Raw genomic sequence first — 70160 nt, 5'->3', positions numbered from 1 at the left:
AAAGATTTCCTGAGCTCTCAGGGGACTCTGGGAAGCTGGGGAGACCTTGGGCACCAAACCCTGATCTTCACAGCCTGTTTGACCTGTAGAGCAGTGTCAGGCAGAGCCACCTGGGCAAGGAGACAGGCAGCAGCAAACTCTCATGTTGTGTTCGGCCAAACCTCTTCTCCAACACCACCCTGAGCACAGCCCCAGCTCCAGCAGCACCTGTGCACTGGGATTGTCCTGGCTGTCGTGTCCAAACCCACCAGCTCCTGTCACCTTCCCCTCTTCCCCCTCCTGGCTGCCACAGATCCCCTGCCCAGAGGCCCCGCGGAGGATTCACCACGTTCCTCGTCGGAGCAGCTCCGGAGTGAATGACAAGGATGACTCTGCAAATGAGCAGCTTCTGAAGGAGCTCCAGGCAGCTGCTGCTGCAGCAAGGAAACAAGGCTTCACTTTGCTACAGGCAGCTCCTAAAATGGTTTGTGTTCTTCCACGGGGGTCAGTCCAGCTGCCAGAAGCAGGAGAGGGGTCGGTCACACCTCATCCCAAGGGAAGTTCTGGGGTGGAGGGGGGGGACACTCTCTGTTGTCCAAACAGAGACTAACCCAGCTCAGTTCAGACATTTCTATTTCCAAAATGCAGCATAAAGAAGGGGGAAATGACATCTTTCCCCCTTGAGCAATGAGTCATGTCAGTACCAGGGAAGAGTGGGAGATTCCTCCTCACGGGACACACAGCTCAGAGGTGACCACTCCCTTCTCATCACAATAATGGGAAGCCAACAACATCATCTCTTCCAGGCCTGTGCAGTTTGGGGCTGGCAAAGAAGATGTGCCAGTTCAAGCAGCTTATCTACACTTAGAAGAGCCAGGTTTGGGCCCAGCCTGACTTTCTGTTTGAACTCAGACCCACTCGGGAGCTTTTAGGCCCCAGTTTGTGCCTGGTGAGAGGGGATTTATGAAACATGTTTCTCTCTGTTAAGGCCCTTGAAGCTGGAGTGTCTCCTTGCCCTGTGCCTTGCTGCTGTGGCACTCAGGGAGGCTCTGGGGCTCCCTCAGCATTAACCTCCTCTTTAGCCTTTCCTGGGGTGCCCAAATACCCTTCCCTGGGGTGCCCAAATACCCTTCCCTGGGTGCAACCAGGAGCAGAGGATTTAGAAGCAGATTGTCAGCTTTCCTCGAGGATCCTGGGGCTGACAGAGAGCCCGTGGTCAGACTGAAAGAGGGCAAATTTAGACTGGATATTAGGAAGAAATCCTTTCCTGGGAGGGTGGGGAGGCCCTGGCACAGGTTGCCCAGAGAAGCTGTGGCTGCCCCTGGATCCCTGGAAGTGTCCAAGGCCAGGTTGGACGGGACTTGGAGCAACCTGGGCTAGTGGGAGGTGTCCCTGCCCATGGCAGGGGGTAGGACTGGATGGGCTTTTAGGTCCCTCCCAACCCAAACCATTCCATAACTCCATGATTCCATGGTTCTAATGGAGAGCTGGCTGTTTGCTGGAATTGGACAGCAGAGGGAGTGTCCTGCTGCCATCAGGAGGGAAGTGTTTGCTGTGGGAGCTGTCCTTTGGTTCTGCTGTCTGGCACAGCACCAGTCCACAAAGCTGGGAGGAAAGCTCTGAATTATCTCTCTTTAGGGATGTATAAAGTCCTGGGGAATGTCCTGCCTGGGATATCTGCTCCTTTCCTTCACGTGATGTTTGTCCCACGGGATGCCAGGACATGGCTGGACTGACTTTATTCCCCAGCTCCAGCTCTGCGAGGACATTTCACCTGATATATATTCCCAAATCCTGCTGGGATCCACCCAAGAGCCAGGAAATATGATTTATTTTCTGCTTGGTGTTCAGACTCTCTGATTTCCATACCCTGTCTTTCCCAGGGAATGCCAAAGCCCTCTCAGCTTTTGCAGAGCCCCAGCAGGAGCCCAGGGCACTCTCTGCCAGGAGGGGCTGCAGATCCAACAGTCTTGCATTTGCATTCCTGGCTGGGGCAGTTGTTAAACGAAGAAATGTTATTTCTGAGAAGCTGAGCAATAAAAAACATGGAAAGGAAAGAGCGAGGTAATTCCTGAGGGAACCACAGCACAGGGAGAAAATCCTGGAACAATACTTTTCACACATTCAAAATCCAGCCCTGTCTCTCCTCTCTCCTTCTGTCCTTTTTTTTTTCTTTTGTTTTTCTGGGCAAGAAAAACAGTTCATCAAGTGCAATCTAAGCCTAAAAACCTCTCTAAAAATCCTTTATGCTGGGGAAGGTGGGAAAAGGGGAGAATGATATGACAGTGGGAACAACTCTGCTGGAATTATGTTCAACACTTCTAACAAAGGTAAAGGAGATCCTAGTGGAAAACAGCACCATTAGGAGAGCTGGGAAGGACAGGAATCCTCGTGGGGAGGGGGAAGGCAGAGGAGGACTGGCAATGTCCTGGTTTGCAAGGAGGAAAGATGGACAAAGGGAAGGTTTTTCCAGCCCCTCCCATGTGTGAAATCCCTCCTGCCGAGGCAGCCTAGTGCTTCCCATGGGGAAGGAGTGGGTGGGGAGGAGCTTCCCATCCCACCCAGGAACTGTGGGGCTGGGAAAGAGGTCCATGAGGAACCAAGCCACCAATCCACACCAAGTCTTGCTCCTGAGGCTTTGCTCTGGGATAAGGAAAAATCTCCATGGAGCTGCCTCTCAAGTGTCCCAGATGCTTCCCACCCAAGAAAACACCCCCTGCTAAGAGCAAGGAGCACAGGGAAATGGGTTGGGCCTGGCAGAGGTCCTTAAACTGCTTGAGGAGACCACAGGAGCTCGTCTGGTCACCCCTGGGCATCTCTGGGTGCTCCTCAAATCCACAAGGAGCAGTTTGGGCTCGCAGCCAAAGCCAATCTCATGTTTAAATGAAGGGCTTGTTGTTCTGGAGAAGGCAGGGAAATTCTCAGCATCACAGACGCCTTAATTAAAACCTAACCCCTGAATTATTCAGCTCCAAACAGTGTTTTCCCCTCCCTGACTCACAGAACCCCCGTGGCAGACTCCAGGATCCCGCTCTTCTCCGGCAGGATGCACGTGGCTGTGCCCCCAGCACAGCTCTCTGAGGGAGCACACGGAGAAAAACACAAAGGAAAGGTGGGGTGGGTGTGTTTTCATGGGCTGTGTTGCTTCATCTCCCCGTTTTTCATCATGAAAAATGACTTGTTGAGGAGCAGTAACAGCTTTTGGAAACAGCTGACTTGGAAAGTCAGGCTTTGTGAGAGCTTCCAGTTTTTAATCAGAATGAATGGCCGTGTGGGTTTGAACATCAGCAGGTGAATTCCCACCCCCCACAGCAGTTCCAGGTGTTCCTTGGCCACAGGAGGTTCCTCTCAAAGGGTTGAATAACCAGCAGTTCAACAAAACCCAACATCTCTGCAAACAACCACCCAAAAGAACCAAAGGATCGTTGTTTAGGTTGGAAAAGCCCTCCAAGATCATCGAGTCCAACCATCCCCCAGCCCTGCCAAGGCCACCACTGAGCCATGTCCCCAAGTGCCACATCCACAGGGCTGTTAAATCCCTCCAGGGATGGGGACTCCACCACTGCCCAGGGCTGGACAACACCTGTGGGGAAAGAAATTTTCCCTGATGTCCAACCTGAGCTTCCCCTGGCACAGCCTGAGGCTGTTCCCTCTCCTCCTGTCCTTTGTTCCCTGGCAGCAGAGCCCGACCCCCCCCATCTCTCCCCTCCTGTCAGGGACTTGCAGAGCCAGAAGGTCCCCCCTGAGCCTCCTTTTCTCCAGGCTGAGCCCCCCCAGCTCCCTCAGCCCCTCCTGCTGCTCCAGCCCCTTCCCAGCTCCGTTCCCTTTTCTGCACACGCTCCAGCCCCTCCATGTCTTTCTTTTCATTCAGGGCCCAAAACTGACCCCAGGATTTGAGGTGCAGCCTCCAAATAATTCCAGCCTTGTCAGTTACATAAGTCTCTGTATTCATTTAACTTTCTGAAATAGTTGGTATTAAATGTTCCCTTTTGTTGTTGAAAGGGGATCACAGATAGTTTTTGGAGCTTGATAGTCATTACTTTCCATCCCTCTGTTCCTCCTAGGGCCAAATGCTTGGTTTGAAGTTGTGGGAATATCTTCAGCAGTGCCAATGAAATATTTAGGATTGTCTGAATAGATTCAGCATAAATTTTCTCTCAAATATGGCCCCAAACAAAACAGCAGATGGGTTCTGGTGCCGTGTGGGGCAGCCCCTCATCTCCACTGGCCCACATTTCCTTGGGACATGCACAAAACAGCAGCAGCTCCTCCTCACGGGGGTTTTTATTCTGCTTCCAAACCCAAAGCCCCTTGAGCTCTGTTTCCAAGTGAGTTCCTCTCCAGCAGCCTGAGGACATGTTGTTTTCCCAAAGCATCCATGAGAAACCTTGGCTGTTTCCATGAATACAGTGCCCAGAGGAGTCTGCAGCCAGATTTAGCAGTGCTTATACCCAGGCAGGGCTGAGCTGGGTTATTCCCAGGAGACACTCTGGGAGAGCACCTTCATCTCTGCCTGACCACTGATGTTTCACAGCTCTGCTAGGAAGGGAATTGTTTTTGTTATGCAGCCCTTGGTCACTCCCATGGGAATTCCCTGCCCGTGGCAGGGGCTGGAACTGGAGGATCCCTCCCAAGATCCCTCCCAAGCCAATCCAATCACAATTCTGTGATTCCAGTGGGATGTGACCAGAAGACACACAAATTCCTCCCTGAAGGAAGAACCCCAAGGGTGGCACATGGACACAGAGTTGCAAACCGGTGGTGAGACACATTTCTGCAGGAATTTGATCCAAAAACCCCCTGACTGAGATAAGTCTGTGGATTCCACGCCCTGCTGTGATCCCCCCAAATCCCTGCCACAGGGTGTGTTTGCCATCCCCACAAACATCCCATCCATTTCTTGCAGCCTGACAAGTTTTCAGCCTCAGCAAAATCCCCTGGCACTGATTTCCAGCAGCTGATTGTGTGAAAAAGGAGTATTTCCTTCCATCCATTTCCCCTGTGCTCCCCTCGCGCTCAGATGACGAGAACAGAAGTTCCCAATCTGCTTGCTGCTTGCTTTATTTCCTGGGATATTTTGCATACCAGCCCTGCCACGTGTGGCATCACCATCCTGGGGAGGCAGCAGGAAAATCTGCAGCAGGCTGAGAGCTGGGAATGATCGGAGAGTATCAAAGAAATGGAAAAGCAAAGCCGGTAAGGTTGGGCCAGCGATGCTGGGTGGCTTCTCCCCCTGCAGAATTCACTGGATTGCTCAGGAAGCTGCCACAGGCTTTCAAAAAAACCCATGCTGCTTCCCAGGGAATATGCTGGAAAACTGAAGGCCGTGTCCCTGGGAAGTCAGACAGGCCTCGTGTCTGGAATTCAGGTGACCTCTGCGAGGGGACTTCTCGTCAGGCTGCTCCTCTCCCCTCCCAGCTCTCTGGATGGATCTGTCAAGTGGGTTTTACACATGCACCCGTGCAAGCTCGGCCTCCATTTGTATTCCATCTGCCTCCAACAAATTCTGAAAGCCTTGCCTGGGCTGCCTCATTTGTATGCACTTAATCTGGCTTTATCCTGTTTTATGGAGCGTCTTCCTTAAATTGATTCAGGCAAAAGCATAGCAGGGGCTTTGCATAGATTTCGCATGCATGACATTTCTGCACAGTTGGTCCCATTATACACCAGCCTGAGCACATTCTGCCCATAAAAACACCATATTAAACAAGGAAAAAAATGCAGCAAAATAAAGAGAGCCACGGGAGGAGAGGGGTGAACGGAGCTGACCACTGCCCACTTCTCCAGGGTCAGCCAGCCCAACCCTCAGCCCTGCACAGGAACATCCCCAAGAGTCACCCCCTGTGCCCCAGAGGATCAGCCAAACCCTCCTGGAGCTCTGGTAGCCTTGGGGCTGTGCCCACTGCCCTGGGGAGCCTGGGCAGTGCCCAACCACCCTCTGGGGGAAGAACCTTTGCCTGAGATCCAACCTGAGCCTGCCCTGGCACAGCTCCAGCCATTCCCTGGGTGCTGTCCCTGGTCCTCCCAGAGCAGAGCTCAGTCCCTGCCCCTCCTCTGTCCCTGCCCAGGCAGTTGGAACTGCAGTGAGGTCTCCCCTCAGCCTCCTCTTCTCCAGCTGAACACACCAAGTGCCCTCAGTGTCCTCCCACAGCTCCAAACCAAGGCCCTTCCCCATCCTCGTTGCCTCCTTTGGACACTCTCCAATGGCTCCAGATCTTTCTCACATTGTGGTGACACTTCCTTATGTTCATTCCCAGAGGATCCAGTTCCTGTGGCAGCAGCTCTGTGGCCTCCTCTGCCCAGACATGTGGTTGGCTCTGCTGAGCTCCTGGAGCTGGGTCAGACCCCGACTCCCAGCTCCCCTCAGCCCTCCTGGGACTCTGGCAAGGAGAAAGTCGTAGCTGGGCACAAGCTCAGGGGGCTCAGAGTGGGGCAGGGCAGTGTGGGCACCTCTTGGGAGCTCAGCTCGTGGCAGCAGGAGCAGCTGGTTGGCCACAAACCCTCCCCTCTGGGGATGAACCACAGCAGCAGAGGGAAAGCAGCACTGTGAGAGGAGGAGCCTGCAGGGACAGGACAAAGGGACAGGACTTCCCATTGCCAGAGGGCAGGGTTAGGTGGGATACTGGGAAGGAATCATTCCCTGGAGGGTGGGGAGGCCCTGGCACAGGTTGCCCAGAGAAGCTGTGGCTGCCCCTGGATCCCTGGAATTGTCCAAGGCCAGGTTGGAGCAAGCTGGGAGAGTGGAAGGTGTCCCTGCCCATGGCAGGGGGTGGCACTGGATGGGCTTTGAGGTCCCTTCCCACCCAAACCATTCCATGATTCTATGAGTTCAACCATCCTGCCCTCTGCCATTGCAAACCAAACCAACCCAGTCCACCAGACTTTGGAATTATCATGGAAACATTTACATCTCTTCCCAGCTCCTGTTTGCTCCCTGCAGCCCTGACCCCCGAGCAGCAGCAGGTGTGACCAGGTGAGTGCCGGGGAGGGAACAGCACAGAGTGTTACTCAGTATTTTATTAGAGAGAATTAATACTTCTTTAAAGGCCTGCTAATGATTTAACAATATTATTGTTGTGTTAAGGCTGGGAGAACTGGAGAAAGAGCACTTGTGTTAATATGTCAACACGTTAAAAAGCAGCCCCATTTAGGCAGACACTGGGGTTAATGTGTTACATATTAAAAACTCCAATTTCCTTTGCTGGCTACAAATAACAACGCAGATTATTGACACTGAATGATTTGCAATGTACTCTGTTACATTTTGCCTCTTGTGTTCGTGTGCTCTGCCTGATTTATGATGATTGGGGTTCTGGCTCTATAAATTCTCTGTGTTAAGAAAATCTGAAGCTGGTTTTATAGGGCGCAGTAAGAAAGGGGAAAAAAGCCCACGCTGCCATGCACAGAGAGGGGATGAGGTATTTTATAAAACCCTATAAAACCATTCTCAGGGTTATAGCAGTGTCTTGTTGCTTTAGTAGGAGCCCAGTGGACCCACCCAAGGGAGCTGCTGCACCTCAGACTGTCCCTGCCTGGGGTTCCTACCCTAAGGAAGGTCCTACAGAGCCTGCTGGGGCACATCCCACCCCGATGGGTGAGCACAACACAGGGCCATGTGATGGCTCTGGAGCCCTCTCTGCCCAGCCCTGTGGGAGCTGGTGCTCCCAGCACCCCCAGAAACCCCATAAATGCCCCTCTCTCTGCCCACAGGGAGCAGGAACTCCTGGCATCAGGAACTCCTGGCATCAGGAACTCCTGGCATCAGTGACCTTCCCCCTGCCCGAGCACGGGAGGCAAATCCAACACATCAACCAAATGGGACAATGAGGAAAGCAGGGGCTCCTGGGGCTAAGCCAGGCCTAGGTGGCAGTTTAGCAAACAGCTGATGACAGACTGAGTTTTGCACTGATAAAAACCAGGCAAAAATACTCCTCTTCCCCTCCCAAATCCCCAAGCAGAGGAAAAGCAGCTCCAGTTTCTCTGGGAGTGCTGCCATGGGTGAGGCAGGTCTGCTGGCCAGCCTTGGTGTCCTGATGGCCCCTGTGGCTTTCTCACTTGTTCCAGGCTAAAGCAAGGGGTCACAGGAGGCTTCTCGGGGTCACAGGAGGCTCCTCGGGGTCACCCTGAAAACCTGAGCCTGGGAATAGGCAGAAAAACTCCACAAGATATTTGTGTGGAAGGAGTTCCTGCAGACATGGGTCTGCTGGGACAGGCCAGGGCAGGGCCAAGGGACAGCTTGTCCTGCTGCTGTCATGGCCTTCCTGTGATAAGATCAACTCAGTTCCTTATTTTCAGTCTGAAAAATCCATATATTCAGCCTGAAATCTGCTGCCAGCAGGTAGAGGTATAATTTTATTGTTTCAGCTCAGGGAACCCACCTGTTCCTGAGAGCAAAGCTGGGGAGCACTTCAGGTTATGCCCTCATTAAATAGGTGCTGGATAATTATTGTATTGCCCTGATTATCCCAAATATTGAAGCCTGGAGGGGTGCTGTGGACATTTCTGACTTCCTTCCCTGGGACACTCCTGCATCTCAGCCCACATCCTGGTGCAGGTTGTCCAGGAGATCTGGAGGACTCAAGAGCAACTCTCAAATTGGGGTTTCATTTCAAATGTCCTGGTGAGAAGAAGGTCTTTCCCTGCCTGGCTGAGCTGGGCCTCAAAGCCCCAATATCTCCTCCCACATCACTGAGCCCAACTCAGTGCCCAGCTCAGGATTGACTTTTACACACAAGTCATCAATAAACCCTCCAAGGGCCTTGTATCAGAATCAAACCCAGCGATGGAAATCATTAGATCTCCACTCAGTAATTGATACCACGCATTTCAGATGTGGAAATGAATTAGCTTTTGGCTTAGGGGGGATTTCAGGCTGTATCCAATTTCATTAGGCAAGAAATTCAAATGATGAACCAATAGCCTTCACTGTTCTGCTTTTAGAAGGGAACCCTTTGTTATCTCTTTGCCTCTTTTTTTGTTGTCTGCAAAGTTTAAAGAGCTCCAAAGAAACCTTCTGGGTTAGTGAGACGCCAACATATGATCTCCCACATCTGCAGAGCTCAAGATTGCAGATGAGTTTTGCTCCTGGGTGCCTTGTATCCCACCATTCCCGGCTCAGTTCCCCCTGCCAGGGCCACAGCATTCCAAAAAACCCTTGGCCCAAGCAATTGGAAGAGCCCTGGGAAGTGAGGTGGGAGCTGAAACCCACCCTGCCTTCCACATCCACACCTCCTCTCACCAGAACATCTCTCACAGGTCCCCTTCCCACCCAAAAACCTTCACTCATTTCAAAACACACCCCCCCCCAAAAAAAAGCAGGTTTTCAAATTTCTGTTGGGCTGGCAAGTCCAGCAGGGAGCAGCTCTTCCACCCTGAGCTGAGCTGAAGGATCCAGGCTGGTCCTTCTCCCCCTCATCCCACCCCAGACTGGGCCAGCAGGAATCTGGCCATGCCTGAGCACATTCCAGGGAGCAGGGAATGGGAAGCAGTTGGTGCTGCTGCTCGGGCCAGTTGGAATATTTCAGCTTGGGTTTCCACATCAATAAATAAAAAGCAAGACACCCCCTCCCTGCATTGCTTGGTTTATTTGAGCTGCAGATTTGAGGGCAGCAAACCAAGCTGCCCATCTCAGTGTGTCACAAGGCAAAGTTTGCACAGTTTGGGCTCGTTTGGTCCTTTCAGAAGGGAAAGGTCAGGAAAACAACAGAATATAGAATTCTTCTGTAAAAAAACCCCACCAACCCAAAATAATTTTGGATTAATATTTAGGGAGAACATTTATGGTTTTTGGTGTTCCCAAAGTCTTCAGTTCCACCCACGGGAGAGACAACAGGAGCGGGCAGAGGTTCGGAAAATGCACCGATCAAGGAAAAATTGGGAGAATTTGGGCTGGTTAATTCCCAGAAGAGAACACTGAAGGGAAAACACTCTGAGCTATGGGAATATGAATATGTGTTCAGTGTCAGCAGAGAAGAGAAAGGTTTGTTCAGTGGGTCCATGGAGGAGGACAGAAATATCTCCTTGTTGATGGGTGTAACAACATCTTAAACAAAAGGGTTCTGCAGGACCAGACTCGAGACCAGATCTTGCAAACCCTCATTTTTAAGTGCCCTGAAATGCTTTTTGGAGGTGAGGAAATGATTCCTCTTATCCTTGGATATCAGACTGACTTAGTGGGACACACACCAGTCTCACACCAGTTATTTTTAGGGTGCTCACGGAGCTTTTAGGGCCACTGGGGGGAGAGACAGGCCCTTGATCGTGGCATAGGTGGCTTCAAAAAGGGCCAACAACAGCACTGAGAGGACTCTTAGTTTGTCCCAGGCTGGTGGCAGCTGGAGGAAGAGGTGGGTGCCTGGCAATGCCTGGCAGCTCCGAGGATTCCATTTCCTTCTTCATCCGTCTTTAATCAGATAAAAAAACACGTCAAGGCTCCCCAACCATAAATCTGAAATTTGGGAAATTTATGGGAGGAGGAAAAAAAAAAAAAAGAAAAAAGAAAAAAGAAAAAAGGAAAAGAAAAAGCCCACAGCTCCTCTTTTGTTTGCTCTGGGCAACATCCCAAACTCCCACCAAACTGCAGGAGTGATCCGAGCCGGCCTGGAAACACGGAGACTGTCAGAGCAATTGAATCCAGACCCCTCCAGAATCTCATTTCCAATTACAGACAAACCCATATGGCTAAAGAGCAGTAAAGTCACAGAGTCAGGCACTCAGGAGTGAGGAATCCTGGGATTTAAGGGGCTGGCAAAGGCTCTTGGAAGAGGAACGGCAGAGCCAGGGCTCCGATGGGAGACACAGCCTGGCTGCACTTCCAGGGCCAGCTGTGCCTGTTTCTCCCTGCAAATGAGGGTCTAAAAGTTTCCTTTAACCTGTCTGAGGCACGACAGGGTGTTTTCCCCTTCCCTGGCTCCGAGGTGGGGAGGGGAATGCTTCCCACTGGCTCAGGGCATCCCATGCCAGGCCCCCGCGGTGCCGCGGCTCCGCAGAGCAAAGTCCCCCTGGCTGATCTTCAGGAGGGTGGGAGGCTTTTAAAAATTCTACTTGAAGAAGGTCCAGAAACATCAAAAGTCCTCTTTGGTTGCTGTGAACCCCTGGGGTCACCCCCCCCGTGCCAAAATCAATCGGAGCCTTGCCACATTGATCTGGAAATTTGGGATTGGAGGCGTTTTCTCCTGCCAGCTGCCATCCAGAAAACTGGAGGAGGGAGGAAAAGTTCTCACCAGAAGAAAGAAAAGCAAAACAAGGAGGAAAGGGATTGAGTTATGTTCCTTTGTAGGAAATAATCAGCTTTAACCAAGATGAGTTTTAGGTCTCAACACACTGAGCACAAACAGGGCTGTTTCATTATCACCCAGCCAACGATTCTGCAATGAAGGATTAACAACATCTTAAACAGATGCTTCCAATGAACTTCCAAAAATATATGGGGTGTTGGGTTTTTTTTTTTTCTTCTCTACTAGGGATTAGGAGGCTGTAGAGTAATTAGTTCTGAAATATTTTGGCTGGATTACTGCAGACTGTGTATGAAGGAGATGTAACCACCTCTCACTAGTCTGCCTAATACGTCCCTTTTCGTATTTCAAATCCATTCACATTGTGGATTTGCTGAAGGTATAAATAGGACAAAATCCCAATTTTCATTCGCTGGGAATTTGTCAGTGCATTTTCTTTTTTCTTCTTTGAGAACCATCTCAAAAAAACCAACTTTTTAATGTATTTTTTGCTGGCAGACTGACACTGCAGAGCTAAAGCTGGGCCCCAGATTTTCTGAAGCGACCCCTGGTCTTGCTTTTGTGGTTTTGAGGTGTTTAATCTTGGTCAAGTTGGGAGAGCAACAGTGATTTGGTCGATGAAACCCTCGGGAAATGAGACAACTTGAGAGTTATTTGCCCCCAGTTCAGTCTTTGAGGATTGTCCTTGGAGCCAGTGGTTGAGCATCCAAACGGGATGATCAGGAAGCCCAGCAGGAGGTGGGAACACTCAACAGCTCTCAGGGACACCAACTGCTCCCTCAGCTTGGGTACCTTTGCCCCAAGCCGGGTTGGGGACATTTCTGCTGCAAAGACCTGTCAGTCAGTAATTCCTGGTGGGAGCTTTTGGCATGGGCAGGTTCAGTGTAGGACTGACATGGGGAGAGGCCATTGTGGGTTAGCACATGGAAATCTCACCCCAGCTGCCTGGGAATTCAGCCTCTTGGCCGAGATGTCCCTGCAGGAATTGGTCAGCAGGCACTTCAGAGGGGCAGGGCTCCAAAAACCACCGTGCTGCTCCCAGGCCATTGGAAATCCAGGAGAAAACCGACCCTAATTCACCAAATAAGGGATTCCTAATGAATTGGGAGCTCTTTCCTATTGGATCCCGGGTGTCAGCCGGGCCTGGAAGAGGCCAGGGAAGACTATAAATCATTAACAGCCAGCAGACACATGGCCTTGAGGGAGAGGAGGGGAATCCTCCTGCTGATCCCTCTGCTGAGGCTCCCACCCTGCCTGGGCTGAGGTGACTGAGGTGAGGTTGTTTCCCATCTCCCACTGCCCATTGCAATCCTAACTTCTCCTCCAGTCTGGGCCAGCAAAGCTCCTCTGGACTGGCTGAAACAGCCAGGAAACCCCAGCAGAGCCAGGAAACCCCAACAGAGCCAGGAACCCCCAACAGCCTCTTTAGGAAGAAGAGGACCACAAATTTACCCCCCGGGAGCAGGATAGGAGGACTAATATGTTGTCATTTCCATCTGATTTACAATTCCTCTTCAAATTGCACTCAGAAGGAGTGTGTTTTGTCCTCACAGTGTTTGTTTCCGAGGACAAAATCTTCATTTACTGGATGCCAATAAAAAAGGTTCATCTCACACTGATACCACCAGCCCCTGGATTTCCCTGCTCTCCAGCATTTGCAGTTGTTGCTCTTGGTTCCAGAAAGAGTGTGAAGTATTTACAACAATACCCCCTTTTATCTTCCAGGCCAACCTATCACTGGGATTTGGCAACCTCCGAGGCAGATGAAAGCAAAGTCTCTTTATCACGTAGCCCAGAAGAATTTACAGTCCAAATAAACCAATTTGGAGGAGCAAGAGACGGGGGCTTTCGAGGGCTGAGCTGTTCCTTTGCTGCATTCTGCTGTCTGGGAACAAAATGGAATATTTATAGAAAGGCAAACTGTGTCCATTTAGTCTGACATTTGGAGCCAACCTTCTTGTTTCTAAATATTCATGAAGCAAGTAGACTCTGAGCATCTCACCAGCGAGGAAAACACTCCTTCAGTGCATTTTCCACATAATTCTCTTTTGCATTTATTACATTCTCCCTATTTTTGTTGCTTTAAACATCTTCTCTTCATTACATGGGTTTTGAGAGATGGAGCTGTGTAAAATTGGCAATCTGCTGGAGCGAAACACTGCCTGTGCCCGGGGCTCTGCATCCCAGTGCTCCCCTGGCACCCTGCCCAGCTCCAGCACCTCCACACCTTCACATCTGGCAGCAGGCATCGCCCTCTGGGTCACGGTGTGGGCACAACCTGGTCGGGTGTTGTCTGAACACAGGGAGAAAATTCCTTTGGAGCCTCCCTGGAAGGAGGGGGGACGGTGGTTGTTGGCCTGGGTGACAAATCAGAGGGTTTGCAGCTCATAAATACCCTGGGGAAATGTCACAGAACATCTGAGCTGGGAGGGACCCACCAGGATCATCCAGTCCAACCCTCAGCCCTGCACAGGATCATCCCCCAGAGTCACCCCCTGTGCCCCAGAGGATCAGCCAAACCCTCCTGGAGCTCTGGCAGCCTTGGGGCTGTGCCCACTGCCCTGGGGAGCCTGGGCAGTGCCCAACCAGCCTCTGGGGGAAGAACCTTTGCCTGAGATCCAACCTGAGCCTGCCCTGACACAGCTCCAGCCATTCCCTGGGTGCTGTCCCTGGTCCCCCCAGAGCAGAGCTCAGTCCCTGCCCCTCCTCTGCCCCTGCCCAGGCAGTTGGAACTGCAGTGAGGTCTCCCCTCAGTCTCCTCTGCTCCAGCTGAACACACCAAGTGCCCTCAGTGTCCTCACAGGGCTCCAAAATCAAGGCCCTTCCCTATCTCTGTGTCCCTCCTTTGGATGTTCTCTGATGGCTTCAGATTTGTGATTAAAGGAGGTGGGAGGTGAGGGCAGGAGCACCTGCCCATCCCTCAGGAGGTGAGGGATTCCTCCCGATCCTGTGCTCCCACCAAACCCCCTGGGCTGGGGCAGATGCTGCTTCCCCTCTGTGCTTCCCTTGGGAATTTTCCCTGGCTCAGTGACATCCTCTGAAGTGGCACCATCCTGAGGTGACAAAGCTCCTGACACAGGAGCCCTGTACCCTGCACTGCACCCTCTCCCCTCCCCTGAGTCCCTTTGCTGACAGCACCCACTCCCAGGGCTCATTCCCACTCCCAGGGCTCATTCCCAAGGAACAGCTCACTCCGCTCCTTCCACGGGGAGTGCCCAGGCTGGTTATTCCTCCCCCCTCCACGTGCTGTCCTTTGCTTTTTCCAACACTGACTGCCAGGTGTCATTTCCCTGCTGCAGCTCAGCCCTGGGAGCTCCTTCTCCAGCTCTTCCCTGCTGGATGTCCTGAAGCCAAGGAATTCAGTACCACGAACCAGGACGTGGAGCCAGCTGGGCCACGTGGCAGAGCAGCTTTCCCTTCCTCCCAGGGCACCCCAAAGGGTTAAAGCTGGGTTTTGCTGGTACATCTGAGCAAGGTGGCTCTGCCTGGAGAGCAGGGAGCAGTAAAAAAGATTAGTACAAGGACTTAGGACTCTTTTTTCCTGCAGCATCCTTGGAGAAAAGGTCTTTCCAGAGCTGCATGTGCTGCACAAACCCACTGCAGGGCCCTCAGGGAGGCTCTGGCCTTGCCCAGTTCTGTGCCCTGGTGCAAGGACAGGGGGTGATGGGTTTAAATTAAAAGGGATTAAATGAAATTTAGCTTAGATACGAGGAAGAAGCTTTTTACAATGAGGGTGGGGAGGCCCTGGCACAGGTTGCCCAGAGAAGCTGTGGCTGCCCCAGCCCTACAAGTGTCCAAGGCCAGTTTGAAGCAAGCTGGGCTAGTGGGAGGTGTCCCTGCCCATGGCAGGGGGTGGCACTGGATGAGCCTCTCCCAACTCAACCCATTCCATGACTCTGTGATGCCCAGCAAACACTTCACCTTGCAATGCTCCCCTTTTCCCATCGCTCTGCCTTCTCCAGAGCCCCTCAAGTCCCAGCAGAGATCTTTGGGGGTCCCAGCAGAGATCTTTGGGGGTCCCAGCAGAGATCTTTGGGAGTCCCAGCTGGCTGTTGTGCCCTGCTGGGAAAGCACTGCTCCATTCCTCCCATTCCTGCCCTGCCAGCCCAGCCTTCCCCTGGGACACCTCCGGGGTTTTTGGGGCAGGATCCAGCCCCAAGCCTTGGGAAGCTGCAGAGCCCATGAGCAGAGAGTCCTTCTCACCACATTCCACAGGTCTGGGAGCTGTGAGGGCCAGTTAGAAAGGGTGGGGACCCATCCCTCAAAAATCCCATTGATCCACAGGTGTCCTCAATCCTGTTTCCCACTGATGATCCCAAAGGCCAGCCCTCCCTGTCTGTGTCTCCCTGAGCTTGTTTGGAAGCTTTTCCCTGCCCATCTCCCGGGCTGAATTAAGCATTTGGCAGGAGCTCAGGGCCAGGGCTCCTGGAGAAGCTTTGCTTGGGAACAAAGAAGGAAATAATCTGTTTATCTTTTCCCTTTTCCTGGTCTCTGTGGGATTCCCGTTCCTGCTGTGCCTGGAAAGGGCTGTGGGTTCACTTTTCCTGCCTTCCCCTGTCCCATCTGTCCTGGGATGCTCATCTTCATCTTCCATGTTGCACAACAGCCTCTGCTTTTCCCTTTTCCCTTCTCCTTTAACTTTCCCCCCCCCTGGTGCTTTGCAGGGTCACTTCCAGAGGAAACCAAACCCCTCAGAGACCTCAAACCCCTCCCCAAAGACAGAATTTCTGCTCACCCATTGCCAGGCCTGTATTAGGAATTTTTTTTTCCAGCTCTGAGCCTGGTTTATATGTACATATATTTGACCTCAGCTGGGTTATTGCAGCCAAAAGAGTAAATAAATGTAATACCTTCAGCTGGAACCTGCCCTGGCACAGCCCTATCAGACTCACCCTCCCTAATGGCAGTGGCTGTGATTTATGACCTCCTGATAAAGGAATCCTGATGGAGCAAAGCTGCACTTACAGGCAGGCAGGAGAGGTGTCACATAGTTTATGGGCTTCGAACTTTTATTTTGGGGCTAGAAACACACATATAAAAGGCTATTTGTCAAAGCTGGGTGGAAAATGAAGATATTTGCTGATATTTTTAACGTATTGTCGCAAAATATTGCTGGAAAAGTTGGGTTTTCCAGCAAGAAATTTCTGGCCAGGTTGTTAAATATGTTTTCTCCCCAAATATTTATATCTGTCCCTGTTTATTCTGACTCTGGCAGGAAGGATTGCTGGAAAATGCCATTTTTTGGCTCTTAATGTACAGGACTATGTATGGATGCTCGGGGAAGATGAAGATGTTGGAGCCTTTAGGCCTAGAAATGATAAATCGTGACTGTCTGGGGTGAGATAATTACAAAAGAGTTGCAATTATCGTTGTTGCTCATTAAAAATCCAGGCTCATTTGCATGCAAGGCTGCCTGGTTTGGTTTCAAGAAGGTGAACGAGTTGGATTGACAAATTTGTTAAATCTGCTTGAGAAGCACAGTCGAAAATAATAACAATAATTAGTAGTAATATAATTGATCTATTTTGCTCTGTGCATGACAGGAATTCACTTTAAATTGAAGCAGCAAATTAAAGCAGCTTTTAGCACACTAAACAATATTGCTGGTGAAAATGGCTATTTATATCTGCCAGTAATTGTTATCTAACTCTGAGGGATGCAGCCACTCTGCAGTAACCTTGTGGTGCAGAGAGAGGAGATTGGAATCTCTGAAGAACAGCTGAAAATTCCCAATAAAATGGGCCATATCTGAACCATCAGGACATTGCAGAGCAATAACCCCCCCACACCTCATGACATCAACAAGCTGAAGATTTGCCTTCAAAAGGTGACATGAAATCCAGTTTGGGGGTTCTCGCTGATGTTTTCAGCTTGGGAAGGGAATAAATGAACCCTGCAGCTCTGGGGAGAGCGTGGACTGAGTGAAAAAAATCAACCAAAACAGTCAGTTTGGGGAAAAACGCCCTGAAAATGAAAGCACTGGAAGTTGTAACGGGATCCTGGGAAAGCAGAATGAGGATCACAGGATGTGCTGAGCTGGAAGGGATCCACGAGGATCGTGGAGGATCCACGAGGGTCCAACCCTCAGCCCTGCACAGGCCCATCCCCAGGGGTCACACCCTGTGCCTGAGAGTGAACAAGAGGGACAAATCCTGTTCTGTTCCCCCTGGAGAGGGTTTTCCATCCCGCTGGCTCAAGGTGGATCTCTGACTTTGCTCCATCATTCAGAGGGATGGGGTTTGTCCCCCCTCCTGGTGAGGAAGGACTTAATCAGCTGGGGCAGCTCCTGTGTTTTGATGGGCTGAAGGAGCAGGACAGGTCAGATCAGGGCACAAAGTCTGTCCAGGTCAGAAACCCCCTCCTGGTGTTGGCTCCATCACCACCCCCCGTGGGCATCCCTTGCTGGAAGAGCCTCCAGGAGAGCTCCTCTCCCCTGGCACTCTGTGGAGTCGAGTCCATAAAGTTAATGGAGCTCAGAGAGGGAACCATCCAACCAGAGGAGACTTTTCATTCTTTTCCCCGTTCCAGGAGAAGATGGATCCTGTCACACACTGCTGGCAGTGGGGGCTGCCTGAGCCCAGCTTTCCCTGCAGATCCCACATCCAGCCCAGGGTATCCCAGTCCTGTGGGAGCCCCAGCCCAGCCAAGAAAGCTGTTTGAACCTCCTAGACCTGCTCCCTGCCCTGCCATGCCAAACCTAAACCCACCATTTTGATTTAGGTGGGATACTGGGAAGGAATCCTTCCCTGGGAGGGTGGGGAGACCCTGGCACAGGTTGCCCAGAGAAGCTGTGGCTGCCCCTGGATCCCTGGAAGTGTCCAAGGCCAGGTTGGAGCAACCTGGGCTGGTGGAAGGTGTCCCTGCCCATGGCAGGGGGTGGCACTGGATGGGCTTTAAGGTCCCTTCCAACACAAGGCAATGCATGATTCAAAGATTTCAAGCAACCAACACCTCCTCATTCAAAGCCTGGTGATGTCCCCAGGGGTCCTTCTACAGACCCACCCCAACCTTGAAGGCTCCAGCTAATTCCTCCTTCCCAGCACTGCCTGTCCTGGAGCAGCTCTGTCCTACCCCCTGAAGGGGAACACCTGCCTGAGACAGAGAGCACAGTGGCCAAGGCTGAGCTTGAGAGGCCCTGCCAGACCTCCCTGGCATGTGTCACACCTCACCTGGCTCCTGCTGCATTGTAATGAGGGCCTTGCTTTCCCAGGGACTGGCATTAGCTGAACAAACTATTTAATTCCACTGATTAATTAACACAGGAAAGAGCTGTGACCTTGCTGTGGAGGTAACAATGTCCCTGTCACACCCCCACGAGGGGATGGTTTAAGTGGGTGACCCCCCAGAGCAGCTCCAGCATTGCTGGGTGGGGAAATATTGGGATGAAATCCTGTTTCCTGAGGGGGTGGTGGGTGACCCTGGCAGGGCAGAGCACACACAGAGAGGAATTATCTGCTTTGTGCAATCAGGAGATCAAGAGATAATAACAGTGTGGGAATGTCATGAAGTCCATGCCTGGCTCCATGTGCACTATCCAGCCACGTGCCAAGAATTCAGGATCAGAGGCATCTGGGCTGTCAGAGAGTGGGGCTGAAAGAAAAGCAGAGCCAGCTCTGCCCTTTGTTCTGGGCTGAGCAGAGGGAGGCAGGAGGGGATGGAGGGGGGAGAGATGCTCCTCAACGTGAGGCTGCAGCAGGGCATGGAATCTGCCCCGGGAGCACTTCCCAAGCCCTTGGATGGATTGCCAGCCCACTGACCTGCCCTGGGTGTGCTGCTGGGGATGGACTGAGGGACAGGAGCTGCTCCTCAGCTTTTAGGAGACAACCAGGGGCTTCAGAACCTTCCCCTGCATCTGGTGATGGCAGTTTGGCTTTGGTGGAGCCTGTCCCAGTGGCAGGGCTGGCGGTGGCCCTGTGGCTCAGCACTGACCTGGCACCACGAGGCCAATCCTGGGGATACTGGTCCCAGTATCCCTCCCTCAAATGGTGCTCTGCAACCAGGGCTGAGGTTCCAAACCCTGAGCCCCCGGGCTGGGCAGCACGTGCATCCTCAGGGAATGCACAGAGATATTCCAGCTCCTGCTTCAGCCCTTCCTGCTCTTCCTAAGGAGGGTTTGGTGGCAACTCCCTCCAACTCCTTCTTCTCCATTTTCTCTGCATTTAAGGTCATTTTCCTCTGCAAATTCCCGCTCATCCCATTATCCCAGAGTCCAGTGGCTTCTTCAGGACACTTTCTGTCTGAAGGTCAAAGAGGATGAGACAGCACCATCATCCTCTTTTCCTAAGGGTCACTCTCCCAGTCTGTGGGAACACACAGAAAGCACTTTGGATGCCTTTTCCTCCTTTCCCATCATAACACAGCAATAATGGAAACATTTCCAGTTCCTAACCTGAGGTTGCTGCTTCACCACCCTCTAAACCTTCTCCGAAGTTCTTGTGATAAATTCCTCACTGGAGCTGGTGGGAAACATCTCAGACGAGTGTTGTGGGCTTTTTTTTCCCCCACAGGAAAACGCAGTCGGACTGAAATCAAAACATTTGGAAGGAAACGTGTTGATTTCGACTGGGAAGGATCAAAACAGATTGTTTCAACCCTCTCGGTTTGTTTTGACAGGACCAAAATGTTTCATTTCCATGAGGTAAAAACAGTCGGGGCTGATTTTGCTCCTAGTTCAGTTTTGACTTTCACTTTACAGGAAATCATCTTATTTTTGTCATGAGGAGCTTGAATAGGAGCTCGTGGAAGTGTCAGAGTGGGAAGCCTTCAATATTCCCGGTGTCCCCAGGCTGGAGTGGGAGCTCTCCCCCATCGCAGCCACCAAACCAGAGCAGAAACAAACCCATCCCGACCTCTGGGGCCAGAGCTGAGCAAAAGGAACAGCAGCAGCTTCGGGAGCCTTTCCTCAATTTATTCCCTCCCCTCCTGATCTTTGCTGCCAACCCTTTGGGTGCTGCTGGAATTCCCCACCCTGTGCTAGAAAACCTTTCTAAAAGCAAACCCACATCTTCCTTTCTCACCCTGCTGGGCTTCAACCACTTTTTTGTCACTGGAAGGCAGGAAAAGTGTTCAATGCCTGTCAGTGAGGACTTGCTGCAGACTAAGGGAAGCAATTAAAGCCAGGTAACACACAGGAATTAACCTTTAGAGGATAGAAGCAGCTAAAATGCCTCCTCTTCCTCAGCCTCTCTGCATCACCAGGTGATTCATTCCTCCATGCTGCTCATTGCCATGCTATAAAGCTTGGAGAAAATCAGGAGGCAGCTTGAAATAATGCCCCCAGCTTTAAAAAGTTTATTTCCTGGCTCCGTTTTTCATTCTGCTTTCCCTGTTTGCTCGCTGATTTCCCACACAGCTTCGCCCAGGCATTTGGGGATGTATTTGCCCCTTGTGCCTCGTCATGACTTGGGGAAAAAAATGGGTTTCCTACAGAAGTGGCTTGTTTTCTATATCTCAGCCACGTCTGAATGCCCTGGATTGCTTTAGGTAGAGGAGATGGGGGTTAAATGGCCTGAGTTCCCCCTCCCTATGGGGGTATTGCTCAGGTGCCACTTTCTCCTTTCTCCCGTTGATTTTTTTAGGAGGTTTAGTATTTTGGAGACCCTTTTCTTCCAGCAGCTGAGGTTAAAGCTGGCTGAGTTGTTAATATGTTCGTTCAGACTGATCCCTTAAGCTTTATGTCTGTGAAAGCTGAAGAGTTACAGGGGTTTGAGCAGATGGTGCTGGGATGGGGTGGGAAAAAAACCCAAAGCAGAAAACAACAGGTCAGAGGGGCCTGGGGAGGGCAGAAGGAGGGGACAGGGACCTCAAGCACCGCCCAGAGTCCTTTATCAAAGCACCAGAAGAGCTCCTGCTCGGAGGCAAAGCAAATCTCCACATGTTTGGAGTCTTGCCCGTGGTTAATTCAGTGGGTCCAGCTCAGCCCTCATCCCACAGGTCAGTGGTCACAGGGAGTGTCAGTGTTTTAGGGATACATTAGGAGTGGGACACGGGCTGGAGTCTGTTCAACAGGCAGAGCAGCTTCTCACCCTGCAGTTCAAAGGAATTCCCTGCAGTTCTGGTGGGGAGTTCGGGCTGATCCCGTGGCCTCTCCCCTGTCCCTCCCCACAAGGACACAGCAACTCCAGCAGCAAACAGCCCTGGAAAAACGACAGCACGAAACCACATCACTGGGTTAAAAATGGGAAAGAAGGAAAACAGACAGAGGGAGAAACGGGGCTGCAGCAGGAGGACAAACCCCCACCCCACTGAGACAATATTCTGGGGCTGCTGAGAGCCCAGGATCACTCGTAGGAGCCCTCAGAAGTTCATAAACACCTTTATTTGTAGTTTCCACTTTGACTTTGCTCAAACTGGAGGGTACAAATGCCTTCCCGTCGCCGGAGCTGCTGATTCTGCTACTTCTCCAGAAAGAAATGGCTTTGCCTTTTTTTTTTTTTTCCGGCTCGTGCCTCATAAAACAGGGATTAAGAGGGTTTTTTTTCCAACACAGTTTTTGTAATAGCGCAGCCCCAAAGCCCTTCAATCAGCAAACTTGAGCACGACCTGACAGCCTAAAGTGCCATTCCTTAACCCACAGGACAAGCAGTGCCATTTGCTCACGGGTGAGTGCAGAGCAGGGGACATTCATGTCGGCTCCTGATTGCCTTTGGCTCGGAGCCACGGCACAAACACTCGGCACCAACTGCATTCCTGTGCCCCATTCCAGCTGGGAAATGGCTTTTGCCTGGATTTCAGCGGCTCAGGAGCGCCTGGAACTCGGATTCTTGCAGGAAGGTGGGCAAGGAAAGGACAGCTGGGAAAGGACGGGCGGGAAAAGTTCTCCAGCGATGCCTGTGAGCACGTGAGGAGTGAGAGAGGACCCCCAGGAGGTGGGACAGGACCCTCAGGAGGTGGGATAGGATGTCCAGGAGGTGGGACAGGACCTCCAGGACATGGGACAGGACCCTCAGGACATGGGACAGGACCTCCAGGAGGTGGGACAGGACCCTCAGGACATGAGACAGGACCCTCAGGACATGAGACAGGACCCTCAGGAGGTGGGACAGGACCTCTGGGAGGTGGGACAGGACCCTCAGGAGGTGGGACAGGATGCCCAGGAGGTGGGACAGGGTGCCCAGGAGGTGGGACAGGACCCCCAGGAGGTGGCACAGGACCCCCAGGAGGTGGGACAGGACCTCCAGGAGGTGGGACAGGACCTCCAGGAGGTGGGACAGGACACCCAGGAGGTGGGACAGAACCTCCAGGAGGTGGGACAGGATCTCCAGGAGGTGGGACAGGACCTCCAGGAGATGGGACAGGACACCCAGGAGGTGGGACAGCACCTCCTGGGCACAAAGCTCAGGAAACCTACTGGAAATGTCTCTGGGTGTTCAGTTCTCCGTGTCAAAGAGCACATGAACCCTCACATGGAAGAGATTCCTGAAATGACTTTCAGCAGCCCAAGGTGGATATTCCTTGGGCACCTCTGTGGGCAGCTGAGATCCTCCATCCAAGACCCTTCTCTGCCTGCAGATCAACCCAAAGCTGGGCCAGCTCCCAGTTCTGCCTCATTCCCCACCCCTGATCCCTCAGAGCTGGGTTGGGATGGCAGGGATAACTCCACCAGCCCTGGTCCGCTGTGCAGAGCACTGCAGGGAAATGGCCAGTTCTGGGCTCCAGGCCAGAATCCACAGCAAATAAGGTAGCCAAGGATTGGGAATGTTCAGGTTCAGCAGAAACCTGTCTGGAATTGGGGAGAGGCAGTGGGAGCACTCAGGGAAGACAAGGATGGTGTTGGCAGGGGGTGAAGGACGTGGTTCTCAGAGGCCAAGGTAGGGGTGCAAGGGGGGGCTGAGCTGCTGCACTGCTGGACCCCACAGTCCCCACAGGACAATCCTAATATCTGATGCCCTTTTAAAATGCTACAAATAACTTTCAGAAGAGAACTGAGGAGCTTGGCATGAGCCTTCCCAAAAAAACCCCCTCCAGTTGTCTGCACAATCTCTGTTAGAGCCACGTGGCAGAGACTGGAATCCTGGATAAACTTCATGGAATCCTGGAATGGTTTGGGTGGAAGAGACCTTAAAGATCATTCAGTCCAGCCCTCCCACTTGTTGGATTTGTCATTCCTGTGGACAGGATGATGGATTTGGATTTCCTGCATCCTCCTGTTTTCAATGATGGCCCTTTGTGAAGAAATACGACCGGGATGGATTTGCTTTTAATGGCTCCAACTGAAACGATGGCAAAACATTTCAATCAAAGTGCAGGATCTGGAATAGGAGTAAAGTCATATCCACACACTCCTAACGACCCAAATGTAGGATTTCAGAGCAACAACTAGCTTTCCTGGAGCAACATCTACTCCAAAAGCTGATTTCAGTGCATTATGTGCTCATGTTCCTGCAGGCAGAGCTGCACATTCCTCAGGGCAGGAACCAGGAGGATTTGGCAGTTTATTTAAACCCACAGAGGATGCACTGAACCAGGAGTGCCGTGGAGATCATGTCAGACTGTCCCACTGAGGGGTGGGGACAGTTCCTGGAGAGAACTGAGCCAGGTATCCCTGGGGAGGACGGGTCAGGCTGAAGCTCCATGTGCTGGGCAGCCCTGGAGCTGCTCCATCAGCCCTGGAGCTGCTCCATCAGCCCTTTCCAGGCTCGGGGCTGAATTGCAGGATTTTCAAATTTTCATCGGGAATTGGAGGGACAGGACAAGGGGAATGGCTTCAAACTGCCAGAGGGTAGGGTTGGATGGGATATTGGGAAGAAATTCTTCCCTGGGAGGGTGGGGAGGCCCTGGCACAGGTTGCCCAGAGAAGCTGTGGCTGCCCCTGGATCCCTGGAAGTGTCCCAGGCCAGGTTGGACGGGGCTTGGAGCAACCTGGGCTAGTGGAAGGTGTCCCTGCCCATGGCAGGGGGTGGAATGAGATGATTCTTAATTTCCCTTCCAACCTAAACCATCCTGTGATCCTGTGAAGCTCTGGAGGTTTTCTGGGCCATGATGGGACAGCAGGAGCACCGTGTGGTGCTGCCAGTGGTTGTGGACACCCCCCTTTCCAGAAAAAACTGCAGGAGCTGGGACATTCCTCAGGGAGCTGGGAGTGCCACCACCCCCCAGTGACAACACATCTTGTGTCCACTACCAGGGACAGCCTGAAAATACAACCAGGCTGTATCTGAGTAGGTGTCCTTCCTACTATAACAACTAGGATAAGATAAAAAAAAGTTCAGAGTGAGAGAGCAGTCTTAGAAATCCGTTAGTTCTGACTCCAAGTTTAAGCAGCATCAAGTTTTTCCTCATGCCTTCAATTAACTAGTATTGAATCAAAACAGTTTGTTCAAGTCTTTAAAGTAATATAAAGGCTATAAAGTAATATTTTCCAAGCAGGAGGTATTTGGACTTTGTGTTTTCTTCTGGACTAAAAAGCTCCCTTAGGAAAAAAATCTACAAGTGCCTCATTTCTCTCAGGTTTTTTGCACTTGTCACAAAAGAAAAAAAACTTTCATAACAAGCATAAAAAAAATCTGTGCATCAGGAACACAGATTTGGTCACCACTATATAAGAAAGATCTGAAGCCACTAGAGAGCAGGGATAATCATCCCTGTGGAGGAGGATTCCTGTGGGCACATAAGGGCTGATCCCAGAATCCCAGGATCCCTGAATCCCAGTTCTCCAATCCCTGTTCCAAGTGCTGGAGGTACAAGAGTTTCTCGAAGAAGCCGCTGTCAGAGTGTGTTTAAACCAAATGAAACTGTATTTTTTCATAATCTTGTTCATATTGATCCCTCCTATGAAACCAAGGAACACGTAATCAGCTTTTCTATATATCACAGGCTGCTAAAGGTCACCCAAATATCTGCAGCAAGCCAAAATATGAATTATTGCTAGTATTTCCAAGCTAAAGACAGAAAGCATCTGTTACAGACAAGGACAGGAGAGAGAAGGATGTTACCAAGATATTCTTTAATTTATGGCATGGAAGAGAAAAGCCCTGACCAAGCACCCTGTGCCTGAATAATTTAATGGACCCTCCTTTTCACCTCTATCAGTGGAGCTGAGTTGGGTTCCTCAAGCTTCACCTCATGAAGTGATTTTCCACACCTGGATGCTCTGGGAGCAGATTCCAGTCCCTACTTCTTGTTGGTCCTGCAGCAGAGAGCACCAAAACCTGACCCAGCTCCCCAGGAGATGCTCCCCAGCCCTGCCCAACCAACCCCTTGTGTCACACCGAGGGCTGCACGTGGTTTTTTGGGAGGTGGGGAGCTGGGAGGAGGAGCTGCAGCACACCAAGCATCAGCCTTAATGTTTGCAGCCCTCAGGCTCCAGATCCCAGCCCTGCCTGTAGAAAGGGTGTGAGAAATGGCCTTGTTCCCTTCCAGGACTGGAGCTGTGTCCAGAGCCCTCCTTGCTTTTTAACCAGGAGTTCAGTCACAAAGTCTTCCTGTGGTTGTCTTCTGGAGCTGGACCCCCCTGTACCCTCTGGAGAGAGGAGGAGTCTCTCTGGGAATGACTCTGGGCTGGATCCAGCCTGTCCTCACCACCAGCTCAGGACAGTGGGAAAGGATTCCCCTTCCAGGGTTAAATGCCAGATGGGGACAGTTCCTAGGCTAAAAGAGCCCAGGAGGGCTGAGGAAGCCTGGACAAGTCATGATTTGTGTTTAGAGGAGGAAAATGGAGGAGGTGAGATGCTGGGACTGGCAAAGCTGACAGGTGAGGCTGCTCCTGGCTCCTGGATGGGATTCCAAAGGCAGGAGGGACCTCCTTGCCCACAAATGCTGGGCTCCACTTCCCCCCACCCTGCCCAGACATGGGCAAACGGGGCTGTGTGGCAGAGCTGTTTTCACTCTGAGTGCTTCTACTGTCCACTAAGAAAATTAGAAAGCACCAGTTCTGGCAGCCAGAGTTCCTGGATAGTCCTTGGAATGGTTTTTTCCTTCCTGGTTGTACCTGTGGACATCTTCTCCTTGTGACAGGGAAGGATCCCTGCCAACCTTCCTGGCCATGCACTTGGATTGCCTTGCAGGGAAGACCAAACACTTGTGTGGCCAAGGTAAATCAGGGCTTTGTTTTCCCAGCTCCCTTCCCTTTGTTTGTAATTCCCACTTCCATTCAGTGGCTGCTTGGCTGAGCATTTACATGAGAAAGCCCTTCCTGGAGAAAATGAACCATGAAAAGCTCCCAGAGCTCTGGGATGGACCAGCAGAAGAGGAAAACATGGCTAAAAACGTTCCTAAAGAGGGAAAAACCCCCTCCAGGTATGGCCTCAGGTACCAGCAGTGGTGGGGATGGAAGATGAGGAATGCAGAGATAAATGTGGTGTCTCCTGATGTCCTGAGATGAAAGCACAAGGCCTGTGGAGTGGAGTCAAACATTTGGGTCTGTCTGTTCTCCAGGAACGTTTGGAAGGAGAGTTCTGCTCGTGTTTTGTTGAAATAGAAGCCAGACTGCGGAAAAAAATCATTAGGAGCTGTGTTTTTTTTATTATCTGTGATTTATTTTTTTTTTTTGCCTCATGCTAATGGATCCCAGACCATTCCAAACCAAACAATAATAGCTGGGGGGGAGCTGGAGGGATCCCTTCCTCTGCCAAGGCTGAGCTGTTGAGCATCTAATCACAAGCAGGAGATGGGAACCGAGCCCAGAGCTCTTCAGTGTCCACTTCCCAGGAAGAAAGGAAGATGGAAAAGCATCCCAAAGTGTCCAAAGGTGGTTTGGATCCAGATGTTTCAGCCAAGGCTTGAAGGTGAACACACCTGAGAGACCATCAGGGCCCTTCCCATCCCATTCTCTGGAGTAAGGAGCAGGAGAGCTGGAGCAGAGCAAGCACAGCAACCTGAGCCACAAATCCATTGGTATCCCTGGATAATCCTTTCTTCCTGTACAAGAATAAGAGGATCAGAAGGGATGGGAACACAAAGCAGTTCAGACAAGCAGAAGGAGCTGAGTTTCCCTGGATAGGTTCCATCCATTCCCTGGGTGCTGCCTGTGCCAAAGGATATGGTGAGGGCTGGGAGCCCACTTGGGATCAAGGGCAGAGTAGACAAGACCAAGGAGGAAAAATCCATGGATACAGAGAAACTCCAGGACAAGAGGCAACGGCCTCTAGTTGTGCCAAGGCTGGTTTAGGTTGGATATTAGGGAAAATTTCTTCATGGAAAGGGTGGTGGTGGAGGAATTTAAAAGACATGTAGATGAGGCACTTGGGGACAGGGGTTAGTGGTGGCCTTGGAAGTGCTGGTGAATGGTTGGACTTGATCTCAGAAGGCTTTTCCAACCTTAGTGATTCCAGGATTCTACAGACAGACAACAAATCCCCTGAGCTGGAGCCTGAGGGAGTGTTTGTGGGGAGAATTCCCTGGCTCCCAAATTAATTCACATGGAAGTGGATTCTTCACCCCAACACTCTGTGGTCTGCAGAGGTCTAGAGGGATGACTGTGCTGGTACAGCCTTTCTCCCTCTCCCTGGTTGGTCCAGGTGCTCAGAAAATCCATTAAAACTCCCAGGGGGGCAGGCTGGATCCTTGTTTAGCAGCCATTCCCTTCCCAGCTGGGGCAGAGCTGCTCCCCAGTGCTCACCACACCTCATCCGGGGAATACGAGCGGATTTTCAGCCCATGGAAGGAACATTCCTGCCAAGCAGAACCTGCAACCCCCCTCACCACGAGCTCAGGGCAGAGCCAGGAGGGGACCCGACCCCCGGGAGGTCAAGGAGACAAAACAAACCTCGTCTGATGAATATGGAGCAGCAGAAGGGGAACGTGGGGAGCAGCGAGGAGGATTCGCCGACAGCGGTCACGGCTCAGCTCACCAGAGCAAATCCTGATGAGTTCAGCAGGCTGAGAGCGAGAGCTGGGGAGAAAGGGCCACTTAAGAAAGGCAAATTCTCTGTTAGCGAGGTTTGGTGTCTCAGAGCTCGTTCAGGAACTGCCTGGGGCACGCACAAGGATTCCTGACATCTTCCATTTACCCCGTCTCGGGCTTCTGGTGAGCCAACTGCTCCAGCAGCACTGCTGGCCTGTTTATTGGCACTGCATTAACCTCTGCCTGGAATGATCAGCCTCAGCAACTTCCCAGTGGCCTTTACACTGTCTGCAGCTCAATTCCACAGCAGATAATGTTATTTATTCAGCACATTGCTAATGTGGGATTACAGCGGGACCCCCGTCTGGAAATGGAGAGAACCCCCTGCAAGAGGCTGGTGTGAATTCATTAGGAATCAGTGCTGCTCAAATCAAGCATCTATGGAGAATATCTGAGCAGTGACCTTCATACAAAATGTATCGTGCAACACTCGCTATTAAAATAATCATAAACACAGTAAGCAGTAAACAAAACAATCAAGATCTGTCTGGAAAATAAATGCAGTGAGGGGATGGTGGATGGAAGGGGGATTAAATTGCCATTTAGGTATTACAGGCAATGAAGGGTTGGGTTTTTTTTTTTTCCCTTTTTTTCCTCTTTTCAAACAATGTTTCCAAAATCAACAGCAGGGGGAGGGCAATGGGGTGATTAGTAACGTGGTGAGTAATTGCTCCAGTTTGTCCCCGCTCGTGTTCGATGGTGGAGCATCTCTCTCAGGAAAGGAAGCTGGTGGAGCTGGCCCCTGTCAATATTTGTCCAGAGCACAGGGAGGATCCTGCAGCCTGGCTGAGCTCTGGGTGCTTTTTGAGCTGCTGCTTTGCCCCTGCCAACATCTGCCCTTCCCAGCGGCTCCAAACCCAACGGCGGCGGTGCCGGATGACAGAGGGACAGAGCAAGGCAGGGCCATCCTCTGACCCATGGCATGGGCAAACAGAGCTGCAGGGCCACCTGCCAAGAAGGATGGCAGGGCTGAGGGTTGGAGCAGACCCCCTGGAGCCCTGCTGGGGCCGTGTGGAAGCACAGGGAAGAGGCTCCTCTGTCTTTCCGAGGTGCTCCAAAGGAAGTCTTGCTTTCATTTCCAGCCTCGTGCTGTCAGGAAAGGTGATGCCCCTGGAATTGAGATTCCTTTGTGCATCATGGAGAGGTACCAAAGGCCTGTGTCCACCAGGCTGGTGGTGGTTGTGCAGGATCCAGCTGCTGTCCCTAAAAACAGAGAGCTCAGAGTGTGCCTCGAGGAGGAGCAGTGGGTGAGCAGTGCTGGGCTGGTCACCACCCCCAGCGGGGAATCCCTGAGCTTAGGGGGGCTTCACAGCAGCATGGAATGGTCTGGGTTGGAAAGGACCTTAAAGATCATCCAATTCCACCCCCTGCCATGGGCAGGGACACCTTCCATTTCCACCTTCCACTAGCCCAGGTTGCTCCAAGCCCCATCCAGCCTGGCCTTGGACACTTCCAGGGATCCAGGGGCAGCCACAGCTTCTCTGGGCAACCTGTGCCAGGGCCTCCCCACCCTCACAGGGAATAATTCCTTCCCAGTATCCCACCTAACCCTATTTTCTGCCAGTTTGAAGCCAATTCCCCTTGTCCTCTCACTCCAGGCCCCTGGAAATAGCCCGTCTACATCTTTCTTGTAGTTCCTTTCAGGTCCTGGAAGGCCACAAATAGGTCACACAAAGCCTTCTCTTCTCCAGACTGAACAATCCCAATCCTTCCAGTCTTTTCTCAGAATCCTGTCAGAGTCTCCATCCCTGTCAATAATCACCACGTGGTTTCCCAGTGCCCACCTTGCTTTGCTCTCCTTAGAAGGCCTCCTGGTTTGAGCAGAAACCCTGTTCTAGTTTTTCCCCCATTTTCCACAGGCTTCCTGGAACTCTCCAGTTTTTCCTGCCAGCCCTGTTGCACAGTTTCCTGCACAGCTGCACTCAGAACATCTCACCTGCTGCTCTCACTGCTGGTCCCTCCCATACCCTCAGGCACTGCCTTTGCTCTTCCTTTGGGTGACATCCCCACCAGCTGCACATCCAGCCCCTGGCAGGAGACATGGAAAACCACTGGAAGGATCTCAGGATTAGGGATGGAGGCTGCTCCTGCTGTCTCACTCCCTTCTCCCACCCTCATCCCACCAGCTGACATTGCCTTCTGCATCCAGCTCCTCTCTGTTCCTGCAGCTCCTGTGCCTCCATGCCAGCCTGCAGCCCAATCCCTGGGAACACATTCCTTTCAGTTCACTCCTGCCCAGATCAGCTCCAATCTTCAGCTACACAAGGAGAGAACAAGGCAGAAACGAGGCTCTGGGGACAGCCTTTTGTCAGAGGTTTTAATATATTTGGTGAGTTCCAGTGAAGTTGGAATTTCCCCATTTTCATTCTCTCCACGTTTCCTGACCTCTGTGTCACAGCTTTTTTTGATGATCAGTCTTTTTTCCACCCTCCCTGCTCCTTTCTCCTTCCTGGAAGGTTCCCACCTTACTGCTCAGATATGTTTAGTCACCCTGCCACAGCTGGGACTTTTTTTTGCATCAGATTTTCCCTGTCAACCAACTTCCAGGCTCCCTCCTTAACTTTCAGGCCCCCGAGTTTTCCAGCAAGTTCCTAACGAATTTCCTGGATTTCCCTGACTTTGCCTTTGTGACTTTGGGAGAGATCCATGCTTCCTTCCTTCCCCTGCAATTCCAAATTACTTTGGCATGGTCAGCCCCCACATTTATTTCCTAGGACCAAGTTCACCAGGTTCTGGGATTCTAAGATGACAAGGAATTTGTTGGATTGGATCCTCCCCAAAGAGACCTCCTTGCACCTACAGGGGTTGTTTCCCTGATCTCTCCTTTCCTCTGTGTACCAGGAGGTCCCAGGTTTTCCTCCACCTCTCCCATTTTCTCCCCCATGAGACCTATTGGGAAATGCCCCAGTTATAAACCAGTGTCCATCACATTCCCACTGGAAATATTCCCTCCTCTGTGTCCCTTCACCACCTCATCTGCTGCCATTAAGGGCTCTCCTCTGCCCTCATAAGTAATAAAAATATTCATTCTATGATCTCAGCTGAGGGTTTTTTCCCTTCCTTTAGTGGCAATGCTCAAGGAATGAGGCAGGTTTGACATTTGCTCCTGGTCTCTCCTCAGTGCTCCCACCCCCCTGAAAATCACTCACCCTGAGAAAGAGCTCCCTTAACTGAGAGTTCCCAACGAGCCCCCGTCGCTGCTTCCCTCCTGATGAGCACTAATGAACCTAATAGCAGGCTTTTATCAGTCTCCCCTCACATTAGATAGTTTATTGATGTACTTTGCTGCCTATTTTCTATAATGAAAACTACGAAATTGCATATCTATCATGTCCAAGCAGTGATGGAACTCCAAGCCAGCTTTAATTGTTGCTTTCTCTCAGCCAGAAGGTGAGTTTAGAAGCCGTAACTACAGAAAGCCCTGGAGTTATTTCTTTCCCCTAATAAATAACCCTGCTTTCCCAATAAAGGCAGAAAATTCAAACTGATAAATGAAAATAAATTTTTCGTGTGTGTGTGGCCTAATGAGCTCGTGGGACTTCTCACCACGGAAAGTTGCTCAGCCCGAGAATATTCCAAAGATGAGAAAAGCTCAGGCATGAAATAGGCACCCAGAAACCCAGAGTTATTAAAGGTGTGCCTGAGAAGGGTTTGGAAGGGACACAGAGCTGAATATCCCAAGTTTGCTGCATTTTTTCCAGAGGTTGGGATCAGTCTTAAGGTGGAGCAGGAAAGACTGGAAGTCTGGTACCACTTTTTAAAGTATCTGCTGAGAAGCAAAGGCAACAACTCGCTGAGAATCCGACCTCCCAAAGCTTGGATTTCCACAGGGCTGTTCTTCCATAGGATCCCAGAGTGGTTTGGGTTGGAAGGGACCTTAAAGCCCATCCCATTCCACCCCCTGCATGGGCAGGGACACCTCCCACTAGCCCAGGTTGCTCCAAGCTCCATCCAACCTGGCCTTGGACACTTCCAGGGATCCAGGGGCAGCCACAGCTTCTCTGGGCAACCTGTGCCAGGGCCTCCCCACCCTCACCTTCCCAATATCCCTCCTAACTCTGCCCTCTGGCAGTGGGAAGTAATTCCCCCTTGTCCTGGCCTTGTCAATAGTTTCTCTCCATCTTGTAGCTCCTTCAGCCACTGCAAGGCCACAATCAGGTCACCCCAAAGCTTCTCCTCTCCAGGCTGAACAATCCCAACTCTCCAGCCTTTCCTCCCAGCAGAGCTGCTCCAGCCCTCTGACCACCTTGGGGCCTCCTCTGGATTCTCTCCAGCAGCTCCATGTCCTCCCTGTGCTGGGATCCCAGACCTGGCTGCAGTAACTTCAATCCAATGAACATGTTTCCACAGGGAAAAAAAAAAACTCAATCATTTAGGCTTCATATAAATCTTCACCCTCCTGTTTATAATAAAATATCTTCCTTTAGTTCCTAATACACTGAAATTAGTTGTTAATAATCCTTATTTATGGGATGAACTCAGGGTACAATATCAGAATAAATGCAACAAAACAACTGGTACGTTTCAGGAAATTGGGCAGTTTCATCTAAATACTTTTAATCTTAAGAAAACATTGAAATCTTCCTCAAATCAGAACTTTTCAGAGTTTTTGCTAAAATCAGAATTATTTCTCACTTTTTTTTTTTTTCCCCCACAGATGAGTAGGTTTTGGTGGGGTTTAAGCAAAGAAGAGGGTGATTTTAGTGGTTAAATGACAGGGGGCTGAGGGGTCACTGTCAGTCACAGCCGTGGTCAACACAGGGGTGGGGGATCCAGGTGATGTCACGATTCCAGCAGCTGCTCCAAACCCCCCTGGGCTGTTCAGTCCCATTCCTGGCTGGAGGATCACCAGCAATCCATTTTTAAGACACTCCAGGCTCTGGGGACAGGTTTGTCCTGCAGTTTATCCCAAGTTCTCTGGACAAACCAAAGGCAGAGAGGGAACAGCCTGCAGGCAAAGGACAAAGCCTCCATCCCACTTCCTTGGGGGTTTTCTCTGGTTCCTGGTAGGACCCACAGCTCCTGTCCCTCGCTCTACCCTGGTCTGCAGCGGGGGGGACACTCAGGGCACCTCCAGGTCACGCCAGCTGTGCCACATCTGGAGGTGTCGGGGCTGAGATGGAGTAACCCTGACACCTAGTGGCTTCCAGAGCCCCAATCCCGACATCCCTGAGCTGAGCCGGGCAGGGAAAAGCTGGAAGGAGGCACCGCGGACTGTCTCCAAAGGCCACTTCCCATGGGTGCAACCAAGGAACCCAAACCATCAGCACCCCGAGGGATTTTATCAATAATGTCAACTCCGGGAAGTTCTTTGGAGCCTGTTGTTTTTCAGGGATGTTGTTAATAATGTCACCTCTAGGAAATTCTTTGGAGCCTGTTGTTTCCCCCTCGGGCTGCTGGGTTTTGGTGCTCTGGCTCAGATAATCCCCAGGGAACCCTGCCCAGGGGATGATTTTCCACGGTCCCCTTGGGCAGCCAAAGTGTAGAACCATTGGAGGTTCCTGTGTGCCTGGAAACGCTCCAGGGATGCTCCAAGAGCAGGAGAAGGTGCCAAGCAGGGAGTTTTCAGTGTGATTTCTTCTTATTTTAATGGGGAAGGAGAAAAAGACTCTTGAAAGCTCAACAGAGGGCCCAGCTTCCCACTCCTGCTGCCAAGGTGGCTTTTGTAGGAGGGATTCTCCAGACAGAAACACCCACTGCTGGCTCCCAGAGGGAGTGAGAGAGATTTTGGGAGATGTGGGTGGCCTGGCTGCTCCCTTGCAGGGGATCAGGTGCCTCAGTTCACTCAGTTTTTGGTGTCCCCGTCCCCGGCTGTGCCACCAGCTGGGTTTCCAACCCTGCTGCCACATCCCTCCGCCCCTGCCCGGGTTCCCTGGTCCACCTGCCAGCACATCCACCCAGGACAAGCTGCAAAAGCTCCCCAAGCTCCCTCGGGCAAGAAAATAACCCCAAGGGTGGAAATCACCGAGGCAAAAAAAAATCCCAGATGCGAAAGGGAGCGGTTTTATTAACACTCCCCATGGTTAACCAAGGCTGTGCCCTCTGCAAACAGAAACGCAGGTCCTGCCGCGGCCGCTGGGGGAAGGAATTCACACCAAAGCAGCTGGAAAAGTAGGAAAAAAGCCGTGAACAGTCATCCCGGGGAGATTCCCGGGGCTGCTGTTCCCGCCCGCGGTGCTGCAGCGCTGCGGGCAGGGCTGGGCAGCCCCGGGAGGGAGGGAGGTCACAGCTCTGCCACCGCTTTTGCCTCCTGACACCGGGTTTCTCAGCAACGTGGGAAAGCCACAACCTCCCATGCCAAGGCCTTTCCAGCTGTTGGTCCTTCAGCACTGCCCGGCCGGGAAGTTTGGCACTGCCAGTCCCCTGAGCCGGGCAGGGGCGTCGTGGTGCCCCCAGAACTCCACCTGAGCAGGTGAGGCAGGCTGGGATGGGGGAGGTGAAACACAACCTTCCAAGGGGGTTATAACACGCTGTTACTCCCAGGGGAGCCGTCAATAACCCCTCCAGGACATCCTGGGAATCCTGGATCGCTGCCTCCTTCTCCTGCAGCAGCCAGAGGGAGCCCTGGGATGGACACACGAACTCCCACCACTGGAACCCCTCCGGCTGTGGCACTTCTGGCACACCCAGACCTCGGGGGTGCTGCAAATCCTGCCGGCACAGATCCCCAGGGCAGCATTTCCATGGCACTGGCTGCTCCTGCTGGGTGGGAATGGCCACAGAATGGGAAATCCCGGTGCTTTACCACCGGGAAATCCTGGCTATCCCAGGGAATGCAGGGTGGTGCTTTACCACCAGGAAATCCTGGCTATCCCAGGGAATGCAGGGTGGTGCTTTACCACCGGGAAATCCTGGCTATCCCAGGGAATGCAGGGTGATGCTTTACCACCGGGAAATCCTGGCTATCCCAGGGAATGCAGGGAGCAATTTGCCTGTTTTCATGGAATCAATCCCAGGACAGTTTGGGTTGGAAGGGAACTTGAAGATCATCCAGTTCCAAGCCCCCTTCCCAGGAGCAGGGGCAGGGACAGCTCCCACCAGAGCAGGTTGCTCCAAGTCCCATCAGTTTTGAGAACATGAGGATTAAAAGGAGGATTCCCCCTGAGCACTGCTGAGGGCTGGGAAGGCTCTGCCCCATCCCTACTGTCCTCTCCAAGGTCTCCCAGAGTGTCCCATCTCCACAGCCCACACATCCCCCTCTCCCCCTGCCCCCTCCTCTCCTCCTGCAGATCCACCCTGATTTCCCCTCCCTCCCCAGCCGTGTTTACAGTCACAGCATTTCTCACTCCTCAGGAAAGTCACTCCCAGGGTGAAATTTGAGTTTGTAAATTATTAAAATGTTATCAAGAGCATGCAGACTTGTCCTGGTTGTTTTTTTTTTTCCCTGTTGGTGAATAAGCTGATGTATAATTCAATTTTCCCCCCACAGTTTCTTCAGTAATACTTTAAAATTATACACACACACACATACACACACACATGGAGGCAGATCCAAACCTTATTTCCATGTGTTTAGAAGTCTCTTTGGGCCAGAGGCTTTATCTCCCTCTCTGAGCTGAGAAAAGTTTGGGTGTTGTCATTATATGAATAATATATAATAATAATAAATTCAGAATTCCTCGTTCCTGAGCGTTTCTTCATAATAAATTATTTTAAATGCCTTTTCTGAGAGAGAGGGAGCAGATGAGAACACATATATGGCACACAATTATTGCTCTTTGATATTACACAGAGCAAGAACCAGTCAGTTTGCTGACAGTATTTCCTTAAAGAAAACCCACAATCCTGCTTATAATTTGGATAGTTTTTAATTCTTTGGGCTGAAACTTCCTTGGCTGGGTTCCTAACAGGGTTCAGCTTTCCTTGCAGAGTGAAGTAAGTAAACTCTCATTTTTCTCTCTCACATTTAAATAGTTTTACGACCTTGAAGAGCTTCTGTGCTCCCAGGCAGAGCAGAAGGAGGTCCTGGAGGTACATCCAAACTTAGTCCAAGCCAACAGCTCCTGGAAAAGCCAGTTTACACCATCCCTGCAGCTGCTGGTTGGTGACTGGAAGCTGAAACCTCAGAATGTGGGCTCTGACCAAGGGGAAAAAAGCAATGAAGGACTGGGAAGGAGGGAGAGAGAATGGAGGGGTGATGGTTTAGCAGTGGGACAGGGCTGGAAAGGATGTGGAGGAGCAGATGGAATAAGGCTCAAAGCCCTGTCCAACCTGGCCTTGGACACTTCCAGGGATCCAGGGGCAGCCACAGCTTCTCTGGCAACCTGTGCCAGGGCCTCCCCACCCTCCCAGGGAAGAGTTTCCTCCCAGTGTTTAATCCAAACCTGCTCTCCTTCAGCTTAAGGTCATTCCCTGTGTCCTGTCGCTCCATCCCTTGTCCCCAGTCCCTCTCCAGCTCTCCTGGAGCCCCTTTAGGCCCTGCAAGGGGCTCTCAGGTCTCCCTGGAGCCTTCCCTTCTCCAGGTGAACTCCCCCAGCTCTCCCAGCCCGGCTGCAGAGCAGAGGGATTTCTGTGGCCTCCTCTGGACTTGCTCCAGCAGCTCCACGTCCTGATGTTGGGACCCCAGAGCAGGACCCAGCTCTGCAGGGGGGGTCACCCCAGAGCAGAGCAGAGGGGCAGAACCCCCTCCCTCGACCTGCTGCTCCCACTGTTACACTGATCCATAAAATACCTCATACATCACATAAAAGGAGCTGTTATCCAGGCTCTTTCTGTGGGATGCAAGAGAAGCTCTTCCAAGGGGAATCACCCAAGCCACTCCAGGGTCTCCATGCAGCAGTGATTCCCACCCCCAAAACCCTTTTGGCTCGTCGTGGTAAAGCAGGTCCTGGCAGGGAGCTCATGCTGGGAGATGAGTGCCCTGGGTTAGTGATCTCTGCTCTGATCTCATGTTCCCCATGGAGCTGCTCTAATCCACTCACTGCAGCTCCACAAGCTCTCAGCAGGTCATCCAGCTGAGAAAGGGAATTTTCTCCTGGTGGCAGAGGTTTTCCTGGGCTCCAGGACCTGGATCTGCACATCTCTCCCAGACAGGCCACCGAGCGTTCTGGTGGCACTTGTTCACAGAGCTGACACATCCCAGTCCCAGGGCCAGAACAGCTCCTGGAGGGAAGCAGGAGCATTAACAGGAGCTCTTCCCATTACACATCTGGCAAGTCTGGCACTTTGGGAACATCAACAAGATGCTGATGTGAGAACACTCCCCAGGAGCACATTTCAGAGTGAAATGTGGCTCATTGAAGCACAGAAACACAGAATGTGCTGAGTTGGAGAGAACCACTAGGACCACCCAGTCCAACCCTCAGCCCTGCACAGGAACATCCCCCAGAGTCACACCCTGTGCCCCAGAGGATCAGCCAAACCCTCCTGGAGCTCTGGCAGCTTTGGGGCTGTGCCCACTGCCCTGGGGAGCCTGGGCAGTGCCCAACCACCCTCTGGGGGAAGAACCTTTGCCTGAGATCCAACCTGAGCCTGCCCTGACACAGCTCCAGCCATTCCCTGGGTGCTGTCCCTGGTCCCCCCAGAGCAGAGCTCAGTCCCTGCCCCTCCTCTGCCCCTGCCCAGGCAGTTGGAACTGCAGTGAGGTCTCCCCTCAGCCTCCTCTGCTCCAGCTGAACACACCAAGTGCCCTCAGTGTCCTCACACGGCTCCAAATCAAGGCCCTTCCCCATCTCTGTTGCCTCCTTTGGACACTCTCTAATAGCTCAATCCCTTCCTTCCATTGTGTCCCCAGAAACTGCCCCAATGTTGAGGTGAGGCCACCCCAGGGCAAAGCAGAGTGGGACAATCCCCTCCCTGATGCCCCAGGACATCATTATCTCTTCTACGATGAAATAATATATTTACATTAGAATAAATTCTCTTTTTCTTCAACAAGAGTCCAGGAAGAAATGAGAAAAGTCCTTTTGTCACTTTTCAGGTCACAGGTCCTTCAAATTAGTTTCTGTGGTATTAGTTAGTGTCCTTTATTTTTAAGGCAGCAGGTTGGAGTGTTGCAGTCAGAATTTTCTGTTCTTACTTTGTGAAAATCCCAATCCCTCGAGCCTGAGCCTTCGAGAGACTTCCTTAGAGACTTGCTGCTGCATTTCAGAGCTCCCTTCACCCTGACATCGCTGTCCTGGGGGCAAACACTGACAGCACAAATCCCACTCTGTGTCCAGGAGAGAATTCCTGATCAAAATCGACGAGGAGAGGAGGTTTTTGACTCTCTCCACCAGCAGCAATGGACACCACACTGCAGACAAGGAGTGAAGGATTAGCTCTCTCTCTAATGGAAACCAATCCATCGAGGGGTTTCTCATCTTGCTGAAATAACAAATTGCCCTTTTAAAGCATCTTCCAGCCTGGTTCTGCCTTTCCCATTAATGAATCCTCCCACATATGAGGGGAACTGTAAATACAGATCTCCATGGATCTGTATTTCCAGTCCCAAGATCTGGGACTTGAAATCCATGCTCCTAAAAGGTTTGGGTTGGAAAAGACCTTAAAAATCCTCGAGTTCCAACCCTTGCATTGCTGCAGGTCATTAATTACCTTTCCACTTATGGAAGACAAACCTGGATGCAGGCTCTAGCTAAACATTTAATTACAAGCAGAAATCACTTTTCTCTGCTGGACATAAATATATTCAAGTGCACTGGATACCCCTTTCATGCAAAGAAAGTAAATATTTTACAACCACATCAAATTTTTGTGGGTTGTTTCTTTTAATTATTTTTTTTTCCCCACTCTCTTGCTGCCTTTCTATTCCTTAGGTTTTTTGGGAGTGAGAGCAGAAATAATTAAGCAGAACAAGGCTGAGCAGAGAAGCATCACGAGCTCTGAAGTTGTTTAGCCTGGAGAGGAGAATGAGAAGTGATTTGATTGTGAGGGATATCGTGAGCAGTAATAGGAATATACAGTCATTTCCTATAAGCAATGGGGCTGCTCAGCTGGAGCGTGGTTAGAGCACAGCAAAGGCAATATTTTTAACTCAGAGCCTGGTGTTGACATGGCAAATGAAGAAGAAACCTGAGTAAACTCCAGCCAAGGTCTGCTGGTGCCCTCTCAACCTCCGGGACTGAGTGATTTCTTACTCGAGGTGCAAAGCTGTTGTGCAGAGGCCTGTCCTTCTATTTGTTCTGTGGAAAAAAATGCTGATTTATGGCTGTGGACTTGCCTGTGAGTCGCTGTTTACCGTGGGATCTGCTTCCCAGAGAAGTGGATAAATTGGATAAATGGGAGTCGCTCTTTCCGTGCAGCAAACCTTGTCAGCAAACATGCATTATTGCTGTGATTAGTCTGAGGAATCAGATGCATTTTTCATGCTTTTCTAGTTGCACAACTTCCTCTAATTCCCTCCTAAAAGCCCATCTGTTTAAATGAGCTTGTGATGCCCATTAATGGATGGTTCCCACTCCTGGGCTTCCACAGGAACGCTGTGCCAGGAGCAGCTGGATTGGGGGAACCCAGGGGCTGCCCTGGGAAAGCAGGACAGAGCCTGACTGCAGCTGAAAAAAGAAACTAAAAAAAAGAAACTAAAAGAAAAAACTAAAAGAAGAAACTGAACCAGTTTCTTGACTAAATTGATACTTGGCTGGGGCTTGACCCCAAAATCTGACACCAAATCACTGCCCGGCCACTTGTTGTCCTCCCCTGCCCTGCTGTGTTCCTGCAGGACAGGATATTCCAGCTTTCCTGCTGAGAACCAAGTGCAACAGCCTGTGGATTTTAGGGCAGCCTCGATGGGATCTGAGCCCCCCAACCCTCTGCAATGAGGGGGCACCTGCCAGCCAAGGAAACCCCTTTAAGTCCCCATGTCTGGGTACGGCCCCAAACCCCAAGGCAGCCACCCCCCCACCATGCTGCTGCAAACAGTTTGGGGGTGGCAGCCCCAAAAATGAAGGTCTGGGGGTATCACAGCGACCTGTGGGGTCCCAGGGGCATGAGCTGCCTCATGCCCACCCATCAGGGGCACAGCAGCACTGAGGGCAGCCCCGGATGGGGATGGATGGTTTTCCAAACTGCCGCGGGAGCCGCTGCTGCTGCCGGAGCCCCTTCCCACCCCCGGCTCCGCCGGTCCCAGCCTGATGGAGGCTCTTCTAGGATGCGTGTTCCTTAATTGCCAGAGCATCTGCCTCGCCCCGGGAGCGGCAGGGAATGGCATTTATTTCCCGGGCTCTCGGGAAGGTTGGGCTGCAGACGGAGGAGCCGCCGCGGCCGCTCCGAGGCAGCTCCGACCCCCCCATCGCCCCCAGGGGAGCCCGCAGAGCCCAGGAAAAGGTCAACGCCGTGTTTATTTGAGCCTTTGCGGGGACCTTTTAGAGTTATTTGCCACAAAGGGCTCGGGGGGAGGTGGTTACCGCGGGCTGGAAGGTGCCCCGCCGGCAGCACAAGGATTGGGAAGCTGGTCCCTGCTTGCCAAAGGGGCAAAAATTGATCTGATGTGACTGCAAACCTTCCTTTCTCCACCCCAGTTTAGGGCAGCCAATACCACAGGGACCAAATCCACGTCCCTGCTCCCGAGGCTGTGACGGGGAGCACAGTTTGTCCAAGGAAAAGAGCGACTCGGGAGACCCAGCCCCGAAATCCAAACTGGCCTTTTTGAGTCCCAGCCCGTGTCGCGTGTGCCTCGTTTGTTAAAAGCCTGCTTTATTTGCCCACTTGAGCTCATCAGTGCAAATATTTGCCCTCTCTCGTCACGCTCGTTAAATCCTTTGGATCAGAGCTGGGAGGGAGGAGATTTCCTGGGGGTGGGTGGAGGAAGTTTCCCTGCCCAGCCCTCCGTTCACCCCGTGTTTGCTGAGCTGCTCAGGACGTTTTCAGCCCCGAGAGCCCCACTTAGGGACTTGTATCCTTGTTTATTTGATTGATTTTGTGCTGAGAAACCCACATTTCCTCATCCCGAGGTGGGTGTGACCTGGGAGCAACGCGGGCTCGGCAGGGGTGTGAACGCCTTGGATTTCCAGCCAAACTTCACTTCACAGGAGGCTCGGGAGCCTCTGGAAGGCTCTGCAGAGGGAAACGACATCAAAACCCAGGATTAATGAAACAGGAAGGGTTCAAGGCCAGGTTGGACGGGGCTTGGAGCAACCTGGGCTCCAAGGTGTCCCTGCCCATGGCAGGGGAGGTGGAATGAGATGAGCTTTAAGGTCCCTTCCACCCCAAACCATTCAGTGACTCTACGAACTTAAATTCAGGACAAGGGTAAAGCATTTTCACAGGTCTGCTGGCTGAGGGGAGTGAATGTGTGCAGCAGGGAGGACCCTGCTGTGCCCCAGGAGGATGAGCTGAGTCTACAAACCCCCTCTGTGGCCCAGCTGACACACCCAGGGGGCTGCAGCCCTTGCTTAGCCTGGGAATTACTGGCAGCTCTCCAGGGTGACCTCCCTGTCCAAGTCCTGCTCTCCTGTGCCCTGGGGACAGGCAGGAACAGGAGAAAGAACAAGCAGAGAGACCCCAGAGGTGCAAACCGAGTTTCCAAGGCCAGTCCCTGGAGTTTGGGTTCAGCCCTGACCTCCTGGAGCTGCTGTGACAACCTGAGCCCATCAGTGCTGCAGATCCTGCTCCTCCTGTGACACCCTGAGCCCATCAGTGCTGCAGATCCTGCTCCTCCTGTGACAACCTGAGCCCATCAGTGCTGCAGATCCTGCTCCTCCTGTGACAACCTGAGCCCATCAGTGCTGCAGATCCTGCTCCTCCTGTGACAACCTGAGCCCATCAGTGCTGCAGATCCTGCTCCTGCTGGGGCTGGATGTGGGAGCCTGGAGCAGGAATGACCCTCCTGCACTGCAGGGCTGCTCCCGTTGCTCTGACAAGTCACTGCCTGGACTTCTCTGCTATTTTGGGGGGGCTTTCCATCACTTTTCACAGGTTCCACTCCCTTGGGTTTGCTCTGCAGAGCCCCCACGGGATGGCACACCCATCCTGCTCCATGCCATGCCTTCCCTCAGCCCTTCCCACGTGCCTTGGGGGATAATCTTTAAGTGACCCATCCAAAAAAAGCCTGGTTGTTATGCAGGAGCACCAGAAGTGCTTCTAGAATTAGCAGCTACTCCAGGTTGCCCTGTTCATTTTGAAATGTGCCACTTCAGAGCCCTTCAAGGGCTTGATTTGGGAAGTAAATGGGATTCAAAGCAGGTGAAATGTTAAGTAATTACAAATTATTGGAACACTTCATGGTATGAAAGCCCTTCAAATAATTTTAAATTGCTTTGTACTAATTGTGATCAGTGCTCCATTCATTTCCAAAACCCTCTTCAAACCACGAGCCGTGGGATATTTTGGGAGCTGGAACCCAGAGCTTGGCTTTTTGAAAAAAAAAAAAAAAAGAAAATCCACACAAAATTTCTTTTTGGAATGATACACTCCTGAAAAAGGATCTGAAAAACGCTCTTACCAGTTGCATTTCCCAGGTTCTTCCATATTTGTGTTGGATTTAGGAAGAAATTCTTCCCTGTGAGGGTGATGAGGGACTGGAACGGAATTCCCAGAGAAGCTGTGGCTGCCCCTGGATCCCTGGAAGTGTCCCAGGCCAGGTTGGACGGGGCTTGGAGCAACCTGGGCTAGTGGAAGGTGTCCCTGCCCATGGCAGGGGGTGGCACTGGATGGTTTTTTAAGGTCTTTTCCTACACAAACCATTCTGGGATTCTGGGATTCTGTCCACCTAAAAAAAAAACCAAAAAACAAAAAACAAAGGGAAAACATGCAGCTTTTTTGTAGGGTTTTGCTGTGTTTTGAGAATGGCAAGAGATGAAAAGCCTGGAAAATCCCAGGACTTCTGGCTCCTCATGCTGCTTCTCCCATCCCAGCTTCTTCCTGATGATCTTTTCAGTTCCCAGCTCTCCAGGTCTGACTGTGCACCCTTATCCACCTTATCCTTATCCAGCCCCACGGTGTCACTGGGATATTGTTCTTCTCCAGAAGGCCTTAGAGTAACAAGTTCTTATTTCCCTGTTTAACAGCCAAGGTCTGGCACAGGTAACAGAGGCATTTTCCCCCTTTTCCATGTGTTTTATCCCCTTTTCCTTGTGTTTTTTTTCTGTGACACAGCATCCAAGGTGTTACTCATGTCCTGGCCTTTGCTTGAGTGAGAAAGCATCTTCCCACGTCCACGGGCAACATTCCTGGGAATCACAGCCTTCTGGGTCTCCCCACCTCCCTGCACCTGGAGAACCCTCCTCTCCCTCCTGCTGCTGCTCCTCCTGGTGCTTGTGCAGCTCATCATCCTCTCCTTTCCCCGGGAAGATGCTGGGGGGTTATGGAGTCGAGGGTTTGAAGCACCAGACAAAGTCAACAACAGCTCCTCAGGGTCTCCCTGGGGAGTCTCAGCTCCAAGGCCTGAGCTCCTGGGTCTGTCTGGAGGGGACCCCAACCCCTCTGCTCCTGTTTGGGAGGGGGGTCTGGGGGGCTGCAAGAAGTTCATCCTGCTGAGACTATAAATGTGGTGACCTCACTTTTAAAAAAAAAGCATGAACTGGATGATTGTCCCACGATCTGTACCCAGAACAATTCTTACAGAGATCCCAGACCGGTTTGGGTTGGGAGGGACCTTAAAGATCATCTTGTTCCACCTCCTCCCATGGGGAGGGACACCTTCCACTATCCCAAGTCGCCCCAAGCCCTGTCCAGCCTGGCCTTGGACAAGCTGCAGAGGGGTGACTGCACTTAGAACATCTCCTCACCTCCAACCACCCCCTCCCCAGGTCCCAAAACACCCTTCCCTGCTGGGAGTCGAGGGGAGGAGCCTTCCTGGTTATTATCACCTCAGTTCTGGGATTCTGGGAAATGCCTCCCTCAGAAATCCAGCTGCAGGGGGATTCTGGCACAGCCACCCCCAAATCCTGCCACCCTTGTCCTTCCTGGCAGCAGTGGGGGATGTTTGTCCCCTCCTCTTCCCTGTCAGACATCCCCACGAGTCTTGCAAGGGCTTTATCTCCAAGCCACCATCTGCACCCCCAAGTGGGGGTTGAATAATCCCCACTTTAGCAAATCTTATGGAAGAGCTTGCCAACCTTGCTGCCTTAAGAAACCAGGCTGCAAAACGTGGAGGAAAAGCAGCTTAAAATAAAAAAAAAAAAAAGAAAAAAAAAAAAAAAAAAGAAAAAGGCCTAATTTACTAATTACAACAGCAATAAAACTCAGCCATTAAAAAAGCAGTTAGAGCTGCAAACCAACAACTGCTTCCACAGTTCTCCCCAACAGCCTTTACAAGGCCCAAGTTCTCCAAAGCCATGAAAATGAATAGCTCAGGATATCATAAATTTTATGCTGCTCCCAGAGCAAACCTGCACACAGTATTCCAGAAAATGCATATTTCATCCCCCTCAGCAGCTCCCATGCAGACTCCAGGCATTCTTTGCAGGGTAATTTTATAATGTGCACACAACTCAAAGCCTCTTTGTAAAAGAAACATAAAAATGATGCATGTGCATATTAAAGACTCGTATTTATCAGTCTCAAATGTAAGTTCACGTACGTGCTTAATGTTCCCATAAATCAGCAGCTCTCCCTGTTAAACCATATATGAGAGTGTGTTATGGAGAAAAGCTATTTATGAACACTGGAGCCAGTAATCCAAGAGCTGTTTGAGAAAATGTTTGTGAAGAAAAGATTTCCTCTCCGAAGGAATTACTCAGAGGATACATCACGAAGGGAAAAATCAAAATAAAACCCCGTCAATTAAAAAAGAGGCGAGGACTTGTGGCTCGAGGAGTGGCAGGAGGGGGAAGTGTTTATGTGAGGTTTAATTAAAGCACTGCCCTTAAATAATCACAGGCCTCAGGTGGGTGTTTGGGTCTTTGAGGACTCTCTGTAAAGTCTGGACTAAAGACAACAAACTCTGTCCCAAAGGGGGAAGGGAATGAGAGGAGCTTTAAGGTCCCTCCCAACCCAAACTATATTAAATAGTGATTATATGAAAAGTAGTTTTGATGATGTTTTAACAGAATCACAGAATGGGTTGGGTTGGAAGGGACCTTAAAGATATCTCATTCCTTTCCCTGTTTGCACAGAGTTTGGTGTCTTAAATCCAGACTTTATGGAGGATCCATGGGCAGGGACACCTCCCACTAGCCCAGGTTGCTCCAAGCCCTGTCCTACCTGGCCTTGGACACTTCCAGGGATCCAGGGGCAGCCACAGCTTCTCTGGGCAACCTGTGCCAGGGCCTTTTGCTCGTGTCAAAAATTGGTATTTCTTACATAAAATAACCCCCCCAAATAAACCCCATGAAAATACAGGACCTGGTGCTTCTTCCTGGGGCAAATTGTGGCTTCCATCCCCATGTGGGCCACTCATTAAGGATTGGACTCAATGATCCTTGGGGGTCTCTTTCCACTCAGAACACTGAGGAAGAGGAGGAAGATGCAGCAGCACGTCCACCTTGGGCCACCCTTTGCTACCAAGAACCCCCCTCCTGCTCCTCTCAGGGGCCAAGAAGGTCTCCAGCTGTGGTGAGAAGAGGAGCCACGTCTCCCTTCATCCCCATCCCAGCTCCAGGCACAGGCCAGGGTGATTTTGGGGCTCCCAGGGAAGAGCAGCCCCCACAATCTCCCCCTCAGCCTCCTGCTGATGTTCTGTGCCTGCGTGGCCCCCACATGTGGCCCCAGCTCATTAATATTAAAATTGGTTCATGCACAGTTCACCCACAATTCAGGCTTCAATAAGGTTCCTACTGCTCCTTCCCAGCCCCTGCCACACTCTGAATTCCTGCCTGGCTGAGATCTGTTCCCCTGCTCCCTCCCAGCCCTGCCATTCCACAGAGAGATAAGATCCAGGTCTGCTGTACTCTGCTGATCCTCTGTCAGAAATGCACCTTGTCAGGCCAGCATTTGATATTCTTTTGCCATTTCTATAGGGGAGGGGGGAAAGCCCTTTAATAAAATAAAAAATTAAAAAAAAAATCACATTTCCCCCCTTTTTGTTCTGTAATGACACAAACAGTAAAACGTTCAGATTCCATCAGGGAATGGAAAAGCCCCAAGGGAGAAAAGACACCGACAAAAGCTTCATTTGGAGGTAAAATTGCTGGAGCTGGGGGCACTGCACACTCCTGCTGAGGGGGGGCTTTTTTCCCCTGCTTGCCTTTCATCCCCGTGCATCCCTCGGAATGTTAATACATTTTACAATGGGATGTTTAAATGGACTGCAGAGAAATGGGGTTTTATCCTCTCTAATGTCTCCCAGAAATCTCCAAGCAATTTCCAACTGTGAATAATATCCGAGGAGTTTGGTGGGAGCGGGATGCTGACTCCAGCTGCAGCTCACAGCCCGCTAGAAAATCACTTTTAATCAGGATGCTTTGGGTAAAACAGGTCTGTGTACGTGTTTTATTTTCCCCTAAAGCTGCCTGATGTTTTTTACACCTCCCTCAGTAACTGCTGGAGAAAGAGGGAAGGGGGAAGGCTGAAGGAATTGTGTCCTTAGCAGGATGATGTTGGAGGCAGGATAAGGAAGTGCCAGGTCAGACACTGGGGGTGAGGACGCTCCATGAACAGGTTTTTGGCACCTGCAGTGCCCTCAAAGCCAGAAATGGGATGTCTGGAAGGGGTGTGGGACTCCTCACTGGAGTCAGGAGATAACCAGCACCCAGTTAGAAAGTGGGAGAGTCATAGAATCATGGAATCATAGAAGGGTTTGGGTTCCACCCCCCCTGCCATGGGCAGGGACACCTTCCACTGGACCAGGCTGCTCAGAGCCCCACTCACAGAATCCCAGAATCCCAGGATATGCTGAGCTGGAAGGGATCCACCAGGACCACCCAGTCCAACCCTCAGTCCTGCACAGGAACATCCCCCAGAGTCACCCCCTGTGCCCCAGAGGATCAGCCAAACCCTCCTGGAGCTCTGGCAGCCTTGGGGCTGTGCCCACTGCCCTGGGGAGCCTGGGCAGTGCCCAACCACCCTCATTCCACGTGACCTGGAATGTTCCCAGGAATGGATCATCCAGCACCTCTCTGGGCAACCTGTGCAGGGTTTGAAACAGCCCCTGTAGGAAATGGTCTTCCTGGCCATGGGGTCATCAGAGCACCAGCTGAGGGGGAGAACTGCCGGGTTTGCTGGTGTGGGGGTGAGTGTTGAACAGGGGCTCCTCACCCCACAGCTCCAGGGCCAGCCCTTGGCACTGAAATCCCCACCTTCAACCCCTCTCCTGCCTTTCCAGATGAGGGGACGTGGCAAACAAACAGCTGGGTGTGCAGCCAGGGAAATCTGAAATCTGGGATAACAGAAGGGGAGTCACTGGGAGAGCTGGAGAACAACACTCTGAGTGTGCAGAGGGAGGGTGAGGAAAGGCACCGTGTACAACCCCAAAACCACTGTGTACAACCCCAACACTGTGTACAACCCCAACACTGTGTACAACCCCAAAACCACCGTGCACAACCCCAACACCACCATGTACAACCCCAACCCCACTGTGGTTCCACCTCCCTGGCACTTCTTGTCCTGTAAAATCATTGTGTGGGGCCCTTTTCCCATTTGCATCAGGCCATGAGAAAGCTGCTGGATTTCACTCCCAAATCTACATCTTATCCAAGAGTTTTCCCGTGCCACAGATGGCCAGGGGAATGTTGGGCACAGGAGGGTCCTGCTCATGGAGACACAGCAGCCAGGAGCTCCTTGGTCTCCTTCCAAGGCCACTGTGTAGGTTTGGGCTGCAAGGAATTTTGGTCCTGGCTTGTCAGGAGACTTCCTGCTCCTCCTGCCTGCATGGAGCAGGAGCACCCTGAGGATGAGGACATGTAGGGCTGAAACAGGAACTACACCAGGATGTCCTGAACGGAGTCTGGACTGGCACAGAGCTCCTTGAGGAGACCACCACCACTGTCCCAACCCAGGGGCACCTCTGGCAGCCCAAGCTCAGCTGCTTTTGGGAGAATGAAGTCCACTAACCACCCCCTGGAGCCAAGAAGGGACCACAAGGGGAGCAACAGCCTCCACTGGTATTTGCTCCAGCAGCTTCACATGCACAAACCCTCCTGAGCCTGTTCACCTCATTCCAACCCAGGCTCTGGCTCTAATTAGTCTTTAGGAGACCAAGAGGTCATTTGACCATCCAGCCTGGAGAGAAGAGCACCCCAGGCTCCCCCAGCATATCCACTGAGATACTGCAGTGCTGGCAGCTCTGGCTTCAAAGCAGCTTCTTTTTCTTCTGTGTCTCGAGCTGGAGATTTAAACCTTCTCAGTGCTGCTCAGCTTTTTCATGTGTATCAATGGATTTGTTCACAGACAAAGCAGGGATCGATCGGTGCAATAATAAAGTATTGATCAGGTGCCGGTAACCAATGAACCTGCAAAGCAATGAAGAACACAGATCACACTCCTGGGGCACTCCCAGTTACTGCTCACTCAGTGCCACGCTCCTGGAGGGGCAGGAGGGCAGGGAGGAGCATTCCATAGCTCCACATCTTTGCAAGGCACTGCAGCAGCCGCTGCTCCGTGGGCTGATTCCTCTGGGCACCAAACCCCCCTCAGAGGGCTCTGCATCACTGCCAGCCCCTCCCAGCCTTTCCCAAGCTGGAAAATTCCGACTTTCTGGCTGGAATGTCTCTCTGAAATGTTGACAGGGAGAAATACTCCGTTGCAGCTGCCTGTGCAGTGGGTATTTCCCTTCCCTTCCCATTTCCCTTCCCAGGAATCCCTCAGCTGACACGTTTGAGGGCTCTGTGTGTGGTTTCCCAGCAGGATCACCTGCAGCTTTGCCATCCTAGGCTGAAACCTGGGCTTTTGCTGTCAGCTTCCCTGCTCCAAACAGGAAGTTTGTGTCAGGGTTCCCAAGGGAAGAGAGACATCAAGTTTGGCACTGCTTTGGTTCCAGTAACGCTGCCGTGGGCAGGGACACCTTCCACTCGAGCAGGTTGCTCACCTGGAATGTTCCAGGAATGGATCATCCCCCAGCAGCACAGGCTGTACCTGCAGTAACAGGCACAAGGACAACAGTGCAAGAGCTGCACTGGGACAGGGTGAAGATGGAATGGGAAGGTTTCCAACCACGAGGCTCCTGAGCCCTTCTGGAGAGTAAAACTCCCTTCCAGCATGAGCACAGTGCAGAGGATCCTGCCCTTGGCCCACCACGATCCAGCTGTGCTCCAGAGGGACCATATTCCCTGTGATCCCTGCCCTGCCCCAGCCCAGCCCCAGCTCAGCCAGGCCCAGCTCAGCTCACAGCCCACCTATAAAGTACCTGAAACTGCACAGATCTCACCCCTAAAGCACCTGGAACTGCACAGATCCCACCCCTAAAGCACCTGGAACTGCACACATCCCACCCCTAAAGCACCTGGAACTGCACACATCCCACCTCTAAAGCACCTGGAACTGCACAGATCCCACCCCTAAAGCACCTGGAACTGCACACATCCCACCTCTAAAGCACCTGGAACTGCACAGATCCCACCCCTAAAGCACCTGGAACTGCACACATCCCACCTCTAAAGCATCTGGAACTGCACAGATCCCACCCCTAAAGCACCTGGAACTGCACAGATCCCACCCTAAAGCACCTGGAACTGCACACATCCCACCCCTGCTGGCTCAGTGCTGCAGATTTTACCCCCTGAAGCCTCTGCCAGCCCGGTGCAGGAGTGCTGGGGAGGGTACTTCTGTCCCAGCTTCCATCACCCACCTCTGCTGGGTCTCTGGAGAAGCAGGGCCATGTTTCCCCCTGCCCTCTTTTTCCTCTCTATACAAGTCAGGAGCAATTTTGTTTCCATCCCTCAGAGAAGAAAGCAGCCCCCCCTCCGCCCCTCGTGGCCCAGGCAGGGCTGTGATATCAAATTGTTCTTTTTAGAAGAGCATTTGCTATTTCCAAAGGTTTAAAGGAGCAGGAGGGAGCTCATTCAGTTATTCACGGGGACGTGGAGCTGTTAGACACGGATCTTAATGGATAGTATTGATTGAAAGAAACAAAGCAGCAGTTTTCTTTCTCTCTATCAAGGGATTTCTAGGCTGAGATGAGAAGAGTTTGCTGCCTCGCTCTCCTAACAACAAAATACCACATTACAAGGTCCCCAGAAGTCTCCCAGGTGAGAGAAAGAAATGTGCAAGGTGTTAATGGGATAACAAATTAACAGGGAATAGGATTAGCAGGGGCCACAGGCTGGTCCTGGGGCTGCCCAGCTCTCTGGGGTCGAGGTTTAATCCATTCTTGGCACGTCGTCCTCACTGACAGATGAACACAATGGGAACCCACCTGATTCCTGGTGCCACTGGGATCCCCAACAGCAGCTGGGACACAGAGTGGCCAAAACACAATTTTAGGGGAAATCAGTGCCTGCAGGACTTGGAAGCCAGTGTAATTCTGTCCTGGAGCATCTGAGAACTGTGCTGGAGCAGCCAGCATGGAAACAGTTTCAGGATCATTACCTGGCTCTCTGTTGTCCCATGCAATCTTCCCATCCATCTGCCAGTCATTTTGGAAGGTCGAGAGCAAGGACAGGCGAGTTTGGGGACCTGAGGCTCTGCTTCACCTCATCCTGCTTTGCTGTCACCCACAGAGGGATGGCCCTGGCCACCAAGCCTTCCTGGCCATCCCCACCTGGATGATTGCCTGGATCAGCCATCCCAGAGGTGACACTTGAACCCAAAACCATTTCAGTGCCAAGAGACCTTCAGTCCCAGTTCCAGCTTCAGGAGCTTGGACTGGGCAAGAGGCTGATTGTCCCAACAGAGCAACCCCTGCCCTTTCTCACTGGGCACCTCTGAAAACTCTCCTGCCCCTCACAAAATGCTGATCTTGGGCCTTTTAGATGAGAGAGAGACCCTGTGTCCCACTGCCCACAAGAGCTTCAATCCCTATTGGCGTGAAGACAAAACCAAAAGGGCTTTCACAGCTGCTCTGCTTTGGACAGGGAGAGGAGGGATGTGCCACAGGGTGAGACCTTTCCCTGCCTTTGAAGATGACGCTGATTTTGGATGGGTTTTGGAGGAATAAATGCCCCCCTCCCCCCAGCCCCTTGGCAGTGGTGCTGCTGGGTCGGGAGCTCTGCATCCCTTCATCCAGCACTCCTTGACAGTGTCTCTCCTTGACATTGATGTGTCACTTATCTCTGGGTTTTTACCTTTTTAAGGGCCCCCCTGTCTTTCCTAGATCATGTTAACAAGACAGCTGTGGAGAGTGGTGGCCCTGGGGGTCTTCATTAGTTCTTCCCAGATTTATGTTCCCTGCCAGTTGAATGCAGTGCTTTGGGCCTGGCAGCACAATGGTGGGGTCACTGTGGGTTTCCAGAGGTCAAGGCCTTGATCCTTTTATTTATTGCTAAATAGGAGGGAGCTCCAAAGCTGTTCAGTCGCTGCTGTTGGGGTCAGGAAGGAAATGCTGCCCTGAGGAGGGATGTTTGCACAGCCACATTCAGGAGCTGCACAGTGCTCCCGGTGTAAGGAGCTGTGGGATGGAGCTCCAAAGGATTTACAAAACCAGCATTTGGTCCTTCAGGACAATGTGTAGAAGGTGGAGACCAAATAGTCCCATTGCTGAAGGGGGTAACATCAGTGTGGATCCCAGGAGGGGAGCCCCATTTCCATGTAGCCTCTGGAAAATGAGATCCTGAAACGCTTTTACCACCACCCTGCTTTGGGGGTGAACAGGGGGGGTAAAATCCACCCCCTATGGTTTGTATTCAATCTTCCAAAAAGAGAGCTGAGCTGGAGACCTGAGTGTGGTCTCCCCACCATCTGACCCACTCCTGATCTTGGTTTCCCACCTCCTGACTGACACCTGCAAGCCCTGAGCTCCAGAAGAAGCTGCAACCCTGATTTGATTTCTCTTCCCACTGCTTTGTTTCCCAGAACAGGCAGTTCCACACTGCTCATCTCATCCCCATCCCCACACTTGGTGCATCCTCTTCTCTCCCCTCCCGTGGCTCAGCTGACCCCACATCCTTGGGGCACCTCCAGCACCACCCCTGTTTTTCCCAGCTGCTTTTCCTGCTGCTGCCAGTTGATCTGCTCCTGGTTAGCAGTGGAAATGCTACCACCTTCAGGATCCCTCCATCCTTTTCCTCTCCCTCCAGGAGACCTCAAGCACACTCAGAACCAGCTCTACTGATAAACCCAAAGGGTGATGAGCAGGTGACCAGAAAAAGCCACTCCCCAATCAAACACCCAGCTGGGAACAATAATCATTCCAATGGATCCACCTGGATTTACAGCCCCTAATTTGGAGCAGCTGGCTTGAGCAAGACTATAAAAAGAGACTCTGCCCACCAGCCCCTGCTCTCTTACAGCTCTAACCCATTGTTTGGTGAGTGAGAGATGACCTAAAGGAATTCCTGGGTAGCTGGAAAACGAGGAGGGAAAGGAACTATTTTATTGTGTAGGCTACCATTGGCAAAGAAGTGATTGCACTGGTGCTAAAAAAAAGATAAGGGATCTGGAAAATAGCAATAATAATGTATAAATTCTAGCACTCACAATGGCTAATGATGGAGGGAAGGGTTACAGTGGGTTGCTGCCACCCACATTTCTCTAGAACAGCATCCTTTGGCAAATCCAATATTTCAAAGTGCTCCTGAAGATTTATTAAAACTGACAAAACCGTTCTGGGTTTGAGGAATAATGAGCTCCTCCAAGCTTTTTTTTTGAAGAACTGAAGAAAACCACGATTCCTATTCTTGGCTGAATCTGTGGCAGTACAGGTGAATTTAGCACCAGCTGTTTTCCTGGGGGGTGTCTTCAGAACCAGGGAATCCTCAGGGCTAGAAAAGACCTCCGAGATCATGGAGTCCAACCTTGTTTCCCTGATCTTCCCTGCTTTACTTTGGGTTAAAGCATCCCTGGGAAACAGGAATGGCCCAGGTGGGGGGTGTTTAGCTCAGCCCAGGCAGAACAACCTGCTTTGACTGGTGAATTCACAGATATTTAATGAGCCTTCCATACCTTCCCACTGGAGGAAGGAGCTGGAGTGACCAGGTGTGATGCACTGGGAGAAGCAGCAGCCCAAGGCACTCCTTTGGCCCTCTCCAGTTCCTTGTTTAATATTAATGGCAGCATTTTCTGCCGAGGGAAGGGAGCTCCATGCCAGAGAGATTTGAATCAAGGTGTTAATACTGAAGGCAAACACCTTCCCTGCTGTTTCACCAGGTTTAAAAAGGTGATCAAGACTTATTAGGATTAAGGGCTCATTTCAGCTGAATTGATCAGGTGGCATTTAGGTGTAATTGAAGCTAAAAATACAGGGAAGGGATAAGCAGATTTAATTTCTATATAAAGTTGTCTCCTCCTCTCCCTCTCTCTCAGTGTTGCTTCCCCTGAGCAACATTGCCTGGCTTTGGTGCTTTGGGGGGTTTCTGTGCCCTGGGAAAGGCTCTTTGTGCTGGACCTGCAGTGAAGATCAAGCCCGGGATGCCTTGGTTCTCATCTGAGCTGTTTAACCGTGTTCTCTTCCCAGGGCTGATTTCCCTTCCACCATCCCCCTCGTCTCACAGCTGCAATCCCAGATTTCTTGGGAGTACGCACTGAAATGCGTCCAGGCAGGGACAAACCGGAGCTGGAGGATGAGAGGCGAGGGCTGCTCTCCTGCGGACCAACATTGCCATCTCCCGGTGCAGCTCCAGCCCTGCAAACTCCGCAGGGCCGCTCCCGGCGCTCAAGGTCGCCGGCTCCGGGCACGCTGCAGGAAATCCAGGTAAGCAAGACAACTTCCCCAGTGCTCTCCCAGCCTTGGAGCTGAGGGGGTTTTCCCAGGATCGGCCTCAGGACAGGGGTTCTGGAGCCCCCACCCCGCCGATCCCGCTGCTCCAGCCCCGGCTCCTCCACCTCGGAGTCGTGTTAATTCTCATTTTCTCGAGCTTCACTAATAATTTCCCATGTGGCACCATATCAAATGCTTTATTGAACTCCAGATAGATTAGATCTACCAAATTTCCCTTGTCTGGAAAACCAATTATCTTATCAAAGGAAGATGTCAGCACAGTCTGGCACAAACTGCCTTTGGTAAACCCGTGTTGCACTTTATCTCATTTTTCTCAGTGCCTTTAATTAATGTTTCCTTCAGAGTTTGTCCTGCAATCTCGTGTCTGACTAAAAAGGGGTTAAAACATCCAGAGCTGGCTCACTCATGTTTTTCATTTTCCTTATCTTCCCTCAGTTTCCCTCTGATCCAGCAGCTCAGAGGGGCTCAAGCAGTGCCATCTGACCCCCAAAACTCATGAGAAGTCTCTGCCCTCCCCTCTGCAAACCATGTGGTGCTTCTCCCTGGAGGGGATAGAGATTCCCCCAATCCCTCAGGATTCCCCCAGGTCCCCTCCAGGGTTTTCACTGCACATGTGGCTGCCTTCATTCCCCACCTCTTCTCCCAGGTTCCTGTCTGCCTTCCCTCCCCAACCCACCTTTATCATCGAACACTAATTATCTGTTTAATTTGGAGGGAATGCTAGGGAGGAAATTCCTGGAAAATCATGGAATAGCCTGGTCCTGCTTTTGCTGGCTGGCAGTCCCCCTTTCAACCCAAATGTACATATTTCTCTAACTTTCCAAGGGGCTCTAAACTTCCCTCACTGTGAAGATGAACTTTTTTGCCACCCTGGCATTTTTGTCCCTCCCTGTCCTCTCTAATCTGGAGATCACAGAATCCCAGGATGGGTTGGGTTGGAAGGGATATTTAAAGCTCATCCAGTGCCACCCCCTGCCATGGGCAGGGACACCTTCCACTAGCCCAGGTTGCTCCAAGCCCTGTCCAACCTGGCCTGGGACACTTCCAGGGATCCAGGGGCAGCCACAGCTTCTCTGGGAATTCTGTTCCCTCTCAGGGAAGAATTTCTTCCTTCTATCCAGTCTGAATCTGCCTTCTGTGAGTTTGAAGCAATTCCCCCTTGCCTTCTTGCAACAGGACCTATTAAAACTCTGTCCTCATCTTTGTTATAAACCTCCTTTAAATTCTGGAGCCGGAGTGTTGCTCATGGGAAGGTCTTTTCCCATCTCTGATGTCCTGGACACACAGGGCAGAGTTAATGAGGGCGAGTTCTCCATTAATTGAAGCCTCCAAAATGCAATTCTAATTTTTCTCAGTGTGACATGACTGGAATGAAGGTGACAGGGAAGTTGTGACAGACCAAGGCTCTGCAACTTGCACAACCATTCCAGGGAGAAAGCCTGGATTCTGGAGAGGGGTGTGCTGAGATTGTTCCAGCAGAGCACTTTGCCATCCCACCAGGGCCAGAAGTGTAAGTTTTGCCCATCATTTGGGGATGATCCTGTGCAGGGCCAGGAGTTGGACTCCAGGATCCTTGGTGGACCCTTCCAACTCAACATCTTTTGTGATTTGTAGTTAAAGTCCCCTCCAGCCCTCAAGGGGTCCTTGCCCTCATAGCCTGGGGAGCTGAAGATGCTCCCAGTGATCCTCTTTGCCATTGTGCATTCCTTAAAAAAAGAAAAAAATCCTGGAAAACGCCGCCTTCCCGGCAGTCTGCTAGTTTTGTTTTGGCAGATGCTCAACCAAATGTTGTGTTTTGGCACGGTGGGATCCCATCTTTTTGGATTCCATCCCGTTGGACCGGTGTCAAAACGTGCTGACAGCCAGGCTGGGCCTCTTGGAGAAATCTTGGGTTCTGCTTTCCTGTATCATGACAGCAGGGCAGCTCTTGGATCGGGTGGGAAGGGGGGTCAGGAGGGAGCCTGGAGAAGGCAGGGAGGGGACAGTGGGGAAGGAGGGTGAAGAGGGACTCTAATTCTGCCCTAAAGCCCTCTGGGATGGCAGGGGAGGCCAGGCTGTGCTCCCAGGAAGCTCTGCAGCCCCTTCTGCCTTGATCCCACTTCCCAGGCTGCCAGGGAGCTGGAGGACAGCCATCCATCCCAGCCCACCTGCTCCAGCCCAGAGCTCTCCAGATTTAGCTTGCAAGTGCATCATTTATGGCCAGTTGGTTCCTCTCCTGGCTCTTTGTAAAGCCTGGGTTTAGTTCAGTTGGTTCAGTGCTCCTGACAAGGTTTGATCCCAGCTTTAAAGTTGGACTCAATCCTTGTGGGTCCCTTCCAGCTGGGAATATTCTGTGAAAGGAGAGGAGAGGGAGGAAGGAGCAGCAGGGAAGGTGCCCGGGGGCAGGGAAAGCCCCACCCCCAAAGTACACGAGCCAGGGAGGCCCAGAGGGGCACGGGCACAAAGGGGTGGTGATAAGAGGCTTGGAGCAAACAGCCCTGTCATCCTCCATCCCGGCCTGCAGCAGCACGGCATTCCCCCGGGATTTATCTCCCTTCCCTTCCTCTGGATTCCCTCTAAAGCGAGCAGGGAATGTGTGTCTCCAAGAAAACAAGGCAAACCTCACCGTTTTCAAAGCACGTGCCCCAGACTCAATTTGCCTGAAAGAAAGAACCCTGGTAGTGTTATACACAACCTCATAATGACTTTATTTGTTATGATTGTTGCTGTTGTTCTGGTTAATACCTTTCTCACTTAAAAAAAAAAACCAAAAACACACAAACAACACAGCCCTGTGGCAGCCACTACAGAAATATCATTTGATTGTGTTTTTCTTGAGGTGGTTCCTGTGCTGGAGGCAGCAAGTGCTTACAATCACTCAGTACATAATAGAGATATTCATTCCAATAATAATAATAATAACAACAACATTTATTATTTTTGAAATATGAGCCTGATGAATTCATGAATATAGAAAGCTCTTGTTGCTGCCTGTCCACCAAATGGTAATAAAATCAAGCCTGAGTTCCTGATAGACTTTTTTCTTTTCTGGAGATTTCTAATGCATTTATTCCAGAGGGGCATCCATCACTGCTCAGCTCCTGGCTCCTGGTCCCACTGTGTGTTTGGAGCACAGGGATCAATGTGAGACAGGTTAACCTGTGCTAATAGTGCTTCATAAAATCCCAGGATAGCGTGGGTTGGAAGGGAACTTAAACATCTATTTCCCACCCCCTGCCACAGGCAGGGACACCTTCCACTAGCCCAGGTTGCTCCAATCCCCGTCCAACCTGGCCTTGGACACTTCCAGAGCTGGGGCAACCACAGCTTCTCTGGGAATTCCGTTCCAGTCCCTCACCAGCCTCACAGGGAACAATTTCTTCCTCATCTTTAGTGTTTACAATTATTTAGAATTGTTTGCTGTGTTTAAAAAAAGCCTTTGCTTAGAGGCAAACCAGCCCCAGGTCTGGAGTTTTCCCACTCTCCAGTGTTTCTCTCTTTTAGGGGCTCTGGGGGGTCCAGCAAGGCCGAGGTTGCAGAGGTGGGGAGGACATGGGTGGGTTTGCTCTGCACGTCGCTGGTGGTGGGATCTCTGCCTTGCATGGGCTGACACAACTTGGATTTGCCAGCTGAAATACAGCCTGCAGGGTGGAAACCTGTACTTTGGTGCTGGTCAGGGAAGCAGAGCTGTTCCTAATGGCAGGAGGAAAGAAGGTGTCTCTGCCAAATGAGGCTCCCGAGGTCTAATGGTGTTTGCTCTCTGATTTAGCAGCACAAAAAGCCTTGGTGCTGTGGAGGCAGATTAAAAACACCCCCAACTAACCCATTTCCCTCTAGTCTGTAGCTGGGAGACATAACTGGAAGGGTAAAAGTGACAAAATTTCTGTGCTGAGGTCACGACAGTTCAATTGGGAAGTGAGAAGTGTGTGTGCACAGGCAAACAAAAGGAAGGAACCCATTCCTCACTTCCCGTGATTGTTTCGGTCTCGGCCTTCCTGGAGATGAACTTGTAACCAGGAAGGAACCAGGGAAGCGACCAAGGAAGCCTTCCACGCTATTCCTGTACGTAAACTGAGGTATAAATAAAGCCAACCGGTGAAACCTCTCCCTCTCTTTTCTCCCGGCGAGGTTTGGGGACGGTGGGTCCCTGTCTCGGCCTCGCCGATCCGGAGCTGAGGCTGCAGCGACCGCCGCGTGTGCCCCGCGTGAGGGGACAGCGCCGGGCCCGGCCCTCCTGCTCTTCTCCAGGGAAGGGGTGAGATTTTGTCAGTTCTTTGTTTTGTCAGTTCTTTGTTTTGTCAGTTCTTTGTTTTGTCAGTTCTTTGTTTTGTCAGTTCTTTGTTTTGTCGGTTACCGGGTTTTTCTATTGTGCACACGTTGATCGACGTGGCCGAGGCTGAGATGTTGTTTCAGGGAGTCCTTGTATCGAACACAACTGGTCTGCTCTGGCCTCCAGTTGGGAGGTCTGGAGACACACCACCTATAACACTGCTGTTTCCTTTGAGAACACACACAGGTTCACTCTGGAGGAGAAAAGACAACGCAGAAAGAACCGTGCCTTGCAGAATTTACCACCTAAGGAGTCTTTCTGCTGTGCCTTTTGCAGCTGGACGTGCCTGTCTCGTATTGGCCTTTTTAGCCACCAACGCTCTTGTAACAAACGTGGGTAGAGCCCTTCCCAAATCTTCGTTCACAAAGCCCAGCCATGACTGACATGATGATTGTTTTGGTTTTGTCCATTTTTGTCCTTTTTTTTGTCCCTTTTTCCTTCCCCTCTTTCCCTTTTGGGAGCTATTTGGGGTTCCTGTGTTCATATGTACTTAATTGTGTATATGTGAAATATGTAAAATATGTATATTTTATAGAGCTTTTGCTATTCCGTTTTTTTTTTTTCCTGTCTCTCTCCTGGGAGCTTTATCTCTGTAGTCTGTGGGGTTTGGTGGGAAGCCAACTAGAAACAGCTACACTTCCAAGGGGCAGGCAGGTGTTCAACCATTCCCAGGAAAGCAGGGCTCCATCCTGGGCACGAGTGGCTTGGGAAGGCAAATGCCCTCACTCCAAATATTCCTCCTTTCCTCCTTCTTCCCCCAACTGGGCATGACAAACACAAAATTAACTCTGTGCCAGCCTCAACCAGCAAAAAGCTTTATCTTTAAGCACAAAGATGTTTCTTTCCAACTGCCTGGGACTTGGCCCAGCTCAGCTCCTTGTGTTCCTTCCTCTGATATTTTTCTCCCCTGTGCACTCCTGGCCATGCCTTTCCCTGGATGGATATCCCCCTTTCCCCTGGATGGATATCCCCCTTTCCCTGAATGGATATCCCCCTTTCCCTGAATGGATATCCCCCTTTCCCTGAATGGATATCCTCTTTTCCCCTGGATGGATATCCCCCTTTCCCCAAATGGATTTCCCCCTTTCCCCTGGATGGATATCCCCCTTTTCCCCAAATGGATATCCCCCTTTCTCCTGGATGGATATCCCCCTTTCCCCTGGATGGATACCCCCCTTTCCCCTGGATGGATATCCCCCTTTCCCCAAATGGATATCCCCCTTTCCCTGAATGGATATCCCCCTTTCCCCTGGATGGATATCCCCCTTTCCCCTGGATGGATATCCCCCTTTCCCCAAATGGATTTCCCCCTTTCCCCTGGATGGATATCCCCCTTTCCCTGAGTGGATATCCCCCTTTCCCCTGGATGGATATCCCCCTTTCCCCTGGATGGATATCCCCCTTTCCCTGAATGGATATCCCCCTTTCCCCTGAATGGATATCCCCCTTTCCCCAAATGGATATGCCCCTTTCCCTGGATGGATATCCCCCTTTCCCCTGAATGGATATCCCCCTTTCCCCTGGATGGATATCCCCCTTTCCCTGAATGGATATCCCCCTTTCCCCTGGATGGATATCCCCCTTTCCCCAAATGGATTTCCCCCTTTCCCCTGGATGGATATCCCCCTTTTCCCCAAATGGATATCCCCCTTTCTCCTGGATGGATATCCCCCTTTCCCTGAGTGGATATCCCCCTTTCCCCCAAATGGATATCCACCTTTCCCCTGGATGGATATCCCCCTTTCCCCTGAATGGATATCCCCCTTTCCCCTGGATGGATATCCCCCTTTCCCCTGGATGGATACCCCCCTTTCCCCTGGGAGATGCAGCTCTGAGTCCCCCTGTTCAGAGCAGGGAGAAGAGCTCCCCTCATTTTTGTCCATATGCATGTAAGTTATGAGTGGTTTATTGTTTTCCAAGCACCAGCTGTTGATTTCTGGCAAAATAACTACAAAAACGTTATTTTAGAGCTTCTCTGAGCTTTCTGCTGTATCAACACAATTCACAAAAAGTCTGAAGCTTTGAGTAAATACCCAAAATACAAATGCCAGTAGTTAGGAATGGCAAGGAGGATGGAAAAGCAGGAGAACCCAACCTGAGCAGACACTCCCTGTGGTGTTCCAGTCTGGAATGTTGCTGGGAGCACGTTGGATGTGCAGCAGCTGGAGGGGTGGAGGGCTGTGGGAGCTCAGTGTGCTGATGGGACTGGGGGTGGTTTTTGCCTCCCCTGCCTGTGTCCCCCGGCCCTTGGGATGCAGGAGGTGCAGGCACGGGCTCTGCTCCCAGATTCCCAAATTCCTTGGAAAACAGACTCCCCCAGGGGGCAATGCAGAGCAGCAGCAGCACTTTGGCTGCTCCCTGGATTTAGTTTCAGTGGGAGCGGGTGGGAAGCACTCACGGTCCCAGTCCCTGTGACCTGGCAGGACACAGAGCTCCCAGAGGTGTGGGAGCCTCTTGGTGTCCCCCAACTGACTTTTGGGAATCCAAACCCCCCAAGTGAGGCCATGGCAGTGGCTGCAGGGAAAAGTCTCCTCCTAAATCCAGGGCACAGGTCTCAATAGCCTGTGAGGGCAATGGGGGGAACTGGGACAGGAGGGGGGTGTTTTCACGTTATGGAAGATAAAAGCTGGGCTGGAACTTTTAATAAAACAAATAAAAATAATAAATATCTATAAGAATATAATAAAAATATTTTAATTTTATGTTAAATAATATAAAATAATATATCACAATATCAATCGATTGTATAAATAAAATATTATAATATTTTATTATTAAAATTATAGCAAATGAAAGTGCCTGGAGCTGGACACTGTCCTGGATGGATGGATGGGTGTGTTGATCCCTGTGGAGCCCCAGCCCTGGAGCTGGAGCTGGACACTGTCCCTTCCAGATGGATGGATGGATGGATGGGTGTGTTGATCCCTGTGGAGTCCCAGCCCTGGAGCTGGGCACTGTCCTGGATGAAGGGATATGCTGATCCCTGTGGAGCCCCAGCTCTGGAGCTGGGCACTGTCCTGGATGGATGGATGGATGGATGTGCTAATCCCTGTGGAGCCCCAGCCCTGGAGCTGGACACTGTCCTGGATGGATGGATGGATGTGTTGATCCCTGTGGAGCCCCAGCCCTGGAGCTGGACACTGTCCTGGATGGATGGATGGATGTGTTGATCCCTGTGGAGTCCCAGCCCTGGAGCTGGGCACTGTCCTGGATGGATGGATGGATGGATGTGCTGATCCCTGTGGAGCCCCAGCTCTGGAGCTGGACAGTGTCCCTCCTAGATGGATGGATGGATGTGCTGATCCCTGTGGAGCCCCAGCTCTGGAGCTGGACACTGTCCCTCCCAGATGGATGAATGTTGATCCCTGTGGTGCCCCAGCTCTGGGCACTGTCCTGTGGCTCCTCCCAGCCTGCTGTGAGCGATGGCCCCACAGTGTTTGCCCAAGGAGAGGGTTCCTCATGCCGGGCGTGCCGGGACACGTGGGCTCCTCACCTACGTCACTGCCCCAGGGATTTTCATGGAACCAGAGCCCTCCTGGCATCTTGGCCTGGGTTGTTATCTGCTGATTAAGCCCTGGCTATCTCCCCAGCTTCCCGTGGGCAGTGTTTGCTCTGCCTGCTGCAGGCCTTTGGCTGCTCTGGGATCCTTTGGCACAGGAAAGGCGGGCTCGGTGCCCCCGTGCTGGCCCGGAGCGAAGGGAACGCCCTGCAATGCTCACGGCTCAGTTTTAGGAGCTGGCTGGCTTTGTGCTGCCCTCACAGGCTGCACAGGGGATGAGCTGAGCACCTTTTGGTGGCTTCTAAGCGTTAATGGTGGACAGAAGTGGTTTTCTGAGTGGCAAACGAGTGGGTTTGCCACATTTGCAACATGTGGGGCTGCTGGCACTGATGGGCCTGGCCAAAAATCAGGAGGAGAAGGCAAAAAAAAGAGCAGGAGGGGAGCTGAAAGGAACCTGATTGCTGTGGGTGACTGGGAGCCAGGGGTTGCATCCCAGCTGGATGCTCTGGTGACTTCACACCACTGGTCCAGTGTGGATCAGAGATACAGGAGGGATGTGCTGGGGAGTTCATGGGATGCTCCAGCTCCACCTCTCCATTACAATTTCTGCTGTCCCAGCACAGGATGCCCACTGGAGTTCATTCCCCTTAGACCCCAGGGCCAGGAAAGCTGTGGGGAATCCATCCAATCTGAGGTGGGTCATCCCAATCCTGGAGGGCACCTGATGGTGCTCCTGTTCCCCCCAAGGCATCCCACTGGGGGCAGGCTGTGGGGACAAGCAGAGGCTCTGATGGATCACCAAACCTCCCCAGCTGCCTGATGTCTCCCAGGGGGCTGGGCAGGCACCTGAGTTCAGGATGTGTGGTGTTATTTGGGATGTGTTTGCATAGGAAGCCCCGTTGTTGCCTCTCTTGGAAGTATTCAGAGCATCAATCCCACTCCAGCCAAGTTGTCCTTTACCCCCTAGTTCCCTCCATAAGTGTGGATCTGGATACAGAGAAAAAGCTGACTATGCTGCAAACCACCCCCAAAAGGGGCCTTTTCCCAGTGCCACCCCTCTCTGGGAGCCTGGAGGGTGGTGGGACTCACCTCTGGCTGCCCAGGGACCTCGCTCTGCCCACTCCTGGCAGAGCACAGCCCCGCTCCCTGCTCAGCCTTATCTCAGCACAGCACAAATGCAAACAGCAGAGCTGCTGCAGGGCAAGCCATGAGGCTGCTGTGGGCCCTGGCAGGGCAGGGCTCAGTGGAGAGGCAGCTCAGCTCCTGGGCTCTCCAGTGCTTGTGGACACCTTCCAGCAGGGTCCAGCCCAAGGTCCTGTCCCCCCATCCTGCACACTCGGCCTGTTCTGCAGCCACGAGGTGAGTTGGGCTCTGTCTCCAAACCTGGGGGGTTGTAGGATGAGAAAGCAGCAAGAAGCCCCTTGGTTTGTATCAGAAGGACTGCACTAATTCATCTGCCATGAATACCATCTATTCTTGCACAGGTTTTCCATCTGCAAGCGCTTTCCAAATGTGCCTGGTGCTAAATCCAGGAGGAAGTTGGCTTTGGAGCACAGGCACGTGCACTGGCTTGGTTGTAGCTGTGGTTTCCTTGAGCAGGTTCTGTAAAGAGTGTGGGGTCCAGCAGTGCTGTTTGTGTGGCAATCAGGGACTGCCAGGGGGTTATTCCCAGAAACAGAGAGCCACCCAGCTGGATGGGTGCAGACCCTGTGGTTCTCAGAGGAAAGCTGCAGCACTGGGAATAGCCAAGAGGATGGAGGGCTCTCTTGAATCCCAAGGGATGCCCAGGAGCTGTGGGAATGAGGATTCAGTGGCAGTGGAGTTTGCCAGGGGACTCTGAGCCGTGCAGTATTTGCCTGGGGTGCATAAAGTGTAATTTGTAATGCAGGGGACTCGCTTGGGAGAGTCTAAAACTGAAATCAGCTCTGAACTCGAGGGCTGGGCAAACTGGTATTTAAAAAAACCTTCCTTTTGGCAAATGAGCACAAGTCTCAATCCTTGTTCAAGCTGATCCCGAGTCCCTGTGGGGCTGGTTGTGCCCCGTGGGCCATGCTGGGTGAGGGATCCCTTTGGCCACAGCAGGGACTCCAGTGTTGGTGGGGCTGGGATGTGCAGGGGGGTAGGGCTGCCAGCACCCCAGCAGGAGGATTTATTGAAAAATCCCCCTGTATTCCCAGCTCCTGTGTCCCAGGAGGAGTTATCACACAGCACTGGTGCACACTGTAGTAATCTCCCTCGGAGTCTCATCCTGTACCTGAACGTGGAAATTGCCTCCCCCCCCAAAAAAAATCTCTTTCCAAGATGGACCATGGAGCCAGCACAGCACCCACCACATCCTGGCAAGCATCCCACTCATCCCACTCATCCCATTCATCTCATTCATCCCGCTCATCCCACTCCTGCCCCTCCTCAGGATGATCTATTTAATGGCCAGGATTTATTCTGAACACTGGGCTCTGCAGTGCCTTTAATGGAGCAGGGAAGGGAACATTTGATAACAGCAGCCTCCGGGTCAAATGTGCTGAGAATTCAAAACTGGCCACGGAGGGGTTTTGGAAAACCATCCAAGCAAAACCATTTCCCGGAATGAGCCGCTGAAGATTCTCCTCCCAAGGCCCAGGGCAGGGATCTGCTGGAGTGGCTCCTTATTCTCCCCCCACAATTTGCAAATAAAATGCCTCCTGGGCTGGTTTAAGTTTGAAGGACTGTTGGCAGCGTGGCTTTGCTGGGATGCTCAAAAAAGACCTGAACCCTTGGATCTGTCAGCCAGCAAAGAGGGAATATGGATCCACTAATGGGAATGTCCTGATGGTCCCAGTTCCAAGGAGAGCAGAGCTGGGATTTTCTGTTTCAAGAGAGTGGCATTGAGATGAGAAAAGGAACAAAAGGAGGGAGCTCCAGTGCCTGGTCTGTGCTGGAGCAGCAGCAGGGATGGTTTACAAGGGCATGGAGTGACAGGACAAGGAATGCCTTTAAACTGAGAGGGGGCAGAGTTAGATGGGATATTAGGAAGAAATTCTTCCCTGTGACAGTGGTGAGGGACTGGAATGGAATTCCCTGAGAAGCTGTGGCTGCCCCATCTCTGGAAGTGTCCAAGGCCAGGTTGGACGGGGCTTGGAGCAACCTGGTCCAGTGGAAGGTGTCCCTGCCCATGGCAGGGGGTGGGATGAGATGAGCTTTAAGGTCCCTTCCAACCCAAGCCATCCTGGGATTCAGAGCTGGGTTTAGGGGAAAAAAAAACCAGAAGCCTGAAAATCTGGGCCCAGTGAGATGGGTGATGGAGCAGCCAGTGAGCAACTTCTTCCTGTTTTCTTTTCCAATGCCAGGAGTAAGTTGGCACCACCTGTCTGAGGCAGAGGCAGGAGGGGAAGGTGGAGGGAAATTTTGTCTTTTGAGCACTGTGGTTTATTTTAGTCTCCTGCTGCTGTGGAGCTGGGCTGGGCTGAGCAGGGTGACACAGCTGAGCATCCCCAGGGCTGTGTTATCCCAGCCTTGGGAACATGGCAGATCCAATCCGTGGTTATTTGCTCTCCATTCCCCGTCTTCTGCTCAAATACCATGTGTGCAGGGAGGCCCTGGGTGCTGCCTCTCCCAGCAGAGTGCTGGGACAATGAGAGACAGTGGGAATACAACAGGGAAAATTATCACAGAATTATATAGAAAGACCAAATGGTTTGGGCTGGAGGGGACATTAAAGCCCATCCCCTTCCACCCCCTGCCATGGGCAGGGACACCTTCCACTAGCCCAGGTTGCTCCAAGCCCTGTCCAACCTGGTCTTGGACACTTCCAGGGATCCAGGGGCAGCCACAGCTTCTCTGGGAATTCCATTCCAGTCCCTTACCACCCTGACAGGGAACAATTTCTTCCCAATATCCCATCTAACCCTGATCTTTTTTCTTACTACTAACAAAAAAGCAGCATTCCCTCCTCTGCAGCCTGCTTTGTGCAGCAGATTGTACCCAGGGCCACACTGGTGCCTGGTGGCTCCAGCTTTGTCACCCACTTCACCCCTGGCATCTTCTCCCATGCCGTGCTGGGAATCTGGGATGTGATGGGAAACTCAATGGAAAACAACCCAATCTGCTGTGCAGCACGGAAAGGAGCAATGAAGGGAACAGGCACAGCTTTAATATTTCATGTGATGAGATCCAGCCCTGAGAAATGGCTCAGGAGCTGCCACAGCTTGGTGCTTGCAGGGGAATTTCCACAGGGTTTGTTGTGCTCTGGACTTATCTGTATTCTGGTGGAGGACATGGAAATGCAGCTCATTAATTACCTGAACACACAGAGCTCTGTTTCCTCTCATTCCCTTTAATCAGTCAGGTTTTGGACACTTCCAGGGGCCTCTTGGACACTGGGTTGTAATTCCAGGTGTGTCCCCTCTGTGGGAGCCTGGCTGCTGATCCCAGGTGGCATTTCAGGAGGGAATGTCCTGTGTCACAGCCTGTCCAATGGTGCAGAGCACATTCCATGCAGGAACTCCTGGGGCTGTGCAGGCTCCTGTTCTGGTGGCACCAGGAGTGAGGAGCTTGGTCTGGCTGATGTGGGCACAAGATGGGACTCACCTAAAACCTGTCCCTTCTTTGTCCCTTTAGGTGGCTCCCAAGGCTTCCCTGGGCCTGAGGTTCAGGTGAAGCAGAGCTGGTTTCCCCCTGTGCATCAGTGTCTGCCTCCAGAAATCCCTTTGCATGCTCCAGACAGTTTGGGTGTCTTCACCAGGGAGCTGGACTTTAAGGGAGCCTGAACGTCAGCACGAGGGCAGAAAAAGGAGCTGGAGATGTAGATTCCTCAGAACTGTCCTCCAGGTAGGTCCTGATTCCTTGCTTGTATGGAACCACCCACCTTCTGTCCTTCCAGCTGCCTCTCCCTGGTCCCTCAGCAGACTGATCCCTGCAGGACCCTTCCCATCCTTCAGGGCTCAAGTGGGAGCAGAAGAGCCTGGGTGGGAAAAGGGCTTTGGTGCCTCCATGCTGATGTTTTAGCTTAGGCTGACACCCCCCAAACCCTAATCATAACCTTCTTCCTGTGAGTCTCACAGCCCCCTGGCCACCTAATTCCACAGATTCCCTGGGTATCTCCTGCTTCTGGACAAGCATGTGCTGGGATGATGCTGCAGTGCTTGGAAAAAATTCCCTACACCAACCTGCCCCAGGGATAGGCCTGGGGGTCCTTGCCCTGGCATGGATGAGGTGAACCTTCTCACCCTGCTCTCCCTGGGCCCTTCCTCCCTCTCTGCCAACCAACTGAAGATGTGCCACGAGGCACAGCTGCCTGTCCCTCCTCCAAGGCCTTTCCTTATTCCCCTTGCCTAGCTGGGAATGAGGAGGTGGGACCCCAAAACTTCAGCCCACAGAGGCAGCACCCTGAGAGAGCTGGTCCCTGGGCCTGTCACTGTCCAAAGCCATGCCTGCTGAATAAGAACTGGCATCTCCTTGTGCTGTTCCTTGTCTCTCCCCAGCATCCATGCCGGAGGCATGTCCCCAGATGCCCCGGGAAAGCAAGAATGTTGAGGAAAATCCAGATATGCCTCTGCTTCTGCTTTGTCTCGGGCATCTTGTACGAGATCTCTCTGCTGTCCAGCTGCGTCTTCAACTACCTGCCCATGTCCCAGCACTACCTGACACCTGAGCAGGTGCTGAACCTTGGGAAGAGCATCATTTTCCTGGAGACCACGGAGCGCCTGGAGCCGCCCCCGCTGGTGTCCTGCTCCGTGGAATCTGCTGCCAGGATCTACCAGGACAGGGCCGTCATCCTCTTCATGAAGGGGCTCACCAACGAGACGGCCTTGGACCTCAACACCAGCTATGCAGCCTTCTCACTGCTGTCTTCTATGAAGAATGTCTTCATTTTTCCTCTCCAGATGGAAACTGTCTTCCAGGAGACCCCTCTGCTCCAGTGGTACAACCAGGTGAGTGTTGTAACAACGGGAAAATAGGAGAACAACCATAAACAGGGGTGGGAAAAGGCCTGAAGTTGGGTTAGAGGGAACGAGGAACACAGGACTGGCTGTGTGAAATTACTGGGTTTATTTTTTTGGTTGGGAATAGGTTCACTTTGGTTGTGTTTTGCCATGGATTCATCAATCTGTTTACTGAACACATCACCGGCTGGGTTCAGCTTTCCCCCTTATCTGGAGAATGAGATTTTTTTTTTGGCAGAGGAAACACTGATAAAAATAGATTTCATACATGTTTCGAGAAAACAGCGCTTAATAGTCTTCCCCAACAGAAGCTGGTCGAACAAAACGTGCTGCCTGAGCTCTTGCTAATGCTGCCACACACCGACAGAACCTGCAGCAGATACCATGGGGGACAGATTTCAGGTTCTATAGCAGCAACGTGCAAAGCCAAGGTGGGATCTTGGGAGCTCCACCCTGGAAAAAGTTCTGGCAAAGGGCTTGAAAGCAGCTTTTCTCAAATCTGTTGGGCAGGGCAGGCGTATTTCCTCCAAACCCTTTCTTTTCCCGAGAAAAAATGACTCCAAACGCCAACAATGCCACTGAGGAACCTGGTTCAAAGAGCTGGGAGTGCTCTGGGAGTGTGTTAAGTGGGTTGTGTCCCCTGGAACAGCAGCAGTGACTCATGGCAGCGTTGGTTTAACTCTGTAGGTCCCATCCAACCACCTGGGAAAGGCTCCTGCTTCCCTTTGTGTTAACAGAGCTTTGCTCCTTATCTTATTCCAACGAAATCCAGGGGCTGGAGCAGCAAAGGTGGGCAGGGACGTTTGCAGGGGCGGTTTCACACCCGAAGGAGGGCTGAGATCCCTGCTCTGATCTCCTCAGAGATGAGATCCCTGCTCTGATCTCCTCAGAGATGAGATCCCTGCTCTGATCTCCTCGGAGATGAGATCCCTGCTCTGATCTCCTCAGAGATGAGATCCCTGCTCTGATATCCTCAGAGATGAGATCCCTGCTCTGATCTCCTCAGAGATGAGATCCCTGCTCTGATCTCCTCGTCGCCGTCTCCCCTTCCCAACCCCGCAGGTGGTCCCGGAGCAGGAGAAGAACTGGGTGCACGTCAGCTCTGATGCCAGCAGGCTGGCACTCATCTGGAAGTACGGAGGCATCTACATGGACACGGACGTGATCTCCATCAGGCCCATCCCCGAGCGCAGCTTCCTGGCGGCGCAGAAGTCGCGATTCTCCAGCAACGGCATCTTCGGCTTCCCCGCCCGCCACCAGTTCGTCTGGGACTGCATGGAGAACTTCGTCCTCAAGTACAACGGCAACATCTGGGGCAACCAGGGCCCCTTCTTGATGACCAGGATGCTCAAGACCCTCTGCAACCTCACGGATTTCGAGGGCACCGAGGACCACAGCTGCCAGAACATCTCCTTCCTCAACCCCCAGCGCTTCTACCCCATCCCGTACCCGGCCTGGGGCAGGTACTACCAGGTGTGGGATGAAAGCCCCAACTTCAACCACTCCTACGCCCTGCACCTGTGGAACTTCATGAACAACAACAGGAAGGCTGTGGTGGCCGGCAGCAACACCCTGGCTGAGCAGCTCTACAAGGCCTATTGCCCCAGCACCTATGAGGACCTGATCCAGAACGCCAAGCACGGGGACTCCACGGGCTCTGAGGAGGATGTGTGACAGGGGCTGAGGAGGAGAGGGGTGATCCTTCCAGCCCTCCCCGTGCTGGGCCCAAAACACAGTCACCACCGCTGTCCACACCTGGCTTTGCAGGGGAAAGAAAGAACTTTCCATAACCACCATCCCCATTCCCTTGGGATGCTGAGGGGGGTGGTGGGCATCCATGGGACGTTGCCTCCAGGGACACTAAGGACACCTTTGCCTCAGTTCTGCTTCCTGAGAGGTGCTCATGAACCAAACCTCCCTGAATCAAAGGGCCTTTGAGCCTCCTAGTGAGCTTCTCCAAGGGAAAAGTTCCTACAGAGATGCGTGGCCTCCTGGGAGGAATTTTATCTCCACGCTGTTGGCAGCTCCCACCTCAGAAAAGCTGGAAACACAGCAGGCTTTGGACTGGGCTGAGGCCTCTGAGGCAAATGAGGGTGGGTGACAGAAATTTCTGCTGAAGAGAAGCCCAACCCACCACCTTGTCACTGTGTTGTTGTCACATGAACTTTACCCCCTACGTTTTTGAGAGGGACATTTCTAGTGCAAGTGAAAATAAAAGGGTTAAGAAACCACCACTCCTCTGAGCTTGCTTCTCCCTGGAAAGTGAGTCACATTTTCCAAATGTCTGCGCTCCTGCACTTTTACTTTGGCTTTTGCCACAGAAGGACTGTGCTGCCCCATCCTCCCAGGTCACTTCTGGCTGTAGAGCCACACATGCCTGGAAAGGAGATGCTGAGGCACCAAGGAAGGATGGGGATGGTCCTCCAGGGTTTCCCAAATCCCTTTGAAACAAAAGGAGTTCAACTGACATGACATGAGGTGGCCACCCATGTCCAGCTGTGCAAAAATCCCCACTGAATCCCACCAGGGCACCTGGAGACCTTCTCTACCGCAGAGCAAAGCATCCCCTGGCAGTTCCTTTCCTTCCCAGGGTGGTGCCAATCCAGCCCATTCCTTAAAAAGAAGCCCAGCTTGCGAATCTCTCCCGAGTCTGTCTGAGCAGCTGTTTTTAGCTCGGGAGCAGAAAGGCGGGGGTGGATCAGTCGCCCTCATCCAATGTTTGCCATCTGCACAATGTTATCTCCTGTA

General features: G+C 51.9%; 1 protein-coding gene across 2 annotated transcripts; it reads left to right on the top strand.

The window, feature by feature from the left end:
* Nucleotides 1–57756: 57756 nt before the first annotated feature.
* A4GNT (alpha-1,4-N-acetylglucosaminyltransferase) lies at nucleotides 57757–69643 on the top strand. 2 transcript variants are annotated; one of them, XM_064666647.1, is made up of 4 exons: nucleotides 57757–57917; nucleotides 66088–66297; nucleotides 66951–67400; nucleotides 68475–69643. In XM_064666647.1, exons 2-4 carry the CDS (start codon nucleotides 66181–66183, stop codon nucleotides 69084–69086), a joined length of 1179 nt encoding a protein of 392 aa, XP_064522717.1. In that variant the 5' UTR covers nucleotides 57757–57917; nucleotides 66088–66180; the 3' UTR covers nucleotides 69087–69643. The 2 variants fall into 2 exon arrangements, with proteins under 2 accessions (XP_064522717.1, XP_064522716.1); XM_064666646.1 differs by lacking the exon at nucleotides 57757–57917 and having other exon boundaries at nucleotides 65311–66297.
* Nucleotides 69644–70160: the final 517 nt, after the last annotated feature.

Source organism: Pseudopipra pipra, chromosome 10 (assembly GCF_036250125.1).
Source record: "Pseudopipra pipra isolate bDixPip1 chromosome 10, bDixPip1.hap1, whole genome shotgun sequence".
In the NCBI taxonomy this organism is placed as follows: Eukaryota; Metazoa; Chordata; class Aves; order Passeriformes; family Pipridae; genus Pseudopipra; species Pseudopipra pipra.
This window is presented reverse-complemented; position numbering and strand designations above follow the sequence as displayed.

Coding starts and splice junctions, on each gene's coding strand:
- A4GNT (XM_064666647.1), top strand. CDS start 66,181: ATGCTCCAGACAGTTTGGGTGTCTTCACCAGGGAGCTGGACTTTAAGG. Junction 66,298..66,950: donor TCCTCAGAACTGTCCTCCAG/GTAGGTCCTGAT, acceptor GTCTCTCCCCAG/CATCCATGCCGGAGGCATGT. Junction 67,401..68,474: donor TGCTCCAGTGGTACAACCAG/GTGAGTGTTGTA, acceptor CCAACCCCGCAG/GTGGTCCCGGAGCAGGAGAA.